The sequence below is a fragment of the Delphinapterus leucas genome, unplaced genomic scaffold (assembly GCF_059928025.1).
Source record: "Delphinapterus leucas isolate spDelLeu-1000000601 "Yukka" unplaced genomic scaffold, BTC_Dleu_Yukka2 spDelLeu_asBTCV2_sq31, whole genome shotgun sequence".
In the NCBI taxonomy this organism is placed as follows: domain Eukaryota; kingdom Metazoa; phylum Chordata; class Mammalia; order Artiodactyla; family Monodontidae; genus Delphinapterus; species Delphinapterus leucas.
In genome coordinates, this window is record NW_028322240.1 from 6,608,918 (window position 1) to 6,681,006 (window position 72,089).

Consider the following 72,089-nt stretch of genomic DNA (forward strand, 5'->3'; position numbering starts at 1 on the left):
TCCGATAAATCCCATTATCAAAATAAATTTCAAAAACAAAACACAATGACAGTGAAACAGAGAGCAATTCTTAAATAATTCATTCAGGGCTTGTGAGGCAACCTGGATTTACCACATCTACACCCAGAGCTGGGTGAGATATAAGGCTGTGCACTTCGGGCTGATAGCATTGGTGAGGTCCGGTGAGCAAACGCAGACCCTTTGAAGTCATACTGTATGGTACCCATTCCATGGGTCCCAGCTCTCCACGTTTAAGGGATACTTCCTTCAGATAAAACATGCATGGGAAACCCAGAGTATGGTCCACCATGTGATTTGGAAACGTTTTCAAATGCATCTCAGTTTTCGTCCCCTGGTACTCGGGTTCACCATTCCAGACGCTTTACTAACACTCTCCCCACCTGGAGAGTCAGTGCCTTTAACCTCCTGTTTGGCACAGTTTGCAATTTCTGCGCAAGATGAACAGGAATAGGGAGAACTAATGAGAGACTAGCTGTAGGTATCTGCACGGGCAAATGGAATGCTCATTTCCCACCAGGAAGAGGAATTAACCAAAGGCTCAGTGTGCCCTGCCGGAAACAGATTAGGGCCTGAAGCAATCCTGCGGTTTTGCGGCCAGCTCACAAGAAAGCGAGTTGAGGAAAGGAGCTCAGGGGCACTGTAATTCACAAACCTGCAGAGTTATGAATGACAGCTATCGTCCAAAAATGTATTGAAGTAAGTCGTCGCAGAGGACTTGAAAGCGGGGCAGAATTTCAGGAAAACGATTCCAGGGAGTAGACTGGAATTGCACTTAAAGCATAGGAAAAGAGGCAGAATGACGACAATGATGCACTTGGCCAAAAAGGGCGTATGCGTTTTTTCCTGAATATATTCAGGAAAAAAGGCATACGCACTTTTTGGCCAACCAAGCAAGCGTGTAAAGGAAATCTGCACTACAATGAAGTCTCACTGCCCCCAGGTCAAAAGGGCCATCTGAAAAAAGTGTAAAATCCAGAAAGGCTGCACAGGTCATGGAGAACAGGGAGCTTTGTTATGCTGATGGGCGGGATGTAAATTGCCAACAGCCACTCTGGAGAAGTGTATGGGGTTTCCTGAAACACGTAGGAAACAAAGCAACACAGCCTATGGCACTTCCACTTATGGTCCTATAGCTTAGGGAAATTAAAATCAATAACACACAGCCACCCCAAAGTTTTGGGACAGCTCTGTTTACAAGAACCTCCTCTACGGTACAAGTTAAATATCCGAGAAAGCAAAAATTGGATAAAGAAGTTGTGGTACGCACGTACAATGGAATATCACACAGCAATGAAATCTAGGTCATCAGACCCGTAGTGGCATAATGAGTGGATTCAGGTACGAAGATTCTACGAGAAATAAGTCACACAGAATATGAAACTTCATAAGATATCACTAATACACGGAATGTAAACTTGGCTACACATGAACTGAATTACAAAACAGAACAGGGTCTGAAATTTAGAAAACCAACTTATGCTTGCTTATGGGGAAAGGTGAGTTGGGGTGCTGCATAAAACCAGAGATTGAAATTAGCACAGATACCTTTCCATAAGCCAAATATATAATAGACAAGACCTACTCCTTGCTCAACGAAATGGACTCAACACCCCATATTCAACGCCTGGGAAGATACCTTACAAGTAAGAATGTTAAAACCCATGGATTTATATGTCTCCATAAGGAAATCCAGCGTGTGTACAGCGGCCTAAAGGCAGCAGTGAAAATCCGATAAATCCCATTATCAAAATAAATTTCAAAAACAAAACACAATGACAGTGAAATAGAGAGCAATGCTTAAATAATTCATTCAGGGCTTGTGATGCAACCTGGATTTACCACATCTACACCCAGAGCTGGGTGAGACATAAGGCTGGACACTTCGGGCTGATAGCATTGGTGAGGTTCGGTGAGCAAACGCAGACCCTTTGAAGTCATACTGCATGGTACCCATTCCAAGGGTCCCAGCTCTGCAGGTTTAAGGGATTCTTCCTTCAGCTAAAACATGCATGGGAAACCCAGAGTATGGTCCACTGTGTGATTGGGAAACGTTTTCAAATGCATCTCAGTTTTCGAACACTGATACTCGGGTTCACCATTCCAGACGCTTTACTAACACTCTCCCTACTTGGAGAGTCAGTGCCTTTAACCTCCTGTTTGGCACAGTTTGCAATTTCTGCGCAAGATGAACAGGAATAGGGAGCACCAATGAGAGACTAGCTGTAGGTGTCTGCACGGGCAAATGGAACGCTCATTTCCCACCAGGAAGAGGAATTAACCAAAGGCTCAGCGTGCCCTCCCTGAAACAGATTTGGGTCTGAAGCAATCCTGCGGTGTTGTGGCCAGCTCCCAAGAAAGCGAGTTGAGGAAAGGAGCTCAGGGGAACTGTAATTCACAAATATGCAGAGTTATGAATGACAGCTATCGTCCAAAAATGTATTGAAGTAAGTCTTCAAAGAGGACTTGAAAGCGGAGCAGAATTTCAGGAATACGATTTCAGGGTGTAGAATGGAATTGCACTTAAAGCTAGGAAAAGAGGCAGAATGTCGACAATGATGCACTTGTCCAAAAAGAGTGTATGCGTTTTTTCCTGAATGTATTCAGGAAAAAACGCATACGCCCTTTTTGGCCAACCAAGGAAGCCTGTGAATGAAATCTGCACTACAATGAAGTCTCACTGCCCCCCGGTCAAAAGGGCCATCTGAAAAAAGTGTAAAATCCAGAAAGGCAGGACAGCTCATGGAGAACAGGGAGCCTTGTTATGCTGATGGGCGGGATGTAAATTGCCAACAGCCACTCTGGAGAAGGGTATGGTGTTTCCTGAAACACGTAGGAAACAAAGCAACACAGCCTATGGCACTTCCACTTATGGTCCTATAGCTTAGGGAAATTAAAATCAAAAACACACAGCCACCCCAAAGTTTGGGATGGCTCTGTTTACAAGAACCTCGTCTACGGTACAAGTTAAATATCCGAGAAAGCAAAAATTGATAAAGAAGTTGTGGTACGCACGTACAACGGAATATCACTCAGCAATGAAATCTACGTCATCAGGCCCGTAGCGGCATAATGAGTGGATTCAGGTACGATGATTCTACGAGAAATAAGTCACACAGAAAAAGAAATATCATAAGATATCACTAATACACGGAATGTAAACTTGGCTACACATGAACTGAATTACAAAACAGAACAGGGTCTCAAATTTAGAAAACTAACTTATGCTTGCTTATGGGGAAAGGTGAGTTGGGGTGCTGCATAAAACCAGAGATTGAAATTAGCACAGATACCTTTCCATAAGCCAAATATATAATAGACAAGACCTACTCCTTGCTCAATGAAATGGACTCAACACCCCATATTCAACGCCTGGGAAGATACCTGACAAGTAAGAATCTTAAAACCCATGGATTTATATGTCTCCATAAGGAAATCAAGCGTGTGTACAGCGGCCTAAAGGCAGCAGTGAAAATCCGATAAATCCCATTATCAAAATAAATTTCAAAAACAAAACACAATGACAGTGAAATAGAAAGCAATTCTTAAATAATTCACTCAGGGCTTCTGATGCAACCTGGATTTACCACATCTACACCCAGAGCTGGGGAGACATAAGGCCGGACACTTCGGCCTGATAGCATTGGTGAGGTTCGGTGAGCAAATGCAGTCCCTTTGAAGTCATACTGCATGGTACCCATTCCATGGGTCCCAAATCTCCAGGTTTAAGGGATTCTTTCTTCCGCTAAATCATGTATGGGAAACCCAGAGTATGGTCCACCATGTGATTGGGAACCGTTTTAAAATGCATGTCAGGTTTCCTCCCTTTATACTCGGGTTCACCATTCCAGACGCTTAACTAACACTCTCCCCACTTGGAGAGTCAGTGCCTTTAACCTCCTGTTTGGCACAGTTTACAATTTCAACGCAAGATGAACAGGAATAGGGAGAACAAATGAGAGGCTAGCTGTAGCTGTCTGCACAGGCAAATTTAACGCTCTTTTCCCACCAGGAATAGGAATTAACCTAAGGCTCAGCATGCCATGCCGGAACAAGATTAGGGCCTGAAGCAATCCTGCGGGTTTGCGGCCAGCTCACATGATAGCGAGTACAAGAAAGGAGCTCAGGGGCACTGTAACTCACAAACCTGCAGAGTTACAAATGACAGCTATCGTCCAAAAATATATTGAAGGAAGGCTGCGAAGAGAACTTCTATGCATGGCAGAATTGCAGGAACACGATTTCAGGGGGTAGACGGGAATTGCATTTAAAGCATAGGAAAAGAGGCAAAACGTCGACAATGATACTCTTGGCCAAAAAGGGCGTATGCGTTTTTTCCTGAATATATTCAGTAAAAAACGCATATGCCCTTTTTGGCCAACCAAGCAAGCATGTTAAAGAAATCTGCACTACAATGAAGTCTCACTGCCCCCCGGTCAAAAGGGCCATCTGAAAAAAGTGTAAAATCCAGGAAGGCTGCATGAGGCATGGGGAACAGGGAGCCTTTTTATGCTGATGGGCGGGATGTAAATTGCCAACAGCCACTCTGGAGAAGAGTATGGTGTTTCCTGGAACACCTAAAAAACAAAGCAACGCAGCCTATGGCACTTTCACTTATGGCCCTATAGCTTAGGGAAATTAAAATCAAAAACACACAGCCACCCCAAAGTTTCAGACGACTCTGTTTACAAGAACCTCATCTACGGTACAAGTTAAATATCCCAGAATGTGAAAAATGGATAAAGAAGTTGTGGTACGTACGTACAATGGAATGTCACTCAGCAATGAAATCTATGTCATCAGGCCCGTCGCGGCATAATGAGTGGATTCAGGTATGATGATTCTAAGTGAAATAATTCACACAGAAAATGAAACATCATAAGATATCACTAATACACGGAATGTAAACTTGGCTACACATGAACTGAATTACAAAACAGAACAGGGTTTCAAATTTAGAAAACCAACTTACGCTTGCTTAAGGGGAAAGGTGAGTTGGGGTGCTGCATAAAACCAGAGATAGAAATTAGCACAGATACCTTTCCATAAGCCAAATATGTAATAGTCAAGACCTACCCCTTGCTCAACGAAATGGACTAAACACCCCATATTCAACACCTAGGAATACACCTGGCTAGTAAGAATATTCAAACCCATGGATTTATATGTCTCCATAAGAGAATGAAGCGTGTGTACAGCGGCATGAATGCAGCAGAGAAAATCCAATAAATCCCATTATCAAAATGAATTACAAAAACAAAACACAAGGACAGTGAAATAGAGAGCAATTCTTAAATAATTCATTCAGGGCTTGTGATGAAACCTGGATTTACCACATCTACGCACAGAGCTGAGTGAGACATAAGGTTGGGCACTTCGGGCTGATAGCATTGGTGAGGTTCAATGAGCAAATGCAAACCCTTTGAAGTCATACTGCATGGTACCCATTCCATGGGTCCCAACTCTCCAGGTTTAAGGGATCCTTCCTTCAGCTAAAACATGCATGGGAAACCCACAGTATGGTGCACCGTGTGACCGGCAAACGTTTTCAAATGCATCTCAGTTTTCGTACCCTTTTACTCGGATTCACCATTCCAGACCCTTTCCTAATACTCTCCCCACTTGGAGAGTCAGTGCCTTTAACCTCCTGTTTGGCACAGTTTGCAATTTCTGCGCAAGATGAACAGGAATAGGGAGAACCAATGAGAGACTAGCTGTAGGTGTCTGCACGGGCAAATTTAATGCTCATTTCCCACCAGGAAGAGGAATTAACCAAAGGCTCAGCATGCCGTGCCAGAACCAAATTAGGGCCTGAAACAATCCTGCGGGTTTGCGGACAGCTCACAATATAGCGATTGGAAGAAACGACCTCAGGGGCACTGTAACTCTCAAACCTGAAGAGTTATAAATGACAGCTATCGTCCAAAAATATATTGAAGGAAGGCAGCGAAGAGAACTTCTATGTATGGCAGAATTGCAGGAAAACGATTTCAGGGGGTAGACTGGAATTACATTTAAAGCATAGGAAAAGAGGTAGCACGTGGACAATGATGCTCTTGACCAAAAAGTGCGTATGCGTTTTTTCCTGAATATATTCAGGAAAAAACGCATACGCACATTTTGGCCAACCAACAAGCATGTTAAAGAAATCTGCACTACAATGAAGTCTCACTGCACCCCGGTCAAACGGGCCATCTGAAAAAAGTGTAAAATCTAGAAATGCAGCACAGGCCATGGAGAACAGGGAGCCTTGTTATGCTGATGGGTGGGATGTAAGTTGGCAACAGCCACTCTGGAGAAGTGTATGGTGTTTCCTGAAACACCTAAAAAGCAAAGCAACGGAGCCTACGGCACTTCCACTTATGTTCCTATAACTTAGGGAAATTAAAATCAGAAACACACAGCCACCCCAAACTTTCAGACGGCTCTGTTTACAAGAACCTCATCTACGGTACAAGTTAAATATCGCAGAAAGCCAAAAATGGATAAAGAAGTTGTGGTACGTACGTACAATGTAATATCACTCTCCAAAGAAATCTGTGTCTTCAGGCCCGTCGCAGCATAATGAGTGGATTCAGGTCGATGATTCTAAGTGAAATAAGTCACACAGAAAATGAAATATCATAAGATATCACTAATAAACTGAATGTAATCTTGGCTACACATGAACTGAATTACAAAACAGAACAGGGTCTCAAATTTAGAAAACCAACTTATGTTTGCTTAAGGGAAAGGTGAGTTTGGGTGCTGCATAAAACTAGAGATAGAAATTAGCACACATACCATTCCATACGTCAAATATGTAATAGTAAAGACCTACCACTTGCTCAACGAAATGGGCTAAACACCCTATATTCAACGACTAGGAATACACCTAACTAGTAAGAATCTTGAAACCCATGGATTTATATGTCTCCATAAGAGAATCAAGCGTGTGTACAGCTGCATGAAGGCAGCAGAGAAAATCCGATAAATCCCATTATCAAAATGAATTACAAAAACAAAACACAATGACAGTGAAATAGAGAGCAATTCTTAAATAATTCATTCAGGGCTTGTGATGCAACCTGGATTTACCTCATCTACACACAGGGCTGAGTGAGACATAAGGTTGGACATTTCGGGCTGATAGCATTGGTGAGGTTCGATGAGCAAATGCAGGCCATTTGAAGTCATACTGCATGGTACCCATTCCATGGGTCCCAACTCTCCAGGTTTAAGCGATTCTTCCTTCAGCTAAAACATGCATGGGAAACCCACAGTATGGTGCACCGTGTGACCGGGAAACGTTTTCAAATGCATCTCAGTTTTCGTCCCCTTTTACTCGGGTTCACCATTCCAGACCCTTTACTAACACTCTCCCCACTTGGAGAGTCAGTGCCTTTAACCTGCTGTTTGGCACAGTTTGCAATTTCTGCGCAAGATGAACAGGAATAGGGAGAACCAATGAGAGACTAGCTGTAGGTGTCTGCACGGGAAAATTTAACGCTCATTTCCCACCAGGAAGAGGAATTAACCAAACGCTCACCATGCCGTGCCAGAAACAGATTAGGGCTTGAAGCAATCCTGCGGATTTGTGGCCAGCTCACAAAAAAGCGATTTGAAGAAAGGAGCTCAGGGGCATTGTAACTCACAAACCTGCAGAGTTATAAATGACAGCTATCGTCCAAAAATATATTGAAGGAAGGCTGCGAAGAGGACTTGAAAGCGGGGCAGAATTGCAGGAAAACGATTTCAGGGGGTAGACTGGAATTGCATTTAAAGCATAGGAAAAGAGGCAGAACGTCGACAATGATGCACTTGGCCAAAAAGGGCGTATGCGTTTTTTCCTGAATATATTCAGGAAAAAACGCATACGCCCTTTTTGGCCAACCAAGCAAGCATGATAAAGAAATCTGCACTACAATGAAGTCTCACTGCCCCCCGGTCAAAAGGGCCATCGGGGAAAAAAGTGTAAAATCCAGAAATGCAGCACAGGCCATGGAGAACAGGGAACCTTGTTATGCTGATGGGTGGGATGTAAATTGCCAACAGCCACTCTGGAGAAGTGTATGGTGTTTCCTGAAACACCTAAAAAACAAAGCAACGGAGCCTACGGCACTTCCACTTACGGTCCTATAGCTTAGAGAAATTAAAATCAAAAACACACAGCCACCCCAAAGTTTCAGACAGCTCTGTTTACAAGAACCTCGTCTACGGTACAAGTTAAATATCCCAGAAAGCGAAAAATGGATAAAGAAGTTGTGGTACGTACGTACAATGGAATATAACTCACCAATGAAACCTATGTCATCTGGCCCGTCGTGGCATAATGAGTGGATTCAGGTACGATGATTCTAAGTGAAATAAGTCACACAGAAAATGAAACATCATAAGATATCAATAATACACCGAATGTAATCTTGGCTACACATGAACAGAATTACAAAACAGAACAGGGTCTCAAATTTAGAAAACCAACTTATGTTTGCTTAAGGGGAAAGGTGAGTTGGGGTGCTGCATAAAACCAGAGATTGAAATTAGCACAGATACCATTCCATACGTCAAATATGTAATAGTCAAGACCTACCACTTGCTCAACGAAATGGGCTAAACACCCTATATTCAACGCCTAGGAATACACCTGACTAGTAAGAATCTTCAAACCCATGGATTTATATGTCTCCATAAGAGAATCAAGCGTGTGTACAGCTGCATGAAGGCAGCAGAGAAAATCCGATAAATCCCATTATCAAATGAATTACAAAAAAGAAACACAATGACAGTGAAATAGAGAGCAATTCTTAAATAATTCATTCAGGGCTTGTGATGAAACCTGGATTTACCACATCTACACCCAGAGCTGGGTGAGACATAAGGCTGGACACTTCGGGCTGATAGCATTGGTGAGGTTCGTTGAGCAAACGCAGACCCTTTGAAGTCATACTGCATGGTACCCATTCCATGGGTCCCAACTCTCCAGGTTTAGGGATTCTTCTTCAGTTAAAACATGCATGGGAAACCCAGAGTATGGTCCACCGTGTGATTGGGAAACGTTTTCAAATGCATCTCAGTTTTCGTCCCCTGGTACTCGGGTTCACCATTTCAGATGCTTTACTAACACTCTCCTCACTTGGAGAGTCAGTGCCTTTCACCTCCTGTTTGGCACAGTTTGCAATTTCTGCGCAAGATGAATAGGAATAGGGAGAACCAATTAGAGACTAGCTGTAGGTGTCTGCACGGGCAAATGGAACGCTCATTTCCCACCAGGAAGAGGAATTAACCAAAGGCTCAACGTGCCCTGCCAGAAACAGATTAGGGCCTGAAGCAATCCTGTGGTTTGGCGGCCAGCTCACATGGAAGCGAGTTGCAGAAAGGAGCTCAGGGGCACTGTAATTCACAAACCTGCAGAGTTATGAATGACAGCTATCGTCCAAAATGTACTGAAGTATGTCTTCGAAGAGGACTTTAAAGCGGGGCAGAATTTCAGGAAAACGATTTCAGGGGGTAGACTGGATTGCGCTTAAAGCATAGGAATAGAGGCAGAATGTCGATAATGATGCACTTGGCTAAAAAGGGCATATGCGTTTTTTCCTGAATATATTCAGGAAAAAACGCAAACGCACTTTTTGACCAACCAAGCAAGCGTGTAAATGATATCGGCACTACAATGAAGTCTCACTGCCCCATGCTCAAAAGGGCTATCTGAAAAAAGTGTAAAATCCTGAAAGGCAGGAAAGGTCATGGAGAACAGGGAGCCTTGTTATGCTTATGGGCCGGATGTAAATTGCCAACAGCCACTCTGGAGAAGTGTATGGTGTTTCCTGAAACACGTAGGAAACAAAGCAACACAGCCTATGGCACTTCCACTTATGGTCCTATAGCTTAGGGAAATTAAAATCAAAAACACACAGCCACCCCAAAGTTTGGGACGGCTCTGTTTACAAGAACCTCGTCTACGGTACAAGTTAAATATCCAAGGAAGCAAAAAATGCATAAAGAAGTTGTGGTACGCACGTACAGTGGAATATCACTCAGCAATGAAATCTACGTCATCAGGCCCGTAGCGGCATAATGAGTGGATTCAGGTATGATGATTCTACGAGAAATATGTCACACAGAAAAAGAAGCATCATAAGATATCCCTAATACACAGAATGTAAACTTGGCTACACATGTACTGAATTACAAAACAGAACAGGGTCTCAAGTTTAGAAAACCAACTTATGCTTGCTTATGGGGAAAGGTGAGTTGGGGTGCTGCATAAAACCAGAGATTGAAATTAGCACACATACCGTTCCATAAGCCAAATATATAATAGACAAGACCTACTCCTTGCTCAACGAAATGGACTCAACACCCCATATTCAATGCCTGGGAAGATACGTGACAAGTAAGAATCTTAAAACCCATGGATTTATATGTCTCTATAAAGAAATCAAGCGTGTGTACAGCGGCCTAAATGCAACAGTGAACATCCGATAAATCCCATTATCAAAATAAATTTCAAAAACAAAACACAATGACAGTGAAATAGAGAGCAATTCTTAAATAATTCATTCAGGGCTTGTGATGCCACCTGGATTTACCACATCTACACCCAGAGCTGGGTGAGACATAAGGCTGGACACTTCGCGCTGATAGCATTGGTGAGGTTCGGTGAGCAAAGTCAGACCCTTTGAAGTCATACTGCATGATACCCATCCAGGGGTCTCAACTCTCCAGGTTTAAGGGATTCTTCCTTCAGTTAAAACATGCATGGGAAACCCAGAGTATGGTCCACCGTGTGATTGGGAAACGTTTTCAAATGCATCTCAGTTTTCGTTCCCTGGTACTCGGGTTCAGCATTCCAGACGCTTTACTGACACTCTCCCCACTTGGAGAGTCAGTACCTTTAACCTCCTGTTTGGCACAGTTTGCAATTTCTGCGCAAGATTAACAGGAATAGGGAGAACCAATGAGAGACTAGATGTAGGTGTCTGCACGGGCAAATGGAACGCTCATTTCCCACCAGGAAGAGGAATTAACCAAAGGCTCAGCGTGCCCTGCCAGAAAGAGATTATGGCGTGAAGCAATCCTGTGGTTTTACGGCCAGCTTACAAGAAAGCGAGTTGAAGAAAGGAGCTCAGGGGCAGTGTAATTCAGAAACCTGCAGAGTTATGAATGACAGCTATCGTCCAAAAATGTATTGAAGTAAGTCTTCGAAGAGGACTTGAAAGCGGGGCAGAATTTCAGGAACACGATTTCAGGGGGTAGACTGGAATTGCACTTAAAGCATAGGAAAAGAAGCAGAATGTCTCCAATGATGCACTTGGCCAAAAAGGGCGTATGCGTTTTTTCCTGAATATATTCATGAAAAAACGCATACACACTTTTTGGCCAACCAAGCAAGCGTGTAAAGGAAATCTGCACTACAATGAAGTCTCACTGCCCCCCGGTCAAAAGGGCCATCTGAAAAAAGTGTAAAATCCAGAAAGGCAGGACAGGTCATGGAGAACAGGGAGCCTTGTTATGCTGATGGGCGGATGAAAATTGCCAACAGCCACTCTGGAGAAGTGTATGGTGTTTCCTGAAACAGGTAGGAAACAAAGCAACACAGCCTATGGCACTTCCACTTATGGTCCTATAGCTTAGGGAAATTAAAATCAAAAACACACAGCCACCCCAAATTTTCGGACGACTCTGTTTACAAGAACCTCGTCTACGGTACAAGTTAAATATCCAAGAAAGCAACAAGTGGATAAAGAAGTTGTGGTACACACGTACAATGGAATATCACTCAGCAATGAAATCTATGTCATCAGGTCCCTAGCGGCATAATGAGTGGATTCAGGTACCATGATTCTACGAGAAATAAGTCACACAGAAAAAGAAACATCATAAGGTATCCCTATTACACGGAATGTAAACTTGGCTACACATGTACTGAATTACCAAACAGAACAGGGCCTCAAGTTTAGAAAACCAACTTATGCTTGCTTATGGGGAAAGGTGAGTTGGGGTGCTGCATAAAACCAGAGATTGAAATTAGCACATATACCGTTCCATAAGCCAAATATATAATAGACAAAACCTACTCCTTGCTCAACGAAATGGACTCAACTCCCCATATTTAACGCCTGGGAAGATACCTGACAAGTAAGAATCTTAAAACCCATGGTTTTATATGTCTCCATAAGGAAATCAAGCCTGTGTACAGTGGCCTAAATGCAACAGTGAACATCCGATAAATCCCATTATCAAAATAAATTTCAAAAACAAAACACAATGACAGTGAAATAGAGAGCAATTCTTAAATAATTCATTCAGGGCTTGTGATGCCACCTGGATTTACCACATCTACACCCATAGCTGGGTGAGACATAAGGCTGGACACTTCGCGCTGATAGCATTAGTGAGGTTCGGTGAGCAAAGTCAGACCTTTTGAAGTCATACTGCATGATACCCATTCCATGGGTCCCAACTCTCCAGGTTTAAGGGATTCTTCCTTCAGTTAAAACATGCATGGGAAACCCAGAGTATGGTCCACCGTGTGATTGGGAAACGTTTTCAAATGCATCTCAGTTTTCGTTCCCTGGTACTCGGGTTCACCATTTCAGACGCTTTACTGACACTCTCCCCACTTGGAGAGTCAGTGCCATTAACCTCCTGTTTGGCACAGTTTGCAATTTCTGCGCAAGATGAACAGGAATAGGGAGAACCAATGAGAGACTAGCTGTAGGTGTCTGCATGGGCAAATGGAACGCTCATTTCCCAACAGGAAGAGGAATTAACCAAAGGCTCAGCGTGCCCTGCCAGAAACAGATTAGGGCCTGAAGGAATCCTGCGGTTTTGCGGCCAGCTCACAAGAAAGCGAGTTGAAGAAAGGAGCTCAGGGGCACTGTAATTCACAAACCTGCAGAGTTATGAATGACAGCTATCGTCCAAAAATGTACTGAAGTAAGTCTTCGAAGAGGACTTGAAAGCGTGAAATAATTTCCGGAAAACGATTTCAGGGGGTAGACTGGAATTGCACTTAAAGCATAGGAAAATAGGCAGAATGCCGACAATGATACATTTGGCCAAAAAGGGCGTATGCGTTTTTTCCTGAATATATTCAGGAAAAAATGCATACGCCCGTTTTGGCCAACCAAGCAAGCGTGTAAAGGAAATCTGCACTACAATGAAGTCTCACTGCCCCCCGGTCAAAAGGGCCATCTGAATAAAGTGTAAAATCCAGAAAGGCAGGACAGGTCATGGAGAACAGGGAGCCTTTTTATGCTGATGGGCGGATGTAAATTGCCAACAGCCACTCTGGAGAAGTGTATGGTGTTTCCTGAAACAGGTAGGAAACAAAGCAACACAGCCTATGGCACTTCCACTTATGGTCCTATAGCTTAGGGAAATTAAAATCAAAAAGACAGAGTCACTCCAAAGTTTGGGACGGCTCTGTTTACAAGAACCTCGTCTACGGTACAAGTTGAATATCCAAGAAATCAAAAAATGGATAAAGAAGTTGTGGTATGCACGTACAGTGGAATATCACTCAGCAATGAAATCTACGTCATCAGGCCCGTCGCGGCATAATGAGTGGATTCAGGTATGATGATTCTACGACAAATAAGTCACACAGAAAAAGAAACATCATTAGATATCTCTAATAAACGGAATGTAAACTTCGGTACACATGAACTGAAATACAAAACTGAACAGGGTCTCAAATTGAGAAAACCAACTTATGCTTGCTTACGGGGAAAGGTGAGTTGGGGTGCTGCATAAAACCAGAGATTGAAATTAGCACAGATACCGTTCCATAAGCCAAATATATAATAGAGAAGACCTACTCCTTGCTCAACGAAATGGACTCAACACCCCATATTCAACGCCTGGGAAGATACCTGACAAGTAAGAATCTTAAAACCCATGGATTTATATGTCTACATAATGAAATCAAGAGCGTGTACAGCGACCTAAATGCAGCAGTGAAAATCCGATAAATCCCATTATCAAAATAAATTTCAAAAACAAAACACAATGACAGTGAAATAGAGAGCAATTCTTAAATAATTCATTCAGGGCTTGTGATGCAACCTGGATTTAACACTTCTACACCCAGAGCTGGGTGAGACATAAGGCTGGACACTTCGGGCTGATAGCATTGGTGAGGTTCGGTGAGCAAACACAGACCCTTTGAAGTCATACTGCATGGTACCCCTTCCATGGGTCCCAACTCTCCAGGTTTAAGGGACACTTCCTTCAGCTAAAACATGCATGGGAAACCCACAGTACACTGCACTGTGTGACCGGGAAACGTTTTCAAATGCATCTCAGGTTTCGTCCCCTGGTACTCGGGTTCACCATTCCAGACCCTTTACGAACACTCTCCCCACTTGGAGAGTCAGTGCCTTTAACCTCCTGTTTGGCACAGTTTGCAATTTCTGTGCAAGATGAACAGGAATAGGGAGAACCAATGAGAGACTAGCTGTAGATGTCTGCACGGGCAAATGGAACGCTCATTTCCCACCAGGAAGAGGAATTAACCAAAAGCTCAGCGTGCCCTGCCAGAAAGAGATTATGGCCTGAGGCAATCCTGCGGTTTTGCGGTCAGCTCACAAGAAAGCTAGTTGAAGAAAGGAGCTCAGGGGCAGTGTAATTCAGAAAACTGCAGAGTTATGAATGACAGCTATTGTCCAAAAATGTATTGAAGTAAGTCTTCGAAGAGGACTTGAAAGCGGGGCAGAATTTCAGGAAAACGATTTCAGGGGGTAGACTGCAATTGCACTTAAAGCATAGGAAAACAGGCAGAATGTCGACAATGATGCACTTGGCCAAAAAGGGCGTATGCGTTTTTTCCTGAATATATTCAGGAAAAAACGCATACGCCCTTTTTGGCCAACCAAGTAAGCGTGTAAAGGAAATCTGCACTACAATGAAGTCTCACTGCCCCCCGGTCAAAAGGGCCATCTGAGAAAAGTGTAAAATCGAGAAAGGCAGGACAGGTCATGGAGAACAGGGAGCCTTGTTATGCTGATGGGCGGGATGTAAATTGCCAACAGCCACTCTGGAGAACTGTATGGTGTTTCCTGAAACACGTAGGAAACAAAGCAACACAGCCTATGGCACTTCCACTTATGGTCCTATAGCTTAGGGAAATTAAAATCAAAAGACACAGCCACCCCAAAATTTGGGACGGCTCTGTTTACAAGAACCTCGTCTACGGTACAAGTTAAATATCCAAGAAAGCATTAAATGGATAAAGAAGTTGTGCTACGCACGTACAATGGAATATCACTCAGCAAGGAAATCTACGTCTTCAGGCCCGTAGCGGCATAATGAGTGGATTCAGGTACGATGATTCTACGAGAAATGAGTCACACAGAAAAAGAAATATCATAATGTATCCGTAATACACGGAACGTAAACTTGGCTACACATGTACTGAATTACAAAACAGAACAGGGTCTCAAGTTTAGGAAACCAACTTATGCTTGCTTATGGGGAAAGGTGAGTTGGGGTGCTGCATAAAACCAGAGATTGAAATTAGCACACATACCGTTCCATAAGCCAAATATATAATAGACAAGACCTACTCGTTGCTCAACGAAATGGACTCAACACCCCATATTCAAAGCCTGGCAAGATACCTGACAAGTAAGAATCTTAAAACCCATGGATTTATATGTCTCCATAAGGAAATCAAGCGTGTGTACAGCGGCCTAAATGCAGCAGTGAACATCCGATAAATCCCATTATTAAAATAAATTTCAAAAACAAAACACAATGACAGTGAAATAGAGAGCAATTCTTAAATAATTCATTCAGGACTTGTGATGCAACCTGGATTTACCACATCTACACCCAGAGCTGAGTGAGACATAAGGCTGGACACTTCGGGCTGATAGCATTGGTGAGGTTCGGTGAGCAAACGCAGATCATTTGAAGTCATACTGCATGCTACCCATTCCATGGGTCCCAAATCTCCAGGTTTAAAGGATTCTTCCTTCAGCTAAAACATGCATGGGAAACCCAGACTATCGTCCGCCGTGTGATTGTGAAATGTTTTCAAATGCATCTCAGTTTTCGTCCCCTGGTACTTGTGTTCACCATTCCAGACGCTTTACTAACACTCTCCCCACTTGGAGAGTCAGTGCATTTAAACTCTTGTTTGGCACAGTTTGCAATTTCTGCGCAAGATGAACAGGCATAGGGAGAACCAATGAGAGACTAGCTGTTGGTGTCTGCACGGGCAAATTGAACGCTCATTTCCCACCAGGAAGAGGAATTAACCAAAGGCTCAGCGTGCCATTCCGGAAACAGATTAGGGCCTGAAGCAATCCTGCGGTTTTGCGGCCAGCTCACAAGAAAACGAGTTGAAGAAAGGAGCTCAGGGGCACTGTAATTCACAAAACTGCAGAGTTATGAATGACAGCTATCGTCCAAAAATGTACTGAAGTAAGTCTTCAAAGAGGACTTGAAAGCGGGGCAGAATTTCAGGAAAACTATTTCAGGGGGTAGACTGGAATTGCACTTAAAGCATAGGAAAAGAGGCAGAATGTCGACAATGATGCACTTGGCCAAAAAGGGCGTATGCGTTTTTTCCTGAATATATTCAGGAAAAAACGCATACGCCCTTTTTGGCCAACCAAGCAAGCGTGTAAAGGAAATCTGCACTACAATGAAGTCTCACTGCCCCCCGGTCAAAAGGGCCATCTGAAAAAAGTGTAAAATCCAGAAAGGCAGGACAGGTCATGGAGAACAGGGAGCCTTGTTATGCTGATGGGCGGGATGTAAATTGCCAACAGCCACTCTGGAGAAGTGTATGGTGTTTCCTGAAACACGTAGGAAACAAAGAACACAGCCTATGGCACTTCCACTTATGGTCCTATAGCTTAGGGAAATTAAAATCAAAAACACACAGCCAGCCCAAAGTTTGGGACGGCTCTGTTTACAAGAACCTCGTCTACGGTACAAGTTAAATATGCAAGAAAGCAAAAAATGCATAAAGAAGTTGTGGTACGCACGTACAGTGGAATATCACTCAGTAATGAAATCTACGTCATCAGGCCCGTAGCGGCATAATGAGTTTATTCAGGTATGATGATTCTACGAGAAATAAGTCACACAGAAAAAGAAACATCATATGGTATCCCTAATACACAAAATGTAAACTTGGCTACACATGTACTGAATTACAAAACAGAACAGGGTCTCAAGTTTAGAAAACCAACTTATGCTTGGTTATGGGGAAAGGTGAGTTGGGTTGCTGCATAAAACCAGAGATTGAAATTAGCACAGATACCTTTCCATAAGCCAAATATATAATAGACAAGACGTACTCCTTGCTCAACGAAATGGACTCATCACCCCATATTCAACGCCTGGGAAGATACGTGACAAGGAAGAATCTTAAAACCCATGGATTTATATGTCTCCATAAGGAAATCAAGCGTGTGTACAGCGGCCTAAATGCAACAGTGAACATCCGATAAATCCCATTATCAAAATAAATTTCAAAAACAAAACACAATGACAGTGAAATAGAGAGCAATTCTTAAATAATGCATTCAGGGCTTGTGATGCCACCTGGATTTACCACATCTACACCCAGAGCTGTGTGAGACATAAGGCTGGACACTTCGCGCTGATAGCATTGGTGAGGTTCGGTGAGCAAAGTCAGACCCTTTGAAGTCATACTGCATGATACCCATTCCATGGGTCCCAACTCTCCAGGTTTAAGGGATTCTTCCTTCAGTTAAAACATGCATGGGAAACCCAGAGTATGGTCCACCGTGTGATTGGGAAACGTTTTCAAATGCATCTCAGTTTTCGTTCCCTGGTACTCGGGTTCACCATTCCAGACGCTTTACTGACACTCTCCCCACTTGGAGAGTCAGTGCCATTAACCTCCTGTTTGGCACAGTTTGCAATTTCTGCGCAAGATGAACAGGCATAGGGAGAACCAATGAGAGACTAGCTGTAGGTGTCTGCACGGGCAAATGGAACGCTCATTTCCCACCAGGAAGAGGAATTAACCAAAGGCTCACCGTGACCTGCCAGAAACAGATTAGGGCCTGAAGGAATCCTGCGGTTTTGCGGCCAGCTCACAAGAAAGCGAGTTGAAGAAAGGAGCTCAGGGGCACTGTAATTCACAAACCTGCAGAGTTATGAATGACAGCTATCGTCCAAAAATGTACTGAAGTAAGTCTTCGAAGACTACTTGAAAGTGGGGCAGAATTTCAGGAAAACGATTTCAGGGGGTAGACTGGAATTGCACTTAAAGCATAGGAAAAGAGGCAGAATGTCGACAATGATACATTTGGCCAAAAAGGGTGAATGCGTTTTTTCCTGAATATATTCAGGAAAAAACGCATACGCCCTTTTTGGCCAACCAAGCAAGCGTGTAAAGGAAATCTGCACTACAATGAAGTCTCACTGCCCCCCGGTCAAAAGGGCCATGTGAAAAAAGTGTAAAATCCAGAAAGGCAGGACAGGTCATGGAGAACAGGGAGCCTTGTTATGCTGATGGGCGGATGTTAATTGCCAACAGCCACTCTGGAGAAGTGTATGGTGTTTCCTGAAACAGGTAGGAAACAAAGCAACACAGCCTATGGCACTTCCACTTATGGTCCTACAGCTTAGGGAAATTAAAATCAAAAACACACAGCCAGCCCAAAGTTTGGGACGGCTCTGTTTACAAGAACCTCGTCTACGGTACAAGTTAAATATCCAAGAAAGCAAAAAATGGATAAAGAAGTTGTGGTATGCACGTACAATGGAATATCACTCAGCAATGAAATCTACGTCATCAGGACCCTAGCGGCATAATGAGTGGATTCAGTTACGATGATTCTACGAGAAATAAGTCACACAGAAAAAGAAACATCATAAGATATCCCTAATACACAAAATGTAAACTTGGCTACACATGTACTGAATTACAAAACAGAACAGGGTCTCAAGTTTAGAAAACCAACTTATGCTTGGTTATGGGGAAAGGTGAGTTGGGTTGCTGCATAAAACCAGAGATTGAAATTAGCACAGATACCTTTCCATAAGCCAAATATATAATAGACAAGACGTACTCCTTGCTCAACGAAATGGACTCATCACCCCATATTCAACGCCTGGGAAGATACGTGACAAGGAAGAATCTTAAAACCCATGGATTTATATGTCTCCATAAGGAAATCAAGCGTGTGTACAGCAGCCTAAATGCAACAGTGAACATCCGATAAATCCCATTATCAAAATAAATTTCAAAAACAAAACACAATGACAGTGAAATAGAGAGCAATTCTTAAATAATGCATTCAGGGCTTGTGATGCCACCTGGATTTACCACATCTACACCCAGAGCTGTGTGAGACATAAGGCTGGACACTTCGCGCTGATAGCATTGGTGAGGTTCGGTGAGCAAAGTCAGACCCTTTGAAGTCATACTGCATGATACCCATTCCATGGGTCCCAACTCTCCAGGATTAAGGGATTCTTCCTTCAGTTAAAACATGCATGGGAAACCCAGAGTATGGTCCACCGTGTGATTGGGAAACGTTTTCAAATGCATCTCAGTTTTCGTTCCCTGGTACTCGGGTTCACCATTCCAGACGCTTTACTGACACTCTCCCCACTTGGAGAGTCAGTGCCATTAACCTCCTGTTTGGCACAGTTTGCAATTTCTGCGCAGGATGAACAGGCATAGGGAGAACCAATGAGAGACTAGCTGTAGGTGTCTGCACGGGCAAATGGAACGCTCATTTCCCACCCGGAAGAGGAATTAACCAAAGGCTCAGCACGCACTGCCGGAAACAGATTAGGGCCTCAAGCAATCCTGCGGTTTTGCGGCCAGTTCACAAGAAAGCAAGTTGAAGAAAGGAGCTGAGGGGTACTGTAATTCACAAACCTGCAGAGTTATGAATGACAGCTATCGTCCAAAAATGTATTTAAGTAAGTCTTCGAAGAGGACTTGAAAGCGGGGCAGAATTTCAGGAAAATGATTTCAGGGGGTAGACTGGAATTGCACTTAAAGCATAGGAAAAGAGGCAGCATGTCGACAATGATGCACTTGACCAAAAAGGGCGTATGCATTTTTTCCTGAATATATTCAGGAAAAAACGCATACGCCCTTTTTGGCCAACCAAGCAAGCGTGTAAAGGAAATCTGCACTACAATGAAGTCTCACTGCTCCCCGGTCAAAAGGGCCATCTGAAAAAATTGTAAAACCCAGAAAGGCAGTCCAGGTCATGGAGAACAGGGAGCCTTGTTATGCTAATGTGCGGGATGTAAATTGCCAACAGCCACTCTGGAGAAGTGTATGCTGTTTCCTGAAACACGTAGGAAACAAAGCAACACAGCCTATGGCACTTCCACTTATGGTCCTATAGCTTAGGGAAATTAAAATAAAAAACACACAGCCACCCCAATGATTGGGATGGCTCTGTTTACAAGAACCTCGTCTACGGTACAAGTTAAATATCCAAGAAAGCAAAAAATGGATAAAGAAATTGTGGTACGCTTGTACAGTGGAATATCACTCAGCAATGAAATCTACGTCATCAGGTCCTTAGCGGCATAATGAGTGGATTCAGGTACGATGATTCTACGAGAAATAAGTCACACAGGTAAAGAAACACCATAAGATATCATTAATACACGGAATGTAAACTTGGCTACACATTACCTGAATTACCAAACAGAACAGGGCCTCAAATTGAGAAAACCAGCCTATGATTGCTTAAGGGGAAAGGTGAGTTGGGGAGCTGCATAAAACCAGAGATTGAAATTAGCACAGATACCGTTCCATAAGCCAAATATATAATAGACAAGACCTACTCCTTGCTCAACGAAATGGACTCAACACCCCATATTCAACGCCTGGGAATATACCTGACAAGTAAGAATCTTAAAACCCATGGATTTATATGTCTCCATAAGGAAATCAAGCGTGTGTACAGTGGCCTAAACGCAGCAGTGAAAATTCGATAAATCCCATTATCAATATAAATTTCATAAACAAAACACATTGCCAGTGAAATAGAGAGCAATTCTTAAATAATTCATTCAGGGCTTGTGATGCAACCTGGATTTACCACATCTACACCCAGAGGTGGGTGAGACATAAGGCTGGACACTTCGGGCTGATAGCATTGGTGAGGTTCGGTGAGCAAACGCAGACCCTTTGAAGTCATACTGCATGGTACCCATTCCATATGTCCCAACTCTCCAGGTTTAAGGGATTCTTCCTTGAGGTAAAACATGCATGGGAAACCCAGAGTATGGTCCACCGTGTGATTGGGAAACGTTTTAACCCGTGGTACTCAGGTTCACCATTCCAGACGTTTTACTAACACTCTCCCCACTTGGAGAGTCAGTGCCTTTAACCACCTGTTTGGCACAGTTTGCAATTTCTGCGCAAGATGAACAGGAATAGGGAGAACCAATGAGAGACTAGCTGTAGGTGTCTGCACGGGCAAATGGAACGCTCATTTCCCACCAGGAAGAGGGATTAACCAAAGGCTCAGCATGCCGTGCCGGAACCAGATTAGGGCCTGAATCATTCCTGCGGGTTTGCGGCCAACTCACAAGAAAGCGAGTTGAAGAAAGGAGCTCAGGGGCACTGTAATTCACAAACCTGCAGAGTTATAAATGACAGCTATCGTCCAAAAATATATTGAAGGAAGGCTGCGAAGAGGACTGGAAAGCGGGGCAGAATTGCAGGAAAACGATTTCAGGGGGTAGACTGGAATTGCATTTAAAGCATAGGAAAAGAGGCAGAATGTCGACAATGATGCACTTGGCCAACAAGGGCGTATGCGTTTTTTCCTGAATATATTCAGGAAAAAACGCATACGCGCTTTTTGGCCAACCAAGCAAGCATGTTAAAGAAATCTGCACTACAAAGAAGTCTCACTGCCCCCAGGTCAAAAGGGCCATCTGAAAAAAGTGTAAAATCCAGAAAGACAGCACAGGCCATGGAGAACAGGGAGCCTTGTTATGCTGATTGGCGGGATGTAAATTGCCAACAGCCACTCTGGAGAAGTGTATGGTGTTTCCTGAAACACCTAAGAAACAAAGCAACGGAGACTACGGCACTTCAACTTATGGTCTTATAGATCACGGAAATTATAATCAAAAACAGACAGCAACCCCAAAGTTTCAGACGGCTCGGTTTACAGGGATCTCGTCTACGGTACAAATTAAATATCCCAGAATGTGAAAAATAGATAAAGAAGTTGTGGTACGTACGTACAATAGAATATCACTCAGCAGTGAAATCTATGTCATCAGGCCCATCGTGGCATAATGAGTGGATTCAGGTACGATGATTCTAAGTGAAATAAGTCACACAGAAAATGAAACATCATAAGATATCACTAATACACGGAATGTAAACTTGGCTACACATGAACTGAATTACAAAACAGAACAGGGTCTCAAATTTAGAAAACCAACTTATGCTTGCTTAAGGGGAAATGTGAGTTGGGTTGCTGCATAAAAGCAGAGATAGAAATTAGCACAGATACCTTTCCATAAGCCAAATATGTAATAGTCAAGACCTCCTCCTTGCTCAACGAAATGGACTAAACACCACATATTCAACGCCTAGGATTACACATGACTAGTAAGAATCTTCAAACCCATGGGTTTATATGTCTCTGTAAGAGAATCAAGCGTGTGTACAGTGGCCTAAATGCAGCAGTGAAAATCCGATAAATCCCATTATCAAAATCAATTTCAAAAACATAACACAATGACAGTGAAATAGAGAGCAATTCTTAAATCATTCATTCAGGGCTTGTGATGCAACCTGGATTTACCACATCTACCACCAGAGCTGAGTGAGACATAAGGCTGTACACTTCAGGCTGATAGCATTGGTGAGGTTAGTTGAGAAAATGCAGGCCCTTTGAAGTCATACTTCATGGTACCCATTCGATGGGTCCCAACTCTCCAGGTTTAAGGGATTCTTCCTTCAGCTAAAACATGCATGGGAAACCCACAGTATGGTGCACTGTGTGACCAGGAAACGTTTTCAAATGCATCTCAGTTTTTGAGCCCTTTTACTCGGGTTCACGATTCAAGACCCTTTACTAATACTCTCCCCACTTAGAGAGTCAGTGCCTTTAACCTCATGTTTGGCACAGTTTGCAATTTCTGCACAAGATAAACAAGAATAGGGAGAACCAATGAGAGACTAGCTCTAGGTGTCTGCACGTTCAAATATAACGCTCATTTCCCACCAGGAAGAGGAATTTACCAAAGGATCAGTGTGCTGTGCCGGAACCAGATTAGGGCATGAAGCAATCCTGAGGGTTTGCGGCCAGCTCACAAGAAAGCGAGTAGAAGAAAGGAGCTCAGGCACACTGTCATTCACAAACCTGCAGAATTATAAATGACAGCTATTGTCCAAAAATATATTGAAGTAAGGCTGCGTAGAGGACTTGAAAGCGGGGCAGAATTGAAGGAAAACGATTTCAGGGGCAGACTGGAATTGCATTTAAAGCATAGGGAAAGAGACAGAAAGTCGACAATGATGCACTTGGTCAAAAAGGGCGTATGCGTTTTTTCCTGAATATATTCAGGAAAAAAACACATACGCCCTTTTTGGCCAAACAAGCAAGCATGTAAAGAAATCTGCATTACAATGAAGTCTCACTGCCCCCCTGTCAAAAGGGACATCTGAAAAAAGTGAAAAATCCAGAAAGGCAGGACAGGCCATGGAGAACAGGGAGCCTTGTTATGCTGATGGGCGGGATGTAAATTGCCAACAGCCACTCTGGAGAAGTGTATGGTGTTTCCTCAAACACCTAAAAAACTAAGCAACGGAGCCTACGGCACTTCAACTTATGGTTCTATAGCTTAGGGAAATTAAAATCAAAAAGACACAGCCACCCATAAATTTTGGACGGCTCTGCTTACAAGAACCTCGTTTACGGTACAAGTGAAATATCCCAGAAAGCGAAAAATGGATAAAGAAGTTGTTGTACGTACGTACAATGGAATATCACTCAGCAATGAAATCTATGTCATGAGGCCCGTCGCGGCATAATGAGTGGATTCAGGTACGATGATTCTAAGTTAACTAAGTCACACAGAAAAAGAAACACCATAAGATATCTCAAATACACGGAATGTAAACATGGCTGCAAATGAACTCAATTACAAAACAGAGAAGGGTCTCAAATTTAGAAAACCAACTTATGCTTGCTTATGGGGAAAGGTGAGTTGTGGTGCTGCATAAAACCAGAGATTGAAATTAGCACAGATACCTTTCCATAAGCAAGTATGTAATAGTCAGGACCTACTCCTTGCTCCACGAAATGGACTCAACACCCCATATTCAATGCCTAGGAATATACCTGACTAGTAAGAATCTGAAAACCCATGGATTTATATGTCTCCATAAGAGAATCAAGCATGTGTACAGCGGCATAAACGCAGCAGTGAAAATCCGATAAATCCCATTATAAAAATAAATTACAAAAACAAAACACAATGACAGTGAAATAGAGAGCAATTCTTAAATAATTCATTCAGGGCTTGTGATGCAACGTGGATTTACCACATCTACACCCAGAGCTGAGTGAGACATAAGGCTGGACACTTCAGGCTGATAGCATTGGTGACGTTCGGTGAGCCAAGGCAACCCTTTGAAGTCATACTGCATGGTACCCATTCCATGGGTCCCAACTCTCCAGGTTTAAGGGATTCTTCCTTTAGCTAAAACATGCATTGGCAACCCAGAATATGGTCCACCGTGTGACCGGGAAACCTTTTTAAATGCATCTCAGTTTTCGTCCCCTCGTACTCGGTTTTACCATTCCAGACGCTTTACTAACACTCTCCCCACTTGGAGAGTCAGTGCCTTTAACCTCCTGTTTGGCACAGTTTGGAATTTCTGCGCAAGATGAACAGGAATAGGGAGAACCAATGAGAGATTAGCTGTAGGTGTCTGCACGAACAAATTTAACGCTCATTTCCCACCAGGAAGAGGAATTAGCCAAAGGCTCAGCATGCCGTGCCGGAACCAGATTAGGGCCTGAAGCAATCCTGCGGTTTTGCGGCCAGCTCACAAGAAAGCGAGTAGAAGAAAGGAGCTCAGGGACACTGTAATTCACAAACCTGCAGAGTTATAAATGACAGCTATCGTCCAAAAATATATTGAAGTAAGGCTGCAAAGAGGACTTGAACGCGGGGCAGAATTCCAGGAATAAGATTTCAGGAGGTAGACGGGAAGTCCTCTGAAAGTATAGGAGAAGAGGCAGAACCTCGACAATGATGCACTTGGTCAAAAAGGGCATATGCGTTTCTTCCAGGGCCCTTATTAAAGAGGGTAGGAGGCTCCCAGCATGCTTCAGTGGCCAACAGAGGGCCTACGTCGCCAAGGCGTCATGAGCCATCAGGCAGGAGTGACCTCACATCAGAGGGCCCACCTCACAGAAGGGTAAGGAACCCAGTCAGGATCAGACTCTCACCAGAGTGCCCACATAAGCAAGGGGCTGGGAACCAGGCAGGAGTGTCCTCACACCCGTGGGGCCACATCATCGAAAGTTGAGGTACCCAGCACATGTGGCCTCAAACCAGAGGACCCACATCACCATGGGTCTCGGAGCGAGGCAGGCAGGATTAACCTCAAAACACATGGCCCATTGTATAAAAAAGGTGAAGAATCCAGCAGTTGGAACATCCCAGCTGGCGGCCCAGAGCACCGAGGCTATGGGATCCAGGGAGTGAAGAACTCACAACAGAGGGCCCTCATCGTGATACTGTAAGCAACCCAGCCGTTGTAACCTCAGAGCACAAGGCCCACATCCCCATGGGGAAGGGAACCAAGCAGGAGTGTCATCGCACCAGTGGGCACACATCAGAAAATGTGGGGAGCCCAGCAGTTAGGGCCGGACGCCAGAGGGCCCTCATCACTGAGGAGAAGAGGCTCCCAGCAAGCTCCAACTGCTACCAGAAGGCCGACGTCGCCAATGCGGGGTGTGCCAGCCAGGCAGGAGTGACCTCACAGCAGAGGGCCCACCTCACAGAAGGGTGAGGAACCCAGCCAGGATCAGACTCTCACCAGAGGGCCCACATCATCAAGGGGATAGGAACCAGGCAGGAGTGTCCTCACACTAGTGGGGCCACATCATCGAAAGGCGAGGGACCCAGCATACGTGGCCTCAAACCAGAGGACACACATCACCAAGGGGCTGGGAGTGAGGCAGGCAGGAGGAGTCTCAAAACAGAGGCCCATAGAAGAAAAAAGGTGAGGAATCCCGCAGCTGTAACCTCCCAGCCGGTGGCCAGGAGCAGCGAGGCTATGGGATCCAGGCCGGAGAGAACTCACAGCAGAGGGCCCTCATCATGAAACTGAGCAACCCACGGTTGGGACCTCAGAGCAGAAGGCCCACATTCCCATGGGGTTGGGAACCTGGCAGGAGTGTACTCGAACCACAGGGCGCATATCAGAAAATATTGGGAGCCCAGGAGTTAGGGCCTGACGCCAGGGGGCCCTCATTACCGAGGGGAGGAGACACCCAGCAGGCACCAAATCCCACCAGAGGGCCGACGTCGCCAAGGCGGGGTGTGCCAGCCAGGCAGGAGTGACCTCAGAGAAGAGGGCCCACCTCACAGAAGTGTGAGGAACCCAACCAGGATCAGACTCTCACCGGAGGGCCCACATCACCAAGGGGATGGGAACCAGGCAGGAGTGTCCTCACATCAGTGGGGCCACATCAGCCAAAGGTGAGGAAACCAGCACATGTGGCCTCAAACCAGAGGACACACATCACCAAGGGGCTAGGAGTGAGGCAGGTGTCTGGAGGGGCACATTTAACTCTAATTTCCCACCAGGAAGTGGAATGAACCAAAGTCTCAGAGTGCCGTGCCGGACCCTGATTACGGCCTGAAGCAAACCTGCGGTTCTGTGGCCAGTTTTCAAGGAAACGAGTTAAGAAAGGAAATCACGGGCACTGTAATTCACAATCCTGCAGAGTTATAAATGACAGCTATTGGCAAAAATATATGGAAGTAAGTCTGCAAAGAGGACTTGAAAACGAGGCAGAATTGCAGGAATCATATTTCAGGAGGTAGATTGGAATTGCATTTAAAGCATGTGAAGCGGCAGATCTTTGACAGTGATGCACTTGGACAAAAGTGCGTAAACATTTTTTCCTGAATATATTCAGGAAAAAACACATATGCCCTTTTTGGCCAACCAAGCACTCGAGAAATGGAAATCCGCACTACAATGAAGTCTCATTTCCCATTCGTCAAAAGGGCCATCTGAAAAAAGTGTAAAAACCAGAAACACAGGACAGGCCATGGAGAACAGGGAGCCTTGTTATGCTGACGGGCGGGATGTAAATTGCCAACAGACACTCTGGAGATGTTTATGGTGTATCCTGAAACATCTGAAAAACAAAGCTACAGAGCCTAGGGCACTTCCACTTTTGGCACTATAGCTTAGGAAAATTAAAATCAACAAGACACAGCCAACACAAAATTTAGGGCTGCTGTGTTTACAAGAACCTTGAGTCCAGTACAAATTAAATATCCCAGAAAGAAAAAAATGGATAAAGGAGTTGTGCTACTTACGTACAACGGAATATCACTCAGCAATGAAATCAATGTCATCAGGCCTGTAGCAGCAAATTGAGTGGATTTAAGTATGATGATTCTAAGAGAAATAGGTCACACAGAGAAAGATAATTATCATAAGATATCACTAATAGAGAGAGTGTAAACTTGGCTACACATAAACTGAATTCCAAAACCGAACAGAGTCTCACATTTAGATAAAAACTTATGCTTGCTTAAGGGGAAAGTTGAGTTGGGGTGCTGTATAAAACCAGAGATTGAAATTAGCACACATACCGTTCCATAAGCCAAATATGTACTAGACAAGACCTACTCTTTGCTCAACGAAATAGACTCATCCATGGTGTATCACCTCACACCTGTTAGAATGGGCATCATCAGAAAATCTACAAACAACAAATGCTGGAAAGGGTGTGGAGATAAGGAACCCTCTTCCACTATTGTTGGGAATGTAAATTGATACAGTCACTGTGGAGAACATTATGGAGTTTCTTATAAAACTAAGAATAGAATTACCATATGATACAGCAATCCCACTACTGGGCATATACCCAGACAAAACCATAAATCAAAAAGAGACATTCACCGCAATGTTCATTGCATCACTATTTACAATATCCAGGTAATGGAAGCAACCTAAATGCCCACAGACAGACGAATGCATAAAGATGTGGTACATATATAAAATGGAATATTACTAAGCCATAAAAAGGAATGAAATTGGGTCATTTGTAGAGACGTTGATGGATCTAGAGACTGTCATACAGAGTGAAGTAAGTCAGAAAGAGAAAAACAAATCTTGTCTATTAATGCATATATGTGGAACCTAGACAAATTGTACAGATGAACCGTTTTGCAAGGCAGAAATAGAGCAACAGATGTAGACAACAAACGTATGGACACCAAGGGGGGAAAGCTGTTGGGGGGTGGTGGTGAGAGGAGTTGAGAGATTGGGATTGGCATGTATACATTTATATGTATAAAATAGAAAACCAAAAAGAACCTGCTGTATAAAAAAATAAAATAAAATTCAAATTACAAAAAGTAAAACAGAAAAAATATTCTTCCCTTCACATACATGTATTTATATGAATAACTTATTTCCATGCTTATATCTGTAAATACATAAAAGAGGAATAAAATCTACCTTGAACCAAAAACGAAAAAAAGAAAAAAAAACAGAACCCACCAGTTACACAGAAGAAAACCGTATCAGGGCACTTGCTCCAGTTGTAAACAATTCTGAAGTTGGTCAGTGGTGGGGAATCATCTCCCATTCAGCCAGCAGGACCCACGCAACAAGCGTCCTCATTGCAAAGCTGGGGGACCGTGCCGAGGCATCTGTGAGTAAACGTGGGCTGAGCCCCAGGCCAGTTGCTGCTGAAATGTTCCCACCCTTCCCAGGTAAAACACCTGAATATGTACAAGGACTTGAAAGCCTAGAGGAAGGGCAATGGAGCCACATGAGCGACAGCATGCCAGCCGACTTGGTGCCTGCAGGCCAGCCAGGTTGGTCCTGGCCCTGGGTGCTCTTCTGGAAGCTTTCCATTTCCCTGCCTGAGATACCCCTGCTGTCCCGGCCCCCACTGCTTTCTTCCTCACTGACCTCTGCCCAGGGAGAAATTCCAGCGGCAGGTATGGGTGACACATCCTCTTCTTTAGCAGGTGGCATCTTGGCAACTGCTGCAGAAAGTCCAGCAGAGCCCCACTCACACTGGGCCACCCACAAAGCCGTGGCCTCTCACTCCCTCCCACCAGTCCAGCCCCGAGACTGCTGACAGGGCAGAGAAAATGGCGTCAGGCACAGCTGCAGGGGCTCTTGCTGCCTGGAGCGGTGTTTATATTGATCTGAACCCAGGCACACCTGGGGAGGTCTGGCCGGCACGGTCGGGCTTCCCAGGCCAGCCAATAATCACCCCTCAGGGGCTCACAGTTGCAGAAACTGGAACTTGCTGAATCGGCCGGGTCCAAGGAACAGGTGTGGCCTCCTGAGAGTCATTATAGACAAGGGGCTGCAGCTCTGGCTTGTTTTCTAATTATATTATCTGGCCCATGAGTGGGAGACAACTTCAAGAAAACCCTCTCCTAATGAGAGGGACCCAGGAGTCAGGGAGAGGAGGGGTGGCTGGTGGGTGGAGACAGAGGCCTGGTGCCCCGGGTGCAGTGGAAGTCTCTGGAAGACCAGGTGGAGGGAGGCCACACAGAGTGATGCCCAGGGTCACAGACCTGTCGGAGCTGCTGTTTGTTAGTTCAAGTCCTGCTCTGAGGTGCTCTGTGTCAGATCTGAGTGACAGGTGAGCTGGGAGTGCTCTGCAATGAGGGCGATATGCACGGTTCCTGTGTTCCCAGCCCTGCCATGGTACCTGCAAGGGTAGCTCTGTATCCTGGGAGGGGCCTGACCACGAGAGCCCCATGGGCTGCAGGGGAACCTGCCCAGGGTACCCCATATCCTGGGAGGGGCCTGAACACGAGAGCCCCGTGGGCTGGGGTGGGGGTGGGGTACCTGCCCAGGTGAGCTCCATATCCTGGGATTGGCCTGACCTCGAGAGCCCCATGGGCTGCTGGAGTCCTGGTAAAGGATGTCAGGACAGTCAGTGAAGCCACCGAGGATATACCTCCAGTAGTTCCTAAATCCTACACCCTGCTGGTCATTCTACCAACCACCAGGACATGGTATTCTGTATTAGTCTTCAATGATGCCTTCTTTTGTATTCTATTAGTCCCAGAGTCACAAGAAATTTTGGCTTGTGATTGGCAGGACTCAACATGCAACTAAAACAATACTTCCGGGCCGTGTTGCCCCAAGGGTTCAAAAATTCCCACACCATCTTTGGGGAAAGCTCAGCTAAAGACCTAAAAGTTCTACCTCTGGAAAAGGAAACACTCCTTCAATATGCAGACGACAATCTGATCACCAGCCCTACTAAGGAGACCTCTGAACTACCAAGCCAATAAAGGATACAAGTTGTCCAAGAAAAAGCTCAAATATCACAGACTACGGTGACCTGCCTGGGCTTCATTCTCACAGAAGGTCGGAGAAGCCCATCCCAGGAAAGGGAAGAAACAATTTACAGCCTTACCCATTTCTGAAACTAGAAGACAGCTTAGGGGTTCCTGGGGAGGCCAGGGTTTGCTGCTTCTGGATCCCTAACTACAGTCTACTAGCTGGGCCTCTATATGAAACACTGAAAGGAAGAGATGATGATCCTTTTGAATAGAATGCAGAAGTGGCCTTTCAAGAATGGAAAGAGCAGTCAATTCAGATCCTTGCCCTGGAACTCCCTAATTTAGCTAAACCCTTTGACCTTTACATTCCTGGTGAATGGTGAATCGCCATTGGAGTATTAGTGCAAAACCTGGGACCACTTGAAATGGAACAATGCAAGAATGCGATCCAGGTAGGATAAACTACGGTCACCAAGGGGCTTGGCCCACCGCCACATCTGGCCAAGATACTGGCAGTATCTGAAAACCTGGAAATCAGCAGCCCAAAAGGCCACCTCCCTCCTCAGGGAAAAGGACCCCACGTGGTGATCCTAACACCCAACCATGCCCTGAAGTTGCAGGGTTGGCTCCGTGGGCACACTGACCTTGAGTGAGGAGGCCCTCCAACTCCAACCTCCATAGAGATAACCGGGGCAAAGGGACACCATGACGACTCGTGTGAAGGTGTCTGCACGAGCAAATTTAACGCTAATTTCCCACCAGGAAGAGGAATTAACCAAAGGCTCAGCATGCCGTGCAGGAACCAGATTAGTGCCTGAAGCAATCCTGCGGGTTTGCGGCCAGCTCACAAGAAAGCGAGTTGAAGAAAGGAGCTCAGGGACACTGTAATTCACAAACCTGCAAGTTATAAATGACACCTATCACCCAAAATTATATTGAAGGAAGGCTGCGAAGAGGACTTGAATGCGGGGCAGAATTGCAAGAAAACGATTTCAGGGGTAGACTGGAATTGCATTTAAAGCATAGGAAAAGCGGCAGAAGGTCGACAATGACGCACTTGGCCAAAAAGGACGTATGCTTTTTTTCCTGAATATATTCAGGAAAAAAGGCATACGTCCTTTTTGGCCAACCAAGCAAGCATGTTAAAGAAATCTGCACTACAATGAAGTCTCACTGCCCGCCGGTCAATAGGGCCATCTGAAAAAAGTGTAAAATCCAGAAAGGCAGCACAGGCCATGGAGAACAGGGAGCCTTGTTATGCTGATGGGCGGGATGTAAATTGCCAACAGCCACTCTGGAGAAGTGTATGGTGTTCCCTCAAAAACCTAAAAAACAAAACAACGGAGCCTACTGCATTACCACTTATGGTCCTATAGCTTAGGGAAATTCAAATCAAAAACACACAGCCACCCCAAAATTTCGGACGGCTCTGTTTACAAGAACCTCGTCTACGGTACAAGTTAAATATCCCAGAAAGCGAAAAATGGATAAAGAAGTGTGGTACGTACGTACAATAGAATATCACTCACCAATGAAATCTATTTCATCAGGCCCGTCGCGGCATAATAAGTGGATTCAGGTACGATGATTCTAAGTGAAATAAGTCACACAGAAAATGAAACATCATAAGTTATCACTAATACACGGAATGTAAACTTGGCTACACATGAACTGAATTACAAAACAGAACAGGGTCTCAAATTTAGAAAACCAAGTTATGCTTGCTTAAGGGGAAAAGTGAGTTGGGGTGCTGCATAAAAGCAAAGATAGAAACTAGCACAGATACCTTTCCATAAGCCAAATATGTAATAGTCAAGACCTACCCCTTGCTCAAAGAAATGGACGAAACACCTCCATTCAACGCCTAGGAATACACCTGACTAGTAAGAATCTTCAAACCCATGGATTTATATGTCTCCGTAAGACAATCAAGCGTGTGTACAGCTGCATGAACGCAGCAGAGAAAATCCGATAAATCCCATTATCAAAATGAATTACAAAAACAAAACACAATGACAGTGAAATAGAGAGCAATTCTTAAATAATTCATTCACGGCATGTGATACAACCTGGATTTACCACATCTACACCCAGAGCTGAGTGAGACATAAGGTTGGACACTTCAGGCTGATAGCATTGGTGAGGTTCAATGAGCAAATGCAGACCCTTTGAAGTCATACTGCATGGTACCCATTCCATGGGTCCCAACTCTCCAGTTTTAAGGGATTCTTCCTTCAGCTAAAACGTGCATGGGAAACCCACAGTATGGTGCACCCTGTGACCAGGAAACATTTTCAAATGCATCTCAGTTTTCGTCCCCTTTTACTCGGGTTCACCATTCCAGACCTTTACTAACACTCTCCCCACTTGGAGAGTCAGTGCCTTTAACCTCCTGTTTGGCACAGTTTGCAATTTCTGCGCAAGATGAACAGGAATAGGGAGAACCAATGAGAGACTAGCTCTAGGTGTCTGGACTGGAAATTTAACGCTCATTTCCCACCAGGAACAAGAATTAACCAAAGGCTCAGTATGCCCTGCCGGAACCTGATTAGGACCTGAAGCATTCCTGCGGGTTTGCGGCCAGCTCACAAGAAAGCGAGTTGAAGAAAGGAGCTCAGGGGCACTGTAATTCACAAGCCTGCCGAGTTATAAATGACAGCTATCGTCCAAAAATATAATGAAGGAAGGCTGTAAAGATGACTTTTAAGCGGGGCAGAATTGCAGGAAAACGATTTCAGGGAGTAGACTGTAATTGCATTTAAAGCATATGAAAAGAGGCAGAACGTCGACAATGATTCAGTTGGCCAAAAAGGGCGTATGCGTTTTTTCCTGAATATATTCAGGAAAAAACGCATACGCCATTTTTGGCCAACCAAGCAAGCATGTTAAACAAATCTGCACTACAATGAAGTCTCACTGCCCCCCGGTCAAAAGCGCAATCTGAAAAAAGTGTAAAATCCAGAAAGACAGCACAGGCCATGGAGAACATGGAGCCTTGTTATGCTGATGGGCGAGATGTAAATTGCCAACAGCCACTCTGGAGAAGTGTATTGTGTTTCCTGAAACACCTAAAAAACTAAGCAACGGAGCCTATAGCACTTCCACTTATGGTCCTATAGCTTAGGGAAATTAAAATCAAAAACACACAGCCACCCCAAAGTTTTGGACGGCTCTGTTTACAAGAACCTGGTCTACGGTACAAGTTAAATACCCCAGAATGTGAAAAACGGATAAAGATGTTGTGGTACGTACGTAAAATGGAATCTCACTCAGCAATGAAATCTATGTCATCAGGCCCGTCGTGGCATAATGAGTGGATTCAGGTACGATGATTCTAAGTGAAATAAGTCACACAGAAAATGAAACATCATAAGATATCACTAATACACGGAATGTAAACTTGGCTACACATGAACTGAATTACAAAACAGAACAGGGTCTCAAATTTAGAAAACCAACTTATGCTTGCTTAAGGGGAAAGGTGAGTTGGGATGCTGCATAAAACCAGAGATAGAAATTAGCACAGATAACTTTCCATAAGCCAAATATGTAATAGTCAAGACCGAGCCCTTGCTCAACGAAATGGACTAAACACCCCATATTCAACGCCTAGGATTACACATGACTAGTAAGAATCTTCAAACCCATGGATTTATATGTCTCCGTAAGAGACTCAAGTGTGTGTACAACGGCATGAATGCAGCAGAGAAAATCCGATAAAACCCATTATCAAAATAAATTTCAAAACAAACACAATGACAGTGAAATAGAGAGCAATTCTTAAATAATTCATTCAGGGCTTGTGATGCAACCTGGATTTAACACATCTACACCCAGAGCTGAGTGAGACATAAAGCTGGACACTTCAGGCTGATAGCATTGGTGAGGTTCGATGAGCAAATGCAGACCCTTTGAAGTCATACTCCATGGTACCCATTCCATGGGTCCCAACTCTCCAGTTTTAAGGGATTCTTCCTTCAGCAAAAACGTGCATGGGAAACCCACAGTATGGTGCACCCTGTGACCAGGAAACGTTTTCAAATGCATCTCAGTTTTCGTCCCCTTTTACTCGGGTTCACCATTCCAGACCTTTACTAACACTCTCCCCACTTGGAGAGTCAGTGCCTTTAACCTCCTGTTTGGCACAGTTTGCAATTTCTGCGCAAGATGAACAGGAATAGGGAGAACCAATGAGAGAGTAGCTGTAGGTGTCTGCACGGGCAAATGGAACGCTCATTTCCCACCAGGAAGAGGAATTAACCAAAGGCTCAGGATGCCGTGCCGGAACCAGATTAGGGCCTGAAGCATTCCTGTGGGTTTGCGGCCAGCTCACAAGAAAGCGAGTTGAAGAAAGGAGCTCAGGGGCACTGTAATTCACAAGCCTGCCGAGTTATAAATGACAGCTATCGTCCAAAAATATATTGAAGGAAGGCTGCGAAGAGGACTGGAAAGCGGGGCAGAATTGCAGGAAAACGATTTCAGGGGGTAGACTGGAATTGCATTTAAAGCATAGGAAAAGAGGCAGAACGTCGACAATGATTCAGTTGGCCAAAAAGGGCGTATGCGTTTTTTCCTGAATATATTCAGGAAAAAAGGCATACGCTCTTTGTGGCCAACCAAGCAAGCATGTTAAAGAAATCTGCACTACAATGAAGTCTCACTGCCCCCCGGTCAAAAGGGCCATCTGAAAAAAGTGTAAATTCCGGAAAGGCAGCACAGGCCATGGAGAACAGGGAGCCTTGTTATGCTGATGGGCGGGATGTAAATTGCCAACAGCCACTCTGGAGAAGTGTATGGTGTTTCCTGAAACACCTAAGAAACAAAGCAACGGAGCCTACGGCACTTCCACTTTTGGTCCTATAGCTTAGGGAAATTAAAATAAAATCACACAGCCACCCCAAAGTTTCAGACGGCTCTGTTTATAAGAACTTCGTCTACGGTACAAGTAACATATCCCAGAAAGCGAAAAATAGATAAAGAAGTTGTGGTACGTACGTACAATGTAATATCACTCACCAATGAAATCTATGACATCAGGCCCATCGCGGCATAATGAGTGGATTCAGCTACAATGATTCTAAGTGAAATAAGTCACACAGAAAATGAAACATCATAAAATAACACTAATACACGGAATGTAAACTTGGCTACACATGAACTGAATTACAAAACAGAACAGGGTCTCAAATTTGGAAAACCAACTTAGGCTTGCTTATGGGGAAAGGTGAGTTGGGGTGCTGCATAAAACCAGAGATTGAAATTAGCACAGATACCGTTCCATAAGCCAAGTATATAATAGACAAGACCTACTCCTTGCTCAACGAAATGGACTCAACACAACATATTCAACGCCTGGGAATATACCTGACAAGTAAGAACCTTAAAACCCATGGATTTATATGTCTCCATAAGGAAATCAAGCGTGTGTACAGCGGCCTAAAGGCAGCAGTGAAAATCCGATAAATCCCATTATCAAAATAAATTTCAAAAACAAAACACAATGACAGTGAAATAGAGAGCAATTCTAAAATAATTCATTCAGGGCTTGTGATGCAACCTGGATTTACCACATCTACACCCAGAGCTGGGTGAGCCATAAGGCTGGGCACTTCAGGCTGATAGCATTGGTGAGGTCCGGTGAGCAAACGCAGACCCTTTGAAGTCATACTGCATGGTACCCATTCCATGGGTCCCAGCTCTCCAGGTTTAAGGGATTCTTCCTTCAGCTAAAAAAAGCATGGGAAACCCAGAGTATGGTACACCGTGTGATTTGGAAACGTTTTCAAATGCATCTCAGATTTCGTCCCCTGGTACTCGGGTTCACCATTCCAGACGCTTTACTAACACTCTCCCCACCAGGAGAGTCAGTGCCTTTAACCTCCTGTTTGGCAGAGATTGCAATTTCTGCGCAAGATGAACAGGAATAGGGAGAACCAATGAGAGACTAGCTGTAGGAGTCTGCACGGGCAAATGGAATGCTCATTTCCCACCTGGAAGAGGAATTAACCAAAGGCTCAGCGTGCCCTGATGGAAACAGATTAGGGCCTGAAGCAATCCTGCGGTTTTGCGGCCAGCTCACAAGAAAGCGAGTTGAAGAAAGGAGCTCAGGGGCACTGTAATTCACAAACCTGCAGAGTTATGAATGACAGCTATCGTCCAAAAATGTACTGAAGTAAGTCTTCGAAGAGGACTTGAAAGCGGGGCAGAATTTCAGGAAAACGATTTCAGGGGATAGACTGGAATTGCATTTAAAGCATAGCAAAAGAGGGAGAATGTAGACAATGATGCACTTGGCCAAAAAGGGCGTATGCGTTTTTTCCTGAATATATTCAGGAAAAAACGCATACGCACTTTTTGGCCAACAAAGCAAGCGAGTAAAGGAAATCTGCACTACAATGTAGTCTCACTGCCCCCAGGTCAAAAGGGCCATCTGAAAAAAGTGTAAAATCCAGAAAGGCTGCACAGGTCATGGAGAACAGGGAGCCTTGTAATACTGATGGGCGGGATGTAAATTGCCAACAGCCACTCTGGAGAAGTGTATGGTGTTTCCTGAAACACGTAGGAAACAAAGCAACACAGCCTATGGCACTTCCACTTATGGTCCTATAGCTTAGGGAAATTAAAATCAAAAATACACAGTCACCCCAAAATTTGGGACGGCTCTGTTTACAAGCACCTCGTCAAAGGTACAAGTTAAATATCCGAGAAAGCAAAAAATGGATAAAGAAGTTGTGGTACGCACGTACAATGGAATATCACTCAGCAATGAAATCTACGTCATCAGGCCCGTAGCGGCATAATGAGTGGATTCAGATACGATGATTCTACGAGAAATAAGTAACACACAAAAAAAATCATAAGATGTCACTAATACACGGAATGTAAACTTGGCTACACATGAACTGAATTACAAAACAGAACAGGGTCTCAAATTGAGAAAAACAACTTATGCTTGCTTATGGGGAAAGGTGAGTTGGGGTGCTGCATAAAACCAGAGATTGATATTAGCACAGATACCGTTGCATAAGCCAAATATAAAATAGACAAGACCTACTCCTTGCTCAACGAAATGGACTCAACACCCCATATTCAACGCCTAGCAATATACATGAAAAGTAAGAATCTTAAAACCCATGGATTTATGTCTCCATAAGGAAATCAAGCGTGTGTACAGCGGCCTAAATGCAGCAGTGAAAATCCGATAAATCCCATTATCAAAATAAATTTCAAAAACAAAACACAATGACAGTGAAATAGAGAGCAATTCTTAAATAATTCATTCAGGGCTTGTGATGCAACCTGGATTTACCACATCTACACCCAGAGGTGGTTGAGACATAAGGCTGGACACTTCGGGCTGATAGCATTGGTGAGGTTCGGTGAGCAAACGCAGACCCTTTGAAGTCATACTGCATGGTACTCATTCCATGGGTCCCAGCTCTCCAGGTTTAAGGGATTCTTCCTTCAGCTAAAACATGCATGGGAAACCCAGAGTATGGTCCACCGTGTGATTGGGAAACGTCTTCAAATGCATCTCAGTTTTCGAACCCTGATACTCAGGTTCACCATTCCAGACGCTTTACTAACACTCTCCCCACTTGGAGAGTCAGTGCCTTTAACCTCCTGTTTGGCACAGTTTGCAATTTCTGCGCAAGATGAACAGGAATAGGGAGAACCAATGAGAGACTAGCTGTAGGTGTCTGCACGGGCAAATGGAACGCTCATTTCCCACCAGGAAGAGGAATTAACAAAAGGCTCAGCGTTCCCTGCCAGAAACAGATTAGGGCCCGAAGCAATCCTGCGGTTTTGCGGCCAGCTCACAAGAAAGCGAGCTGAAGAAAGGAGCTCAGGGGCACTGTAATTCACAAACCTGCAGATTTATGAATTACAGCTATCGTCCAAAAATGTATTGAAGTAAGTCTTCGAAGAGGACTTGAAAGCGGGGCAGAATTTCAGGAAAACGATTTCAGGGGGTAGACAGGAATTGCACTTAAAGCATAGGAAAAGAGGCAGAATGTCGACAATGATGCACTTGGCCAAAAAGGGCGTATGCGTTTTTTCCTGAATATATTCAGGAAAAAACGCATGCGCACTTTTTGGCCAACAAAGCAATCGTGTAAAGGAAATCTGCACTACAATGAAGTCTCACTGCCTCCCGGTCAAAAGGGCCATCTGAAAAAAGTGTAAAATCCAGAAAGGCAGGACAGGTCATGGAGAACAGGAAGCCTTGTTATGCTGATGGGCGGGATGTAAATTGCCTACAGCCACCCTGGAGAAGTGTATGGTGTTTCTTGAAACATGTAGGAAACAAAGCAACACAGCCTATGTCACTTCCACTTATGGTCCTATAGCTTAGGGAAATTAAAATCAAAAACACACAGCAACCCCAAAGTTTGGGAAGGCTCTGTGTACAAGAACCTCGTCTACGGTACAAGTTAAATATCCGAGAAAGCAAAAAATGGATAAAGAAGTTGTGGTACGTATGTACAATGGAATATCACACAGCAATGAAATCTACGTCATCAGTCCCGTAACGGCATAATGAGTGGATTCAGGTACGAAGATTCTACGAGAAATAAGTCACACAGAATAAGAAACTTCATAAGATATCACTAATACACGGAATGTAAACTTGGCTACACATGAACTGAATTACAAAACAGAACAGGGTCTCAAATTTAGAAAACCAACTTATGCTTGCTTATGGGGAAAGGTGAGTTGGGGTGCTGCATAAAACCAGAGATTGAAATTGGCACAGATACCTTTCCATAAGCTAAATATATAATAGACAAGACCTACTCCTTGCTCAACGAAATGGGCTCAACACCCCATATTCAACGCCTGGGAATATACCTGACAAGTAAGAACCTTAAAACCCATGGATTTATATGTCTCCATAAGGAAATCAAGCGTGTGTACAGCGGCCTAAACGCAGCAGTGAAAATCCGATAAATCCCATTATCAAAATAAATTTCAAAAACAAAACACAATGACAGTGAAATAGAGAGCAATTCTTAAATAATTCATTCAGGGCTTGTGAGGCAACCTGGATTTACCACATCTATATCCAGAGCTGGGTGAGATATAAGGCTGTGCACTTCGGGCTGATAGCATTGGTGAGGTCCGGTGAGCAAACGCAGACCCTTTGAAGTCATACTGTATGGTACCCATTCCATGGGTCCCAGCTCTCCACGTTTAAGGGATACTTCCTTCAGATAAAACATTCATGGGAAACCCAGAGTATGGTCCACCATGTGATTTGGAAACGTTTTCAAATGCATCTCAGTTTTCGTCCCCTGGTACTCGGGTTCACCATTCCAGACGCTTTACTAACACTCTCCCCACCTGGAGAGTCAGTGCCTTTAACCTCCTGTTTGGCACAGTTTGCAATTTCTGCGCAAGATGAACAGGAATAGGGAGAACTAATGAGAGACTAGCTGTAGGTATCTGCACGGGCAAATGGAATGCTCATTTCCCACCAGGAAGAGGAATTAACCAAAGGCTCAGTGTGCCCTGCCGGAAACAGATTAGGGCCTGAAGCAATCCTGCGGTTTTGCGGCCAGCTCACAAGAAAGCGAGTTGAGGAAAGGAGCTCAGGGGCACTGTAATTCAAAAACCTGCAGAGTTATGAATGACAGCTATCGTCCAAAAATGTATTGAAGTAAGTCGTCGCAGAGGACTTGAAAGCGGGGCAGAATTTCAGGAAAACGATTTCACGGGGTAGACTGGAATTGCATTTAAAAAATAGGAAAAGAGGCCGAATGTCCACAATGATGCACTTGGCCAAAAAGGGCGTATGCGTTTTTTCCTGAATATATTCAGGAAGAAACGCATACGCCCTTTTTGGCCAACCAAGCAAGCGTGTAAAGGAAATCTGCACTACAATGAAGTCTCACTGCCCCCCGGTCAAAAGGGCCATCTGAAAAAATGTAAAATCCAGGAAGGCAGGACAGGTCATGGAGATCAGGGAACCTTGTGATGCTGATGGGCGGGATGTAAATTGCCAACAGCCACTCTGGAGAAGTGTATGGTGTTTCCTGAAACACGTAGGAAACAAAGCAACACAGCCTATGGCATTTCCACTTAGGGTCCTATAGCTTAGGGAAATTAAAATCAAAAACACACAGCCACCCCAAAGTTAGGGACGGCTCTGTTTACAAGAACCTCTTCTACGGTACAAGTTAAATGTCCGAGAAGCATAAAATGGATAAAGAAGTTGTGGTATGTGTGTAAAATGGAATATCACTCAGCAATGAGATCTACGTCATCAGGCCCGCAGCGGCATAATGAGTGGATTCAGGTACGACGATTCTATGAGAAATAAGTCACACAGAAAAAGAAACATCATAAGATATCACTAATACACGGAATGTAAACTTGGCTACACATGAACTGAATTACACAACAGAACAGGGTCTCAAATTTAGAAAACCAACTTATGCTTGCTTATGGGGAAAGTTGAGTTGGGGTGCTGCATCACACCAGAGATTGAAATTAGCACAGATACCGTTCCATAAGCCAAATATATAATAGACAAGACCTACTCCTTGCTCAACGAAATGGACTCAACACCCCATATTCAACGCCTGGGAATATACCTGACAAGTAAGAATCTTAAAACCCATGGATTTATATGTCTCCATAAGGAAATCAAGCGTGTGTACAGCGGCCTAAACGCAGCAGTGAAACTCCGATAAATCCCATTATCAGAATAAATTTCACAAACACAACACAATGACAGTGGAATAGAGAGCAATTCTTAAATAATTCATTCAGGGCTTGTGATGCAACCTGGATTTACCACATCTACACCCAGAGCTGGGTGAGACATAAGGCTGTACACTTCGGGCTGATAACATTGTTGGGGTTCGATGAGCAAACGCAGACCCTTTGAAGTCATACTGCATGGTACCCATTCCATGGGTCCCATCTCTCCAGGTTTAAGGGATTCTTCTTTCAGCTAAAACATGCAGGGGAAACCCAGAGAATGGTCCACCGTGTGATTGGGAAACATTTTCAAATGCATCTCAGGTTTCGTCCCCTGGTACTCGGGTTCACCGTTCCAGACGCTTTACTAACACTCTCCCCACTTGGAGAGTCAGTGCCTTTAACCTCCTGTTTGGCACAGTTTGCAATTTCTGCACAAGATGAACAGGAACAGGGAGAACCAATGAGAGACTAGCTGTAGGTGTCTGCACGGGCAAATGGAACGCTCATTTCCCACGAGGAAGAGGAATTAACCAAAGGCTCAGCGTGCCCTGCCGGAACCAGATTAGGGCCTGAAGCAATCCTGCGGTTTTGCGGCCAGCTCACAAGATAGCGAGTTGAAGAAAAGAGCTCAGGGGCACTGTAATTCACAAACCTGCAGAGTTATGAATGACAGCTATCGTCAAAAAATGTATTGAAGTAAGTCTTCGAAGATTACTTGAAAGCGGGGCAGAATTTCAGGAAAACGATTTCAGGGGGTACACTGGAATTGCACTTAAAGCGTAGGAAAATAGGCAGAATGTCGACAATGATGCACTTGGCCTAAAAGGGCGTTTGAGATTTTTTCTGAATATATTCAGGAAAAAAAGCATACGCCTTTTTTGGCCAACCAAGCAAGCGTGTAAAGAAATCTGCACTACATTGAAGTCTCACTGCCCCCCGGTCAAAAGGGCCATCTGAAAAAAGTGTAAAATCCAGAAAGGCAGGACAGGTCATGGAGAACAGGGAGCCTTGTTATGCTGAAGGGCGGGATGTAAATTGCCAACAGCCACTCTCGAGAAGTGTATGGTGTTTCCTGAAACACGTAGGAAACAAAGCAAAACAGCCTATGGCACTTCCACTTAGGGTCCTATAGCTTAGGGAAATTAAAATCAAAAACACACAGCCACCCCAAAGTTTGGGACGGATCTGTTTACAAGAACCTCGTCTACGGTACAAGTTAAATATCCGAGAAATCCAAAAATGGATAAAGAAATTGTGGTACGCACGTACAGTGGAATATCACTCAGCAATGAAATCTACGTCATCCGGCCCATAGCGGCATAATGAGTGGATTCAGGTACGATGATTCTACGAGAAATAAGTCACACAGAAAAAGAAACATCATAAGATATCCCTAATACACGGAATGTAAACTTTGCTACACATGAACTGAAATACAAAACAGAACATGGTCTCAAATTTAGAAAACCAACTTATGCTTGCTTAGGCGGAAAGGTGAGTTGGGGTGCTGCATAAAACCAGAGATTGAAATTAGCACAGATACCGTTCCATAAGCCAAATATATAATAGACAAGACCTACTCCTTGCTCAACGAAATGCACTCAACGCCCCATATTCAACGCGTCGGAAGATACCTGACAAGTAAGAATCTTCAAACCCATGGATTTATATGTCTCCGGAAGACAATCAAGCGTGTGTACAGCTGCATGAACGCAGCAGAGAAAATCCGATAAATCCCATTATCAATATAAATTTCAAAAACAAAACACAGTAACAGTGAAATAGAGAGCAATTCTTAAATAATTCATTCAGGGCTTGTGATGCAACCTGGATTTACCACATCAACACCCAGAGCTGGGTGAGACATAAGGCTGGACACTTCGGGCTGATAGCATTGGTGAGGTTTGGTGAGCAAACGCAGACCCTTTGAAGTCATACTTCATGGTACCCATTCCATGGGTCCCAACTCTCCAGGTTTAAGGGATTCTTCCTTCAGCTAAAACATGCATGAAAAACCCAGATTATAGTTCACCGTGTGATTGGGAAACGTTTTCAAATGCATCTCAGGTTTCGTCCCCTGGTACTCGGGTGCACCGTTCCAGACGCTTTAGTAACACTCTCCCCACTTGGAAAGTCAGTGCCTTTAACCTCCTGTTCGGCACAGTTTGCAATTTCTGCGCAAGATGAACAGGAATAGGGAGAACCAATTAGAGACTAGCTGTAGGTGTCTGCACGGGCAAATGGAACCCTCATTTCCCACCAGGAAGAGGAATTAACCAAAGGCTCAGCGTGCCCTGCCGGAACCAGATTAGGGCCTGAAGCAATCCTGCGGTTTTGCGGCCAGCTCACAAGATAGCGAGTTGAAGAATAGAACACAGGGGCACTGTAATTCACAAACCTGCAGAGTTATGAATGACAGCTATCGTCCAAAAATGTATTGAAGTAAGTCTTCGAAGGGGACTTGAAAGCGGAGCAGAATTTCAGGAAAACGATTTCAGGGGGTAGACTGCAACGGCACTTAAACCATAGGAAAATAGGCATAATGTCCACAATGATGCACTTGGCCAAAAAGTGCGTATGCGTTTTTTCCTGAATATATTCAGGAGAAAACGCATACACCCTTTTTGGCCAACCAAGCATATGTGTAAAGGAAATCTGCCTACAATGAAGTCTCACTGCCCCCCAGTCTAAAGGGCCATCTGAAAAAAGTGTAAAATCCCGAAAGGCAGGACAGGTCATGGAGAACAGGGAGCATTGTTATGCTGATGGGCGGGATGTAAATTGCCAACAGCCACTCTGGAGAAGTGTATGGTGTTTCCTGAAACACGTAGGAAACAAAGCAACACAGCCTATGGCACTTCCACTTAGGGTCCTATAGCTTAGGGAAATTAAAATCAAAAACACACAGCCACCCCAAAGTTTGGGACGGCTCTGTTTACAAGAACCTCGCCTACGGTACAAGTTCAGTATCCGAGAAAGCAAAAAATGGATAAAGAAGTTGTGGTACGTACGTACAATGGAATATCACTCAGCAATGAGATCTACGTCATCAGGCCCGTAGCGGCATAATGAGTGGATTCAGGTACGACGATTCTATGAGAAATAAGTCACACAGAAAAAGAAACATCATAAGATATCACTAATACACGGAACGTAAACTTGGCTACACATGAACTGAATTACAAAACAGAACAGGGTCTCAAATTTAGAAAAACAAATTATGCTTGCTTATGGGGAAAGGTGAGTTGGGGTGCTGCATAAAACTAGAGATTGAAATTAGCACAGATACCGTTCCATAAGCCAAATATATAATAGACAAGACCTACTCCTTGCTCAACGAAATGGAATCAACACCCCATATTCAACGCCTGGGAATATACCTGACAAGTAAGAATCTTAAGACCCATGGATTTATATGTCTCCATAAGGAAATCAAGCGTGTGTACAGCGGCCTAAACGCAGCAGTGAAAATCCGATAAATCGCATTATCAAAATAAATTTCACAAACAAAACACAATGACAGTGAAATAGAGAGCAATTCTTAAATAATTCATTCAGGGCTTGTGATGCAACCTGGATTTACCATTTCTACACACAGAGCTTGGTGAGACATAAGGCTGGACACTTCGGGCTGATAGCATTGGTGAGGTTCGGTGAGCAAACGCAGACCCTTTGAAGTCATACTGCATGGTACCCATTCCATGGTTCCCAACTCTCCACGTTTAAGGGATTCTTCCTTCAGCTAAAACATGCATGGGAAACACAGAGTATGGTCCGCCGTGTGATTGGGAAACGTTTTCAAATGCATCTCAGGTTTCGTCCCCTGGTAATCGGGTTCACCGATCCAGAAGCTTTACTAACACTCTCCCAACTTGGAGAGTCATTGCCTTTAACCTCCTGTTTGGCACAGTTTGCAATTTCTGCGCAAGATGAACAGGAATAGGGAGAACCAATGAGAGACTAGCTGTAGGTATCTTCTCGGGCAAAGGGAACGCACATTTCCCACCAGGAAGAGGAATTAACCAAAGGCTCAGGGTTCCCTGCCGGAACCAGATTAGGGCCTGAAGCAATCCTGCGGTTTTGCGGCCAGCTCACAAGAAAGCGAGTTGAAGAAAGGAGCTCAGGGGCACTGTAATTCACAAACCTGCAGAGTTATGAATGACAGCTATCGTCCAAAAATGTATTGAAGTAAGCCTTCGAAGTGGACTTGAAAGCGGGACAGAATTTCAGGAAAACGATTTCACGGGGTAGACTGGAATTGCACTTAAAGCATAGGAAAAGAGTCAGAATGTCGAAAATGATGCACTTAGCCAAAAAGGGCGTATGCGTTTTTTCCTGCATATATTCAGGAAAAAACGCATACGCCCTTTTTGGCCAACCAAGCAAGCGTGAAAAGGAAATCTGCACTACAATGAAGTCTCACTGCCCCCCGGTCAAAAGGGCCATCTGAAACAAATGTAAAATCCAGAAAGGCAGGACAGGTCATGGAGAACAGGGAGCCTTGTTATGCTGATGGGCGGGATTTAAATTGCCAGCAGCCACTCTGGAGAAGTGTATGGTGTTTCGTGAAACACGTAGGAAACAAAGCAACACAGCCTATGGCACTTCCACTTAGGGTCATATAGCTTAGGGAAATTAAATTCAAAAACACACAGCCACCCCAATGTTTGGGACGGCTCTGTTTACAAGAACGTCGTCTACGATACAAGTTAAATATCCGAGAAAGCAAAAAATGGATAAAGAAGTTGTGGTACGTACGTACAATGGAATATCACTCAGCAATGAAATCCACGTCATCAGGCCCGTACCGGCATAATGAGTGGATTCAGGTAAGACGATTCTACGAGAAATAAGTTACACAGAAAAAGAAACATCATAAGATATCACTAATACACGGAACGTAAACTTGTCTACACATGAACTGAATTACAAAACAGAACAGGGTCTCAAATTTAGAAAACCACCTTATGCTTGCTTATGGGGAAAGGTGAGTTGGGGTGCTGCATAAAACCAGAGATTGAAATTAGCACAGATATCGTTCCATAAGCCAAATATATAATAGACAAGACCTACTACTTGCTCAACGAAATGGACTCAACACCCCATATTCAACGCCTGGGAATATACCTGACAAGTAAGAATCTTAAGACCCATGGATTTATATGTCTCCATAAGGAAATCAAGCTTGTGTACAGCGGCCTAAAGGCAGCAGTCAAAATCCGATAAATCCCATTAGCAAAATAAATTTCAAAAACAAAACACAATGACAGTGAAATAGAGAGCAATTCTTAAATAATTCATTCAGGTCTTGTGATGCAACCTGGATTTACCACCTATACACCCAAAGCTGGTTGAGACATAAGGCTGGACACTTCGGGCTGATAGCAATGGTGAGGTTTGGTGAGCAAACGCAGACCCTTTGAAGTCATACTGCATGGTAGACATTCCATGGGTCCCAACTCTCCAGGTTTAAGGGATTCTTCCTTCAGCTAAAACATGCATGGGAAACCCAGAGGATGGTCCACCGTGTGATTGGGAAACGTTTTCAAATGCATCTCAGGTTTCGTCGCCTGGTAATCGGGTTCACCGATCCAGAAGCTTTACTAACACTCTCCCCACTTGGAGAGTCATTGCCTTTAACCTCCTGTTTGGCACAGTTTGCAATTTCTGCGCAAGATGAACAGGAATAGGGAGAACCAATGAGAGACTAGCTGTAGGTGTCTTCTCGGGCAAACGGAACACACATTTCCCACCAGGAAGAGGAATTAACCAAAGGCTCAGTGTTCCCTGCCGGAACCAGATTAAGGCCTGAAGCAATCCTGCGGTTTTGCGGCCAGCTCACAAGAAAGCGAGTTGAAAAAAGGAGCTCAGGGTCACTGTAATTCACAAACCTGCAGAGTTATGAATGACAGCTATCGTCCAAAAGTATATTGAAGTAAGTCTTCAAAGAGGACTTGAAAGCAGGGCAGAATTTCAGGAAAACGATTTCAGGGGGTAGACTGGAATTGCACTTAAAGCATAGGAAAAGAGGCAGAATGTCGACAATGATGCACTTGGCCAAAAAGGGCGTATGCGTTTTTTCCTATATATATTCATTAAAAAACGCATACGCCCTTTTTGGCCAACCAAGCAAGCGTGTAAAGGAAATGTGCACTACAATGAAGGCTCACTGCCCCCCAGTCAAAAGGGCCATCTGAAAAAAGTGTAAAATCCAGAAAGGCAGGACAGGTCATGGAGAACAGGGAGCCTTGTTATGCTGATGGGTGGGTTGTAAATTGCCAACAGCCACTCTGGAGAAGTGTATGGTGTTTCCTGAAACACGTAGGAAACAAAGCAACACAGTCTATGGCACTTCCACTTAGGGTCCTATAGCTTAGGGAAATTAAAATAAAAAACACACAGCCACCCAAAAGTTTGGGACGGCTCTGTTTACAAGAACCTCATCTACGATACAAGTTAAATATCCGAGAAAGCAAAAAATGGATAAAGAAGTTGTTGTACGTACGTACAATGGAATATCACTCAACAATGAATTCTGCATCATCAGGCCCGTAGCGGCATAATGAGTGGATTCAGGTACGACGATTCTACGAGAAATAAGTCACACAGAAAAAGACACATCATAAGATATCACTAATACACGGATCATAAACTTGTCTACACATGAACTGAATTACAAAACAGAACAGGGTCTCAAATTTAGAAAACCATCTTATGCTTGCTTATGGTGAAAGGTGAGTTGGGGTGCTGCATAAAACTAGAGATTGAAATTAGCACAGATACCGTTCCATAAGCCAAATATATAATAGAAAAGACCTACTCTTTGCTCAACGTAATGGACTCAACACCCCATATTCAACGCCTGGGAATATACCTGACAAGTAAAAATCTTAAGACCCATGGATTTATATGTCTCCATAAGGAAGTCAAGCATGTGTACAGTGGCCTAAACGGAGCAGTGAAAATCCGATAAATCCCATTAAGAAAATAAATTTCAAAAACAAAACACAATGACAGTGAAATAGAGAGCAATTCTTAAATAATTTATTCAGGGCTTGTGATGCAACCTGGATTTACCACATCTACACCCAGAGCTGGTTGAGACATAATGCTGGACACTTCGGGCTGAGAGCATTGGTGAGGTTCGGTGAGCAAACGCAGACCCTTTGAAGTCATACTGCATGGTACCCATTCCATGGGTCCCAACTCTCCAGATTTAAGGGATTCTTCCTTCAGCTAAAACATGCATGGGAAACCCAGAGTATGGTCCACCGTATGATTGGGAAACGTTTTCAAATGCATCTCAGGTTTCGTCCCCTGGTACTCGGGTTCACCGTTCCAGATGCTTTACTAACACTCTCTCCACTTGGAGAGTCAGTGCCTTTAACCTCCTGTTTGGCACAGTTTGCAATTTCTGCACAAGATGAACAGGAACAGGGAGAACCAATGAGAGACTAGCTGTAGGTGTCTGCACGGGCAAATGGAACGCTCATTTCCCACGAGGAAGAGGAATTAACCAAAGGCTCAGCGTGCCCTGCCGGAACCAGATTAGGGCCTGAAGCAATCCTGCGGTTTTGCGGCCAGCTCACAAGATAGCGAGTTGAAGAAAAGAGCTCAGGGGCACTGTAATTCACAAACCTGCAGAGTTATGAATGACAGCTATCGTCAAAAAATGTATTGAAGTGAGTCTTCGAAGATTACTTGAAAGCGGGGCAGAATTTCAGGAAAACGATTTCAGGGGGTACACTGGAATTGCACTTAAAGCATAGGAAAATAGGCAGAATGTCGACAATGATGCACTTGGCCTAAAAGGGCGTTTGAGATTTTTTCTGAATATATTCAGGAAAAAAAGCATACGCCTTTTTTGGCCAACCAAGCAAGCGTGTAAAGGAAATCTGCACTACATTGAAGTCTCACTGCCCCCCGGTCAAAAGGGCCATCTGAAAAAAGTGTAAAATCCAGAAAGGCAGGACAGGTCATGGAGAACAGGGAGCCTTGTTATGCTGAAGGGCGGGATGTAAATTGCCAACAGCCACTCTCGAGAAGTGTATGGTGTTTCCTGAAACACGTAGGAAACAAAGCAAAACAGCCTATGGCACTTCCACTTAGGGTCCTATAGCTTAGGGAAATTAAAATCAAAAACACACAGCCACCCCAAAGTTTGGGACGGATCTGTTTACAAGAACCTCGTCTACGGTACAAGTTAAATATCCGAGAAATCCAAAAATGGATAAAGAAATTGTGGTACGCACGTACAGTGGAATATCACTCAGCAATGAAATCTACGTCATCCGGCCCATAGCGGCATAATGAGTGGATTCAGGTACGATGATTCTACGAGAAATAAGTCACACAGAAAAAGAAACATCATAAGATATCCCTAATACACGGAATGTAAACTTTGCTACACATGAACTGAAATACAAAACAGAACATGGTCTCAAATTTAGAAAACCAACTTATGCTTGCTTAGGCGGAAAGGTGAGTTGGGGTGCTGCATAAAACCAGAGATTGAAATTAGCACAGATACCGTTCCATAAGCCAAATATATAATAGACAAGACCTACTCCTTGCTCAATGAAATGCACTCAACGCCCCATATTCAACGCGTCGGAAGATACCTGACAAGTAAGAATCTTCAAACCCATGGATTTATATGTCTCCGGAAGACAATCAAGCGTGTGTACAGCTGCATGAACGCAGCAGAGAAAATCCGATAAATCCCATTATCAATATAAATTTCAAAAACAAAACACAGTAACAGTGAAATAGAGAGCAATTCTTAAATAATTCATTCAGGGCTTGTGATGCAACCTGGATTTACCACATCAACACCCAGAGCTGGGTGAGACATAAGGCTGGACACTTCGGGCTGATAGCATTGGTGAGGTTTGGTGAGCAAACGCAGACCCTTTGAAGTCATACTTCATGGTACCCATTCCATGGGTCCCAACTCTCCAGGTTTAAGGGATTCTTCCTTCAGCTAAAACATGCATGAAAAACCCAGATTATAGTTCACCGTGTGATTGGGAAACGTTTTCAAATGCATCTCAGGTTTCGTCCCCTGGTACTCGGGTGCACCGTTCCAGACGCTTTAGTAACACTCTCCCCACTTGGAAAGTCAGTGCCTTTAACCTCCTGTTTGGCACAGTTTGCAATTTCTGCGCAAGATGAACAGGAATAGGGAGAACCAATTAGAGACTAGCTGTAGGTGTCTGCACGGGCAAATGGAACCCTCATTTCCCACCAGGAAGAGGAATTAACCAAAGGCTCAGCGTGCCCTGCCGGAACCAGATTAGGGCCTGAAGCAATCCTGCGGTTTTGCGGCCAGCTCACAAGATAGCGAGTTGAAGAATAGAACACAGGGGCACTGTAATTCACAAACCTGCAGAGTTATGAATGACAGCTATCGTCCAAAAATGTATTGAAGTAAGTCTTCGAAGGGGACTTGAAAGCGGAGCAGAATTTCAGGAAAACGATTTCAGGGGGTAGACTGCAACGGCACTTAAACCATAGGAAAATAGGCATAATGTCCACAATGATGCACTTGGCCAAAAAGTGCGTATGCGTTTTTTCCTGAATATATTCAGGAGAAAACGCATACACCCTTTTTGGCCAACCAAGCATATGTGTAAAGGAAATCTGCCTACAATGAAGTCTCACTGCCCCCCAGTCTAAAGGGCCATCTGAAAAAAGTGTAAAATCCCGAAAGGCAGGACAGGTCATGGAGAACAGGGAGCATTGTTATGCTGATGGGCGGGATGTAAATTGCCAACAGCCACTCTGGAGAAGTGTATGGTGTTTCCTGAAACACGTAGGAAACAAAGCAACACAGCCTATGGCACTTCCACTTAGGGTCCTATAGCTTAGGGAAATTAAAATCAAAAACACACAGCCACCCCAAAGTTTGGGACGGCTCTGTTTACAAGAACCTCGCCTACGGTACAAGTTCAATATCCGAGAAAGCAAAAAATGGATAAAGAAGTTGTGGTACGTACGTACAATGGAATATCACTCAGCAATGAGATCTACGTCATCAGGCCCGTAGCGGCATAATGAGTGAATTCAGGTACGACGATTCTATGAGAAATAAGTCACACAGAAAAAGAAACATCATAAGATATCACTAATACACGGAACGTAAACTTGGCTACACATGAACTGAATTACAAAACAGAACAGGGTCTCAAATTTAGAAAAACAAATTATGCTTGCTTATGGGGAAAGGTGAGTTGGGGTGCTGCATAAAACTAGAGATTGAAATTAGCACAGATACCGTTCCATAAGCCAAATATATAATAGACAAGACCTACTCCTTGCTCAACGAAATGGAATCAACACCCCATATTCAACGCCTGGGAATATACCTGACAAGTAAGAATCTTAAGACCCATGGATTTATATGTCTCCATAAGGAAATCAAGCATGTGTACAGCGGCCTAAACGCAGCAGTGAAAATCCGATAAATTGCATTATCAAAATAAATTTCACAAACAAAACACAATGACAGTGAAATAGAGAGCAATTCTTAAATAATTCATTCAGGGCTTGTGATGCAACCTGGATTTACCATTTCTACACACACAGCTTGGTGAGACATAAGGCTGGACACTTCGGGCTGATAGCATTGGTGAGGTTCGGTGAGCAAACGCAGACCCTTTGAAGTCATACTGCATGGTACCCATTCCATGGTTCCCAACTCTCCAGGTTTAAGGGATTCTTCCTTCAGCTAAAACATGCATGGGAAACACAGAGTATGGTCCGCCGTGTGATTGGGAAACGTTTTCAAATGCATCTCAGGTTTCGTCCCCTGGTAATCGGGTTCACCGATCCAGAAGCTTTACTAACACTCTCCCAACTTGGAGAGTCATTGCCTTTAACCTCCTGTTTGGCACAGTTTGCAATTTCTGCGCAAGATGAACAGGAATAGGGAGAACCAATGAGAGACTAGCTGTAGGTATCTTCTCGGGCAAAGGGAACGCACATTTCCCACCAGGAAGAGGAATTAACCAAAGGCTCAGGGTTCCCTGCCGGAACCAGATTAGGGCCTGAAGCAATCCTGCGGTTTTGCGGCCAGCTCACAAGAAAGCGAGTTGAAGAAAGGAGCTCAGGGGCACTGTAATTCACAAACCTGCAGAGTTATGAATGACAGCTATCGTCCAAAAATGTATTGAAGTAAGCCTTCGAAGTGGACTTGAAAGCGGGACAGAATTTCAGGAAAACGATTTCACGGGGTAGACTGGAATTGCACTTAAAGCATAGGAAAAGAGTCAGAATGTCGAAAATGATGCACTTAGCCAAAAAGGGCGTATGCGTTTTTTCCTGCATATATTCAGGAAAAAACGCATACGCCCTTTTTGGCCAACCAAGCAAGCGTGAAAAGGAAATCTGCACTACAATGAAGTCTCACTGCCCCCCGGTCAAAAGGGCCATCTGAAACAAATGTAAAATCCAGAAAGGCAGGACAGGTCATGGAGAACAGGGAGCCTTGTTATGCTGATGGGCGGGATTTAAATTGCCAGCAGCCACTCTGGAGAAGTGTATGGTGTTTCGTGAAACACGTAGGAAACAAAGCAACACAGCCTATGGCACTTCCACTTAGGGTCATATAGCTTAGGGAAATTAAATTCAAAAACACACAGCCACCCCAATGTTTGGGACGGCTCTGTTTACAAGAACGTCGTCTACGATACAAGTTAAATATCCGAGAAAGCAAAAAATGGATAAAGAAGTTGTGGTACGTACGTACAATGGAATATCACTCAGCAATGAAATCTATGTCATCAGGCCCGTACCGGCATAATGAGTGGATTCAGGTAAGACGATTCTACGAGAAATAAGTTACACAGAAAAAGAAACATCATAAGATATCACTAATACACGGAACGTAAACTTGTCTACACATGAACTGAATTACAAAACAGAACAGGGTCTCAAATTTAGAAAACCACCTTATGCTTGCTTATGGGGAAAGGTGAGTTGGGGTGCTGCATAAAACCAGAGATTGAAATTAGCACAGATATCGTTCCATAAGCCAAATATATAATAGACAAGACCTACTACTTGCTCAACGAAATGGACTCAACACCCCATATTCAACGCCTGGGAATATACCTGACAAGTAAGAATCTTAAGACCCATGGATTTATATGTCTCCATAAGGAAATCAAGCTTGTGTACAGCGGCCTAAAGGCAGCAGTCAAAATCCGATAAATCCCATTAGCAAAATAAATTTCAAAAACAAAACACAATGACAGTGAAATAGAGAGCAATTCTTAAATAATTCATTCAGGTCTTGTGATGCAACCTGGATTTACCACCTATACACCCAAAGCTGGTTGAGACATAAGGCTGGACACTTCGGGCTGATAGCAATGGTGAGGTTTGGTGAGCAAACGCAGACCCTTTGAAGTCATACTGCATGGTAGACATTCCATGGGTCCCAACTCTCCAGGTTTAAGGGATTCTTCCTTCAGCTAAAACATGCATGGGAAACCCAGAGGATGGTCCACCGTGTGATTGGGAAACGTTTTCAAATGCATCTCAGGTTTCGTCGCCTGGTAATCGGGTTCACCGATCCAGAAGCTTTACTAACACTCTCCCCACTTGGAGAGTCATTGCCTTTAACCTCCTGTTTGGCACAGTTTGCAATTTCTGCGCAAGATGAACAGGAATAGGGAGAACCAATGAGAGACTAGCTGTAGGTGTCTTCTCGGGCAAACGGAACACACATTTCCCACCAGGAAGAGGAATTAACCAAAGGCTCAGTGTTCCCTGCCGGAACCAGATTAAGGCCTGAAGCAATCCTGCGGTTTTGCGGCCAGCTCACAAGAAAGCGAGTTGAAAAAAGGAGCTCAGGGTCACTGTAATTCACAAACCTGCAGAGTTATGAATGACAGCTATCGTCCAAAAGTATATTGAAGTAAGTCTTCAAAGAGGACTTGAAAGCAGGGCAGAATTTCAGGAAAACGATTTCAGGGGGTAGACTGGAATTGCACTTAAAGCATAGGAAAAGAGGCAGAATGTCGACAATGATGCACTTGGCCAAAAAGGGCGTATGCGTTTTTTCCTATATATATTCATTAAAAAACGCATACGCCCTTTTTGGCCAACCAAGCAAGCGTGTAAAGGAAATGTGCACTACAATGAAGGCTCACTGCCCCCCAGTCAAAAGGGCCATCTGAAAAAAGTGTAAAATCCAGAAAGGCAGGACAGGTCATGGAGAACAGGGAGCCTTGTTATGCTGATGGGTGGGTTGTAAATTGCCAACAGCCACTCTGGAGAAGTGTATGGTGTTTCCTGAAACACGTAGGAAACAAAGCAACACAGTCTATGGCACTTCCACTTAGGGTCCTATAGCTTAGGGAAATTAAAATAAAAAACACACAGCCACCCAAAAGTTTGGGACGGCTCTGTTTACAAGAACCTCATCTACGATACAAGTTAAATATCCGAGAAAGCAAAAAATGGATAAAGAAGTTGTTGTACGTACGTACAATGGAATATCACTCAACAATGAATTCTGCGTCATCAGGCCCGTAGCGGCATAATGAGTGGATTCAGGTACGACGATTCTACGAGAAATAAGTCACACAGAAAAAGACACATCATAAGATATCACTAATACACGGATCATAAACTTGTCTACACATGAACTGAATTACAAAACAGAACAGGGTCTCAAATTTAGAAAACCATCTTATGCTTGCTTATGGTGAAAGGTGAGTTGGGGTGCTGCATAAAACTAGAGATTGAAATTAGCACAGATACTGTTCCATAAGCCAAATATATAATAGAAAAGACCTACTCCTTGCTCAACGTAATGGACTCAACACCCCATATTCAACGCCTGGGAATATACCTGACAAGTAAAAATCTTAAGACCCATGGATTTATATGTCTCCATAAGGAAGTCAAGCATGTGTACAGTGGCCTAAACGGAGCAGTGAAAATCCGATAAATCCCATTAAGAAAATAAATTTCAAAAACAAAACACAATGACAGTGAAATAGAGAGCAATTCTTAAATAATTTATTCAGGGCTTGTGATGCAACCTGGATTTACCACATCTACACCCAGAGCTGGTTGAGACATAATGCTGGACACTTCGGGCTGAGAGCATTGGTGAGGTTCGGTGAGCAAACGCAGACCCTTTGAAGTCATACTGCATGGTACCCATTCCATGGGTCCCAACTCGCCAGATTTAAGGGATTCTTCCTTCAGCTAAAACATGCATGGGAAACCCAGAGTATGGTCCACCGTATGATTGGGAAACGTTTTCAAATGCATCTCAGGTTTCGTCCCCTGGTACTCGGGTTCAACATTCCATACGCTTTACTAACATTCTCCCCACATGGAGAGTCAGTGCCTTTAACCTCCTGTTTGGCACAGTTTGCAATTTCTGCGCAAGATGAACAGGAATAGGGAGAACCAATGAGAGACTAGCTGTAGGTGTCTGCACGGGCAAATGGAACGCTCATGTCCCACCAGGGAGAGTGATTAACCAAACGCTCAGCGTGCCCTGCCAGAACCAGATTAGGGCCTGAAGCAATCCTGCGGTTTTGCGGCCAGCTCACAAGAAAGCGAGTTGAAGAAAGGAGCTCAGGGGCACTGTAATTCACAAACCTGCAGAGTTATGAATGACAGCTATCGTCCAAAAATGTATTGAAGTAAGTCTTCGAAGAGGACTTGAAAGCGTGGCAGAATTTCAGGAAAACGATTTCAGGGGGTAGACCGGAATTGCACTTTCAGCATAGGAAAAGAGGCAGAATGTCGACAATGATGCACTTGGCCAAAAAGGGCGTATGCGTTTTTTCCTGAATATATTCAGGAAAAAACGCATACGCCCTTTTTGCCCAACCAAGCAAGCGTGTAAAGGAAATCTGCACTACAATGTAGTCTCCTTGCCCCCCGATCCAAAAGGCCATCTGAAACAGGTGTAAAATCCAGAAAGGCAGGACAGGTCATGGAGAACAGGGAGCCTTGTTATGCTGATGGGAGGGATGTAAATTGCCAACAGCCACTCTGGAGAAGTGTATGGTGTTTCCTGAAACACGTAGGAAACAAAGCAACACAGCCTATGGCACATCCACTTAGGGTCCTATATCTTAGGGAAATTAAAATCATAAACACACAGCCACCGCAAAGTTTGGGACGGCTCTGTTTACAAGAACCTCGTCTACGGTACAAGTTAAATATCCGAGAAAGCAAAAAATGGATAAAGAAGATGTTGTACGTACGTACAATGGAATATCACTCAGCCATGAGATCTACCTCATCAGGCCCGTAGCGGCATAATGAGTGGATTCAGGTACGACGATTCTACGAGAAATAAGTCACACAGAAAAAGAAACATCATAAGATATCACTAATACACGGAACGTAAACTTGTCTACACATGAACTGAATTACAAAACAGAACAGGGTCTCAAATTTAGAAAACCAACGTATGCTTGCTTATGGGGAAAGGTGAGTTGGGGTGCTGCATAAAACCAGAGATTGAAATTAGCACAGATACCGTTCCATAGGCCAAATATATAATAAACAAGACCTACACCTTGCTCAACGAAATGGACTGAACACCCCATATTCAACGCCTGGGAATATACCTGACAAGTAAGAATCTTAAGACCCATGGATTTATATGTCTCCATAAAGAAGTCAAGCGTGTGTACAGCGGCCTAAACGCAGCAGTGAAAATCCGATAAATCCCATTATCAAAATAAATTTCAAAAACAAAACACAATGACAGTGAAATAGAGAGCAATTCTTAAATTATTCATTCAGGGCTTCTGATGCAACCTGGATTTACCACATCTACACCAAGAGCTGGGTGAGACATAAGGCTGGACACTTCGGCCGGATAGCATTGGTGAGGTTCGGTGAGTAAACACAGACCCTTTGAAGTCATACTGCATGGTACCCATTCCATGGGTCCCAACTCTTCAGGTTTAAGGGATTCTTCCTTCAGCTAAAACATGCATGGGAAACGCAGAGTATGGTCCACCGTTTGATTGGGAAACGTTTTCAAATGCATCTCAGGTTTCGTCCCCTGGTACTCGGGTTCACCGTTCCAGACGCTTTACTAACACTCTCCCCACTCGGAGAGTCAGTTCCTTTAACCTCCTATTTGGCACACTTTGCAATTTCTGCGGAAGATGAACAGGAATAGGGACAACAATTGAGAGACTAGCTGTAGGTGTCTGCACGGGCAAATGGAACGCTCATTTCCCACCAGGAAGAGGAATTAACCAAAGGCTCAGCGTGCCCTGCCAGAACCAGATTAGGGCCTGAAGCAATCTTGCGGTTTTGCGGCGAGCTCACAAGAAAGTGAGTTGAAGAAAAGAGCTCAGGGGCACTGTAATTCACAAACCTGCAGAGTTATGAATGACAGGTATCGTCCAAAAATATATTGAAGTAACTCTTCGAAGAGGACTTGAAAGCAGTGCAGAATTTCAGGAACATGATTTCAGGGGGTAGACTGGAATTGCACTTGAAGCATAGGAAAAGAGGCAGCATTTCGACAATGATGCCCTTGGCCAAAAAAGGGCGTATGCGTTTTTTCCTGAATATATTCAGGAAAAAACGCATACGCCCTTTTTGGCCAACCAAGCAAACGTGTAAAGGAAATATGCACTACAATGAAGTCTCACTCCCCCCCGGTCAACAGGGCCATCTGAAACAAGTGTAAAATCCAGAAAGGCAGGACAGGTCATGGAGAACAGGGAACTTTATTATGCTGATGGGAGGGATGTAAATTGCAAACAGCCACTCTGGAGAAGTGTATGGTGTTTCCTGAAACACGTAGGAAACAAAGCAACACAGCCTATGTCACTTCCACTTATGGTCCTATAGATTAGGGAAATTAAAATAAAAAACACACAGCCACCCCAAAGTTTGGGACGGCTTTGTTTACAAGAACCTCGTCTACGGTACAAGTTAAATATCCGAGAAAGCAAAAAATAGATAAAGAAGTTGTGGTACGTACGTACAATGGAATATCACTCAGCAATGAAATCTACGTCATCAGGCCCGTAGCTGCATAGTGAGTGGATTCAGGTACGACGATTCTACGAGAAACATGTCACACAGAAAAACAAACATCATAAGATATCACTAATACTAGGAATGTAAACTTGGCTACACATGAACTGAATTACAAAACAGAACAGGGTCTCAAATTTAGAAAACCAACTTATGCTTGCTTATGGGGAAAGGTGTGTTCGGGTGCTGCATCAAACCAGAGATTGAAATTAGCAAAAATACCGTTCCATAAGGCAAATATATAATAGACAAGACCTACTCCTTTCTCAACGAAATGGACTCAACACCCCAATTCAACGCCTGGGAATATACCTGGCAAGTAATAATCTTAAGACCCATGGATTTATCTGTCTCCATAAGGAAATCAAGAGTATGTACAGCGGCCTAAACGCAGCAATGAAAATCCGATAAATCCCATTATCAAAATAAATTTCAAAAACACAACACAATGAGAGTAAAAAAGAGAGCAATTCTTATATAATGCATTCAGGGCTTGTGCTGCAACCTGGATTTACCACATCTACACCCAGAGCTGGGTGAGACATAAGGCTGGACACTTCGGGTTGATAGCATTGGTGAGGTTCGGTGAGCAAACGCAGACCCTTTGAAGTCATACTGCATGGTACCCATTCCTTGGGTCCCAACTCTCCAGGTTTATGGGATTCTTCCTTCAGCTAAAACATGCATGGGAAACCCAGAGTATGGACAACTGTGTGATTGGGAAACGTTTTCAAATGCATCTCAGGTTTCGTCCCCTGGTACTCGGGTTCACCGTTCCAGATGCTTTACTAACACTCTCCCCACTTGGAGAGTCAGTGCCTTTAACCTCCTGTTTGGCACAGTTTGCAAATTCTGGGCAAGATGAACAGGAATAGGGAGAACCAATGAGAGACTAGCTGTAGGTGTCTGCACGGGCAAATGGAACGCTCATTGCCTACCAGGAAGAGGAATTAACCAAATGCTCAGCGTGCCCTGCCGGAACCAGATGAGCACCTGAAGCAATCCTGCGGTTTTGCGGCCAGCTCACAAGAAAGCGAGTTGAAGAAAGGAGCTCAGGGGCACTGTAATTCACAAACCTGCAGAGTTATGAATGACAGCTATCGTCCAAAAATGTATTGAAGTAAGTCTTCGAAGAGGACTTGAAAGTGGGGCAGAATTTCAGGAAAAGGATTTCATGGGGTAACTGGAATTGCACTTAAAGCATACGAAAAGAGGCAGAATGTCGACAAAGATGCACTTGGCCAAAAAGGGCGTATGCGTTTTTTCCTGAATATATTCAGGAAAAAACGCATACGCCCTTTTTGGCCAACCAAGCAAGCGTGTAAAGGAAATCTGCACTACAATGAAGTCTCACTGCCCCCGGTCCAAAGGGCCATCTGAAACAAGTGTAAAATCCAGAAAGGCAGGACAGGTCATGGAGAACAGGGAGCCTTGTTATGCTGATGGGCGGGATGTAAATTGCCAACAGCCACTCTGGAGATGTGTATGGTGTTTCCTGAAACACGTAGGAAACAAAGCAACACAGCCTATGGCACTTCCACTTAGCGTCCTATAGCTTAGGAAAATTAAAATCAATAACACACAGCCACCCCAAAGTTTGGGACGGCTCTGTTTACAAGAACCTCATCTACGGTACAAGTTAAATATCCGAGAAAGCAAAAAATGGATAAAGATGTTGTGGTACGTACGTATAATGGAATATCACTCAGCAATGAGATCTACGTCATCAGGCCCGTAGCGGCATAATGAGTGGATTCAGGTACGACGATTCTACGAGAAATAAGTCAGACAGAAAAAGAAACATCATAAGATATCACTAATACACGGAACGTAAACTTGGCTACACATGAACTGAATTAGAAAACAGAACAGGGTCTCAAATTTAGAAAACCAACTTATGCTTGCTTATGGGGAAAGGTGAGTTGGGGTGTTGCATAAAAGGAGAGATTGAAATTAGCACAGATACCTTTCCATAAGCCAAATATATAATAGAAAAGACCTACTCCTTGCTCAACGAAATGGACTCAACACACCATACTCAACACCTGGGAATATACCTGACAAGTAAGAATCTTAAAACCCATGGATTTATATGTATCCATAAGGAAATCAAGCGTGTGTACAGCGGCCTAAACGCAGCAGTGAAAATCCGATAAATCCCATTATCAAAACAAATTTCAAAAACAAAACACTATGACAGTGAAATAGAGAGCAATTCTTAAATAATTCATTCAGGGCTTGTGATGCAACCTGGATTTACCACATCTACACCCAGAGCGGGGTGAGACATAAGGCTGGACACTTCGGGCTGATAGCTTTGGTGAGGTTCGGTGAGCAAACGCAGACCCTTTGAAGTCATACTGCATGGTACCCATTCCACGGGTCACAATTCACCAGGTTTAAGGGATTCTTCCTTCAGCTAAAACATGCATGGGAAACCCAGAGTATGGTCCACCGTGTGATTGGGAAACTTTTTCAAATGCATCTCATGTTTCGTAGCCTGGTACTCAGGTTCACCGTTCCAGACGCTTTACTAACACTCTCCCCACTTGGAGAGTCAGTGCCTTTAACCTCCTCTTTGACACAGTTTGCAATTTCTGCGCAAGATGAACAGGAATAGGGACAACCAATGAGAGACTAGCTGTAGGTGTCTGCACGGGAAAATGGAACGCTCATTTCCCACCAGGAAGAGGAATTAACCAAAGGCTCAGCGTGCCCTGCCGGAACCAGATTAGGGCCTGAAGCAATCCTGCGGTTTGCGGCCAGCTCACAAGAAAGCGAGTTGAAGAAAGGAGCTCAGGGGCACTGTAATTCACAAACCTGCAGAGTTATGAATGACAGCTATCGTCCAAAAATGTACTGAAGTAAGTCTTCGAAGAGGACTTGAAAGCGGGGCAGAATTTCAGGAAAACGATTTCACGGGGTAGACTGGAATTGCACTTAAAGCATAGGAAAAGAGGCAGAATGTCGACAATGATGCACTTGGCCAAAAAGGGCGTATGTGTTTTTTCCTGAATATATTCAGGAAAAAACGCATATGCGCTTTTTGGCCAACCAAGCAAGCGTGTAAATGAAATCTGCACTACAATGAAGTCCCTCTGCCTCCCGGTCAAAAGGGCCATCTGAAAAAAGTGCAAAATCCAGAAAGGCAGGACAGGTCATGGAGAACAGGGAGCATTGTTACGCTGATGGGCGGCATATAAATTGCCAACAGCCACTCTGGAAAATTGTATGGTGTTTCCTGAAACTCGTAGGAAACATAGGAACACAGCCTATGGCACTTCCACTTACGGTCCTATAGCTTAGGGAAATGAAAATCAAAAACACACAGCCACCCCAAAGTTTGGGACGGCTCTGTTTACAAGAACCTCGTCTACGGTACAAGTTAAATATCCGAGAAAGCAAAAAATGGATAAAGAAGTTGTGGTACGCACGTACAATGGAACATCACTCAGCAATGAAACCTACGTCATCAGGCCCGTAGCGGCATAATGAGTGGATTCAGGTACGAAGATTCTACGAGAAATAAGTCACACAGAAAAAGAAACATCATAAGATATCACTAATACACGGAATATAACCTTGGCTACACATGAACTGTATTACAAAACAGAACAGGGTCTCAAATTTAGAAAACCAACTTATGCTTGCTTATGGGGAAAGGTGAGTTGGGGTGCTGCATAAAAGCAGAGATTGAAATTAGCACAGATACCTTTACATAAGCCAAATATATAATAGACAAGACCTACTCCTTGCTCAACGAAATGGACTCAAGAGCCCATATTCAACGCCTGGGAATATACCTGACAAGTAACAATCTTAAAACCCATGGATTTATATGTCTCCATAAGGAAATCAAGCGTGTGTACAGCGGCCTAAATGCAGCAGTGAAAATCCGATAAATCCCATTATCAAAACAAATTTCAAAAACAAAACACAATGACAGTGAAATAGAGAGCAAATCTTAAATAATTCATTCAGGGCTTCTGATGCAACCTGGATTTACCACATCTACACCCAGAGCTGGGTGAGACATAAGGCTGGACACTTCGGGCTGATAGCATTGGTGAGGTTCGGTGAGCAAACGCAGACCCTTTGAAGTCATACTGCATGGTACCATTCCATGGGTCCCAACTCTCCAGGTTTAAGGGATTCTTCCTTCAGATAAAACATGCATGGGAAACCCAGAGTATGGTCCACCGTGTGATTGGGAAACGTTTTCAAATGCATCTCAGTTTTCGAACCCTGGTATTCGGGTTCACCATTCCACACGCTTTACTAACACTCTCCCCACTTGCAGAGTCAGTGCCTTTAACCTCCTGTTTGGCACAGTTTGTAATTTCTGCGCAAGATGAACAGGAATAGGGAGAACCAATGAGAGACTAGCTGTAGGTGTCTGCACGGGCAAGTGGAATGCACATTTCCCACCAGGAAGAGGAATTAACCAAAGTCTCAGCGTGCCCTGCTGGAACCATATTAGGGCCTGAAGCAATCCTGCGGTTTTGCGGCCAGCTCACAAGAAAGCGAGTTGAAGAAAGGAGCTCAGGGGCACTGGAATTCACAAACCTGCAGAGTTATGAATGACAGCTATCGTCCAAAAATGTATTGAAGTAAGTCTTCGAAGAGGACTTGAAAGCGGGGCAGAATTTCAGGAAAACGATTTCAGGGGGTAGACTGGAATTGCACTTAAAGCATAGGAAAAGAGGCAGAATGTCGACAATGATGCACTTGGCCAAAAAGGGCATATGCGTTTTTTCCTGAATATATTCAGGAAAAAACGCATACGCCATTTTTGGCCAAGCAAGCAAGCAGGTAAATGAAATCTGCACTACAATGAAGTCTCACTGCCCCCCGGTCAAAAGGGGCATCTGAAAAAGTGTAAAATCCAGAAAGGCAGGACAGGTCATGGAGAACAGGGAGACTTGTTATGCTGATGGGGGGGATGTAAATTGCAAACAGCCACTCTGGAGAAGTGTATGGGGTTTCCTGAAACACGTAGGAAACAAAGCAACAGAGCCTATGTCACTTCCACTTATGGTCCTATAGCTTAGGGAAATTAAAATCAAAAACACACAGCCACCCCAAAGTTTGGGACAGCTCTGTTTACAAGAACGTCGTCTACGGTACAAGTTAAATATCCCAGAATGTGAAAAATGGTTAAAGAAGTTGTGGTACGCATGTACAATGGAATATCACTCACCAATGAAATCTATGTCATCAGGCCCATCGCTGCATATTGAGTGGATCCAGGTACGATGATTCTAAGTGAAATAAGTCACACAGAAAATGAAACATCATAAGATATCACTAATACACGGAATGTAAACTTGGCTACACATGAACTGAATTACAAAACAGAACAGGGTCTCAAATTTAGAACACCAACTTATGCTTGCTTATGGGGAAAGGTGAGGTGGGGTGCTGCATAAAACCAGAGATAGAAATTAGCACACATACCTTTCCATAAGCCAAATATGTAATAGTCAAGACTTACACCTTGCTCAACGAAATGGACTAAACACACCATATTCAACTCCTAGGATTACACATGACTAGTAAGAATCTTCAAACCCATGGATTTATATGTCTCCGTAAGAGAATCAAGTGTGTGTACAGCTGCATGAAGGCAGCAGAAAAAATCCGATAAATCCCATTATCAAAATAAACTACAAAAACAAACACAATGACAGTGAAATAGAGAGCAATTCTTAAATAATTCATTCAGGGCTTGTGATGCAACCTGGATTTACCACATCTACACCTAGAGCTGAGTGAGACATAAGGTTCGACATTTTGGGCTGATAGCATTGGTGAGGTTCGGTGAGAAAATGCAGGCCATTTGAAGTCATACTGCATGGTACCCATTGCATGGGTCCCACCTCTCCAGGTTTAAGGGATTCTTCCTTCAGGTAAAACACGCATGGGAAACCCAGAATATGGTCCACCGTGTGACCGGGAAACCTTTTTAAATGCATCTCAGTTTTCTTCCACTCATACTCGGTTTTACCATTCCAGACGCTTTACTAACTCTTTCCCCAATTGGAGAGTCAGTGCCTTTAACCTCCTGTTTGGCACAGTTTGGAATTTCTGAGCAAGATGAACAGGAATAGGGAGAACCAATGAGAGATTAGCTGTAGGTGTCTGCACGAGCAAATTTAACGCTCATTTCCCATCAGGAAGAGGAATTAGCCAAAGGCTCAACATGCCGTGCCGGAACCAGATTAGGGCCTGAAGCAATCCTGCGGTTTTGCGGCCAGCTCACAAGAAAGCGAGTTGAAGAATGGAGCTCAGGGGCACTGTAATTCACAAAACTGCAGAGTTATAAATGACAGCTATCGTCCAAAAATATATTGAAGTAAGGCTGCAAAGAGGACTTGAACGCGGGGCAGAATTCCAGGAATACGATTTCAGGAGGTAGATGGGAAGTCCTCTGAAAGTATAGGAGAAGAGGCAGAACTTCGACAATGATGCACTTGGTCAAAAAGGGCATATGCGTTTCTTCCAGGGCCCTCATTAAAGAGGGTAGGAGGCTCCCAGCATGCTTCAGTGGCCAACAGAGGGCCTACGTCGCCAAGGCGACGTGAGCCATCCAGGCAGGAGTGACCTCACATCAGAGCGCCCACCTCACAGAAGGGTAAGGAACCCAGTCATGATCAGACTCTCACCAGAGTGCCCACATAAGCAAGGGGCTGGGAATCAGGCACGAGTGTCCTCACACCCGTGGGGCCACATCATCGAAAGTTGAGGTACCCAGCACATGTGGCCTCAAACCAGAAGACCCACATCACCATGGGTCTCAGAGCGAGGCAGGCAGGATTAACCTCAAAACACATGGCCCATTGTATAAAAAGGTGAGGAATCCAGCAGTTGGAACATCCCAGCAGGCGGCCCAGAGCACCGAGGCTATGGGATCCAGGCAGTGATGAACTCACAACAGAGGGCCCTCATCGTGATACTGTAAGCAACCCAGCCGTTGTGACCTCAGAGCACAAGGCCCACATCCCCATGGGGAAGGGAACCAAGCAGGAGTGTCATCGCACCAGTGGGCACACAACAGAAAATGTGGGGAGCCCAGCAGTAAGGGCCGGACGCCAGAGGGCCCTCATCACTGAGGAGAGGAGGCTCCCAGCAAGCTCCAAATGCTACCAGAGGGCCGACGTCGCCAATGCGGGGTGTGCCAGCCAGGCAGGAGTGACCTCAGAGCAGAGGGCCAACCACACAAAAGTGTGAGGAACGCAAAGAGGATCAGACTCTCACCAGAGGGCCCACATCACCAAGGGAATGGAAACCAGGCAGGAGTGTCCTCACACCAGTGGGGCCACATCACCGAAATGTGACGGACCCAGCACACGTGGCCTCAAACTACAGGACACACATCACCAAGGGGCTGGGAGTGAGGCAGGCAGGAGGAGCCTCAAAACAGAGGGCCCATTGCGTAAAAAAGGTGAGGAATCCCGCAGTTGGAACCTCCCAGCAGGCGGCCAGGAGCAGCGAGGCTATGGGATCCAGGCCTGACTGAACTCAAAACAGAGGGCCCACATTCTGACACTGTGAGCAACCCAGCCGTTGGGACCACAGAGCAGAAAGCCCACATCCCCTAGGGAAGGGACCCTGGCTGGAGTGTACTCACACGACAGGGCGCACATCAGAAAATTTTGGGAGCCCATGAGTTAGGGCCTGACGCCAGAGGGCCCTCATTACCGAGGGGAGGAGACTCCCAGCAGGCACCAACTCCCAACTGAGGGCCCACATCGCCAACGTGACGTGTGCCAGCCAGGCAGGAGTGACCTCACAGCAGAGGGCCCACCTCCCATAAGTGTGAGGAATCCAGACAGGATCAGACTCTCACAAGAGGGCCCCAATCACCAAGGGGATGGGAACCAGGCAGAAGTGTCCTCACACCAGTGGGGCCACATCAATAAAGGTGAGGAAACCGGTACATGTGGCCTTAAACCAGAGGACCTACATCACAAAGGGGCTGGGAGTGAGTCAGGAAGTAGGAGCATAAAAACACAGGACCCAAAGAATAAAAAAGGTAAGGAATCCAGCAGTAGGAACCTCCCAGCAGTCGGCTCAGAGCACAGAGTCTATGGGATCTAGGCCTGAGTGAACTAACACCAGAGAGACAACATCATGAAACGGTGAACAACACAGGTGTTGGGACCTTAGAGCAGAAGGCCCACATGCCCATGGGGATGGGAACCTCGCAGGAGTGTCCTCGCACCACTTAGCACGTATCAGAAAATGTGGGTACCCAGCAGTTAGGGCCTGACGCTAGAGGGCCCCCATCACCGAGGGGAGGAGGCTCCCAGCAGGCTCCAAGTGCCACAAGAGGGCCGATGTTGCCCAGGTGGGGTGTGCCAGCCAGGCAGGAGTGACCTCACAGCAGAGGGCCCACCTCACAGAAGGGTGAGGAACCCAGCCAGGATCAGACTCTCACCAGAGGGCCCACATCATCAAGGGGATAGGAAGCAGGCAGGAGTGTCCTCACACCAGTGTGGCCACATCATCCAAAGGCGAGGGACCCAGCACACGTGGCCTCACACCAGAGGACACACATCACCAAGGGACTGGGAGTGAGGCAGGCAGGAGGAGTCTCAAAACAGAGGGTCCATAGAAGAAAAAAGGTGAGGAATCCCGCAGTTGGAACCTCCCAGCAGGTGGCCAGGAGCAGCGAGGCTATGGGATCCAGGCCGGAGAGAACTCACAGCAGAGGGCCCTCATCATGAAACTGAGCAACCCACGGTTGGGACCTCAGAGCAGAAGGCCCACATTCCCATGGGGTTGGGAACCTGGCACGAGTGTACTCGAACCACAGGGCGCATATCAGAAAATATTGGGAGCCCAGGAATTAGGGCCTGACGCCAGAGGGCCCTCATTACCGAGGGCAGGAGACACCCAGCAGGCACCAAATCCCACCAGAGGGCCGACTTCGCCAAGGCGGGGTGTGCCAGCCAGGCAGGAGTGACGTCAGAGAAGAGGGCCCACCTCACAGAAGTGTGAGGAACCCAACCAGGATCAGACTCTCAGCGGATGGCCCACATCACCAAGGGGATGGGAACCAGGCAGGAGTGTCCTCACACCAGTGGGGCCACATCAGCCAAAGGTGAGGAACCCAGCACATGTGGCCTCAAACCACAGGACACACATCACCAAGGGGCTGGGAGTGAGGCAGGTGTCCGGAGGGGCACATTTAACTCTAATTTCCCACCAGGAAGAGGAATTAACCAAAGGCTCAGAGTGCCGTGCCAGACCCTGATTATGGCCTAAAGCAAACCTGCGGTTCTGTGGCCAGCTTTCAAGGAAACGAGTTAAGAAAGGAAATCACAGGCACTGTAATTCACAAACCTGCAGAGTTATAAATGACAGCTATTGGCAAAAATATACTGAAGTAAGTCTGCAAAGAGGACTTCAAAACGAGGCAGAATTGCAGGAAACATATTTCAGGAGGTAGATTGGAATTGCGTTTAAAGCATGTGAAAAGCGGCAGATCTTTGACAGTGATGCACTTGGACAAAAGTGTGTAAACATTTTTTCCTGAATATATTCAGGAAAAAACACATATGCCCTTTTTGGCCAACCAAGCACTCGAGCAATGGAAATCCGCACTACAATGAAGTCTCATTTCCCATTCGTCAAAAGGGCCATCTGAAAAAAGTGTAAAAACCAGAAACACAGGACAGGCCATGGAGAACAGGGAGCCTTGTTATGCTGATGGGCGGGATGTAAATTGCCAACAGACACTCTGGAGATGTTTATGGTGTATCCTGAAACATCTGAAAAACAAAGCTACAGGCCCTAGGGCACTTCCACTTTTGGCCCTATAGTTTAGGAAAATTAAAATCAACAAGACACAGCCAACACCAAATTTAGGGCTGCTGTGTTTACAAGAACCTTGAGTCCAGTACAAATTAAATATCCCAGAAAGAAAAATATGGATAAAGGAGTTGTGCTACTTACGTACAATGGAATATCACTCAGCAATGAAATCAATGTCATCAGGCCTGTAGCAGCAAATTGAGTGGATTTAAGTATGATGATTCTAAGAGAAATATGTCACACAGAGAAAGGTAATTATCATAAGATATCACTAATAGAGAGAGTGTAAACTTGGCTACACATCAACTGAATTCCAAAACCGAACAGAGTCTCACATTTAGATAAAAACTTATGCTTGCTTAAGGGGAAAGTTGAGTTGCGGTGCTGTATAAAACCAGAGATTGAAATTAGCACACATACCGTTCCATAAGCCAAATATGTAATAGACAAGACCTACTCTTTGCTCAACGAAATAGACTCATCCATGGTGTATCACCTCACACCTGTTAGAATGGGCATCATCAGAAAATCTACAAACAACAAATGCTGGAAAGGGTGTGGAGATAAGGAACCCTCTTCCGCTATTGTTGGGAATGAAATTGATACAGTCACTGTGGAGAAAGTTATGGAGTTTCTTATAAAACTAAGAATAGAATTACCATATGATACAGCAGTCCCACTACTGGGCATATACCCAGACAAAACCATAAATCAAAAAGAGACATTCACCGCAATGTTCATTGCATCACTATTTACAATATCCAGGTAATGGAAGCAACCTAAATGCCCACAGACAGACGAATGCATAAAGACGTGGTACATATATAAAATGGAATATTACTAAGCCATAAAAAGGAATGAAATTGGGTCATTTGTAGAGACGTTGATGGATCTAGAGACTGTCATACAGAGTGAAGTAAGTCAGAAAGAGAAAAAGAAATCTTGTCTATTAATGGCTATATGTGGAACCTAGACAAATTGTACAGATGAACCGTTTTGCAAGGCAGAAATAGAGCAACAGATGTAGACAACAAACGTATGGACAGCAAGGGGGGAAAGCTGTTGGGGGGTGGTGGTGGGAGGAGTTGAGAGATTGGGATTGGCATGTATACATTTATATGTATAAAATAGATAACCAAAAAGAACCTGCTGTATAAAAAAATAAAATAAAATTCAAATTACAAAAAGTAAAACAGAAAAAATATTCTTCCCTTCACATACATGTATTTATATGAATAAATTATTTCCATGCTTATATCTGTAAATACAAAAAAGAGGAATAAAATCTACCTTGAACCAAAAAAGAAAAAAAAACAGAACCCACCAGCTACACAGAGGAAAACCGTATCAGGGCACTTGCTCCAATTGTAAACAATTCTGAAGTTGGTCGGTGGTGGGGAATCATCTCCCATTCAGCCAGCAGGCCCCACGCAACAAGCGTCCTCATTGCAAAGCTGGGGGACCGTGCCGAGGCATCTGTGAGTAAACGTGGGCTGAGCCCCAGGCCAGCTGCTGCTGAAATGTTCCCACCCTTCCCAGGTAAACCACCTGAATATGTACAAGGACTTGAAAGCCTAGAGGAAGGGCAATGGAGCCACATGAGCGACAGCATGCCAGCCGACTTGGTGCCTGCAGGCCAGCCAGGATGATCCTGGTCCTGGGTGCTCTTCTGGAAGCTTTCCATTTCCCTGCCTGAGATACCCCTGCTGTCCCGGCCCCCACTGCTTTCTTCCTCACTCACCTCTGCCCAGGGAGAAATTCCAGCGGCAGGTATGGGTGACACATCCTCTTCTTTAGCAGGTGGCATCTTGGCAACTGCTGCAGAAAGTCCAGCAGAGCCCCACTCACACTGGGCCACCCACAAAGCCGTGGCCTCTCACTCCCTCCCACCAGTCCAGCCCCAAGACTGCTGACAGGGCAGAGAAAATGGCGTCAGGCACAGCTGCAGGGGCTCTTGCTGCCTGGAGCGGTGTTTATATTGATCTGAACCCAGGCACACCTGGGGAGGGCTGGCCGGCACAGTCAGGCTTCCCAGGCCAGCCAATAATCACCCCTCAGGGGCTCACAGTTGCAGAAACTGGAACTTGCTGAATCGGCCAGGTCCAAGGAACAGGTGTGGGCTCCTGAGAGTCAGGATAGACAAGGGGCTGCAGCTCTGGCTTGTTTTCTAATTATATTATCTGGCCCATGAGTGGGAGACAACTTCAAGAAAACCCTCTCCTAATGAGAGGAACCCAGGAGTCAGGGAGAGGAGGGGTGGCTGGTGGGTGGAGACAGAGGCCTGGTGCCCCGGGTGCAGTGGAAGTCTCTGGAAGACCAGGTGGAGGGAGGCCACACAGAGTGATGCCCAGGGTCACAGACCTGTCGGAGCTGCTGTTTGTTAGTTCAAGTCCTGCTCTGAGGTGCTCTGTGTCAGATCTGAGTGACAGGTGAGCTGGGAGTGCTCTGCAATGAGGGCGATATGCACGGTTCCTGTGTTCCCAGCCCTGCCATGGTACCTGCAAGGGTAGCTCTGTATCCTGGGAGGGGCCTGACCACGAGAGCCCCATGGGCTGCAGGGGGACCTGCCCAGGGAACTCCATATCCTGGGAGGGTCCTGAACACGAGAGCCCCGTGGGCTGGGGTGGGGTACCTGCCCAGGTGAGCTCCATATCCTGGGATTGGCCTGACCTCGAGAGCCCCATGGGCTGCTGGAGTCCTGGTAAAGGATGTCAGGACAGTCAGTGAAGCCACCGAGGATATACCTCCAGTAGTTCCTAAATCCTACACCCTGCTGGTCATTCTACCAACCACCAGGACATGGTATTCTGTATTAGTCTTCAATGATGCCTTCTTTTGTATTCTATTAGTCCCAGAGTCACAAGAAATTTTGGCTTGTGAGTGGCAGGACTCAACATACAGCTAAAACAATACTTCCGGGCCGTGTTGCCCCAAGGGTTCAAAAATTCCCACACCATCTTTGGGGAAAGCTCAGCTAAAGACCTAAAAGTTCTACCTCTGGAAAAGGAAACACTCCTTCAATATGCAGACGACATTCTGATCGCCAGCCCTACTAAGGAGACCTCTGAACTACGAAGCCAATAAAGGATACAAGTTGTCCAAGAAAAAGCTCAAATATCACAGACTACGGTGACCTGCCTGGGCTTCATTCTCACAGAAGGTCGGAGAAGCCCATCCCAGGAAAGGGAAGAAACAATTTACAGCCTTACCCATTTCTGAAACTAGAAGACAGCTTAGGGATTCCTGGGGAGGCCAGGGTTTGTTGCTTCTGGATCCCTAACTACAGTCTACTAGCTCGGCCTCTATATGAAACACTGAAAGGAAAAGGTGATGATCCTTTTGAATAGAATGCAGAAGTGGCCTTTCAAGAATGGAAAGAGCAGTCAATTCAGACCCTTGCCCTGGAACTCCCTAATTTAGCTAAACCCTTTGACCTTTACATTCCTGGTGAACAGTGAATCGCCATTGGAGTATTAGTGCAAAACCTGGGACCACTTGAAATGGAACAATGCAAGAATGCGATCCAGGTAGGATAAACTACGGTCACCAAGGGGCTTGGCCCACCACCACATCTGGCCAAGATACTGGCAGTATCTGATAACCTGGAAATCAGCAGCCCAAAAGGCCACCTCCCTCCTAAGGAAAAAGGAACCCTCGTGGTGATCCTAACCCCCAACCATGCCCTGAAGTTGCAGGGTTGGCTCCGTGGGCACACTGATCTTGAGTGAGGAGGCCTTCCAACTCCAACCTCCATAGAGATAACCGGGGCAAAGGGGCACCATGACGACTCATGTGAAGGTGTCTGAACATGGAAATTTAACGCTCATTTCCCACCAGGAAGAGGAATTAACCAAAGGCTCAGCATGCCATGCCGGAACCATATTAGGGCCTGAAGCAATCCTGCGGGTTTGCGGCCAGCTCACAAGAAAGCGAGTTGAAGAAAGGAGCTCAGGGGCACTGTAATTCACAAAACTGCAGAGTAATGAATGACAGCTATCGTCCAAAAATGT